The 68,397-nt window shown below is 32.5% G+C and overlaps 4 protein-coding genes and 1 non-coding gene across 5 annotated transcripts; 4 read left to right on the forward strand and 1 right to left on the reverse strand.

Annotated features, from left to right (window-relative positions):
* Positions 1–34,292: 34,292 nt before the first annotated feature.
* LOC120085151 (TSET complex member tstD) lies at positions 34,293–37,513 on the forward strand. The gene is made up of 5 exons (XM_039041027.1): positions 34,293–34,500; positions 34,843–34,956; positions 36,323–36,402; positions 36,536–36,660; positions 37,043–37,513. The coding sequence occupies exons 1-5, from the start codon at positions 34,448–34,450 to the stop codon at positions 37,112–37,114; spliced, it is 444 nt and encodes a 147-aa protein (XP_038896955.1). The 5' UTR covers positions 34,293–34,447; the 3' UTR covers positions 37,115–37,513.
* Positions 37,514–38,350: 837 nt separating this feature from the next.
* Positions 38,351–42,124, forward strand: LOC120086831 (SPX domain-containing protein 2-like). The gene is made up of 3 exons (XM_039043636.1): positions 38,351–39,140; positions 39,887–40,013; positions 41,538–42,124. Exons 1-3 carry the CDS (start codon positions 38,877–38,879, stop codon positions 41,924–41,926), a joined length of 780 nt encoding a protein of 259 aa, XP_038899564.1. The 5' UTR covers positions 38,351–38,876; the 3' UTR covers positions 41,927–42,124.
* A 4,581-nt stretch (positions 42,125–46,705) lies between these two features.
* TRNAR-CCU lies at positions 46,706–46,778 on the forward strand. The gene has a single exon. It is a non-coding gene; the product is annotated as a tRNA-Arg (tRNA).
* A 920-nt stretch (positions 46,779–47,698) lies between these two features.
* On the forward strand, positions 47,699–49,132 carry LOC120084842 (probable carboxylesterase 17). Its single transcript, XM_039040658.1, has 2 exons — positions 47,699–48,164; positions 48,657–49,132. The coding sequence occupies exons 1-2, from the start codon at positions 47,699–47,701 to the stop codon at positions 49,130–49,132; spliced, it is 942 nt and encodes a 313-aa protein (XP_038896586.1).
* Positions 49,133–50,553: 1,421 nt separating this feature from the next.
* On the reverse strand, positions 50,554–52,282 carry LOC120086445 (protein BUNDLE SHEATH DEFECTIVE 2, chloroplastic-like). The gene is made up of 5 exons (XM_039043100.1): positions 52,140–52,282; positions 51,952–52,046; positions 51,748–51,811; positions 51,565–51,661; positions 50,554–50,748 (listed from the first exon to the last, which is right to left on the reverse strand). Exons 1-5 carry the CDS (start codon positions 52,198–52,200, stop codon positions 50,670–50,672), a joined length of 396 nt encoding a protein of 131 aa, XP_038899028.1. The 5' UTR covers positions 52,201–52,282; the 3' UTR covers positions 50,554–50,669.
* Positions 52,283–68,397: the final 16,115 nt, after the last annotated feature.

The following is a 68,397-nucleotide window of genomic DNA, read 5'->3' on the forward strand; positions in this document are numbered from 1 at the left end:
TTCGAACAGTAACAAAACTTGAACACACAACCTTGAAGACTTTTTTCAAGAATCTCACGAACCAAAACGAGACACAACCATTTTGATTCCTCGATATACTCGGGGTGAGAACCCAAGAGTTGTGGGCTCTGACTTCATTTTGGTTAAGAGGGATTTTAAGAGTTTGGAGAAGGAAGAAGATTGAGGAAGAACTATCGTATAGCAAAGGAGCCTCGGTCGTTTAGTGTCTTTGTAGGTCGTGTAGTGATTGTTTCATATGGAAGAAAAGAAAAAAAAAAACTATTTTTTCATTTATTCCATTTTGCCATAAAAATCAACTAACCACCCACTAAAGTGGTTGGAGAGAAAATAGGATTATTATTCAAAATATTAAATAATATAAATAAATATGATAACCAACTTATCATATTATATTTATAACCTATAGTTTTAATATTGCATCATATACAATATAAATTATTGTTTTTTTTCTCTATTTTATGACATTTAATATAGATCATATTTATATTAAATTTAACCACTATGACTCTCATTCATAGAAAATATATTTGAATCACATTCAAATATTTATTCCTTCAATTAAACTATAATTTATCAAATACATTATGTCAATTATATGATATGTAATTGAATCAATTTAATTATATCATATATAATTATTCAAATTAACCCAAAAACTGATTCTCAACTAAATTCTTTTGAGCTACCAAGGGGACCTTATGGACCTGTAACTTGAAGCTCCAATAGTACATGAATAATTAATTAAACTCTTTAATTACATTATCCACCATCTGTTAACTCTCGGACACCCCACTAAAGGCCGACAGTTGCACTCTTCGCACTACATATATATTTCTGTGTCCAATGAATATAACCAATCAACAGTACGATGACCCTTCACAAATTGTTCGTAAGTACAGCTGGGCCAAATTACCGTTTTACCCCTGTAGTTACATCTAACTCCTTAAGTACCACTGATCCCTTTAATGAACAATAAATCATAGTCCAACTGTGACCAAACCCCTCTCAGTCTAGGAAAGGGTGGGCACCACATTGTTCAAGTTCCAAAATCAGCCCTTAAGGGAGCAATTTATCTACTTACCCCTACTTTGGGGAAGGAGTGAATTACATCTTGTGTAGTTGAGTTCCCAGCTCCCCAATTAGACGAATCCTCAAAATGGTAGGCTTGTTGAGTCGACGATTTAGCCATTCTCACTCATACAAATCAAAAGACTGCCCTCATAGGCAGGAGTTCACAACTCACTCGGGATTAAGGTCATGTTACCTATGATCATCCTAGTGAAATGAAAGTCTCTATTATGAACGGCGTTATATAATGAGACTAAGCATTTCGTGATCCGGTCTAATACAAACTCCTTTGTATAGAATATCCCCCTCGCATGTCTAATACACGAATAATCATGATCAGATCATTTGTAGCACTTTACAACATTTGTAACACCTATAAAGTGGGCCATAATTGTAGTATCACCAGGATAAGATATCCAACCTTATCTATATACTACAGACCATTTAGGTTATCACTTAAACATGATCCACCTATATGTCTCCATATACATGTTTAAGCTACAATGATAACCTTGGATGTTAGTTTATTGGTTTGTGGTTAATGCAACTAAAATATCACATATTTCATAGACAAAGTTAATAAAATATTTAATATTATTAATCACATACAAGTTTGTTTATACAAGGTCTACAAATTATAGGACCCTACGAGATTTAGGGCATCAACCCTAACAGATCTAACATATAGCTTAATATATATTATATAATAAAGTGGTTATCATATATATATATTAAAGTTTATTATTAAATTTTTTTGTTAATTTTAATATATTTTTTTTAAATCTAATTTTGTGAGGAGTTGTAACTCCCTCCCTACCTTTTCCTCTCCCAGACATGAAAGTGGGAAAGGCCCTCCTCATTCTCTGTAGTTGACGTGAAAAGTGTTTTCACAGATTCTCTAAATATAGAAAAACTCTTTGAAAAATTCATCATTCCTTCCCCTCATCTCTCAATTTTCCATTCCCTCACAAAATCCAAAAAAGTCAACGGACACACCTCCTAGGTTCTCTGTCTGAGAATACTAAGGATTCTCAGTGGTGGTGCCCATTTGGCCTTTCGAATCTATTCGTGTTTTTCACAGAGAAGAGGAAATGTGAAGATTTGGATTCTTCAAGGGTAAGTCTTTTCTTTCCCTTTTTTCTCTTCTAATTTCTCAAACATGCTGTATTTTTTTTTATATTTTAAATGCATGATCTGTTTCTGTATATTGTAAAATTAGTATTTTGTAATTTTTTGTGAAATGGGACGATTTGCTTCCACTGCGAACCCTTCAAAGGGATCCTTCAGACTCAATTACATGATATTAAATGCCCAAACATCAAGCAGTTACAACTTTAAATACCTTTAAAGTAGTAAAATCTAAGACAATTTTAAAACCACCAATATGCAAAAACCCATATATTCATAATGCATCTTGCACCCACCAAAACTCTGAATTAAAGTTGCAAAAACGAAATTTAGAGATTCAACCTGGCTCTGATACTAATTGAAGGGATTGGAATTCCTTACAGCGGAAGTAATTGAATGGATTGGTCTCTAAACTTCATTTTACAAAACAGAAAAATACAGAGAGACGGAAACGATAAACAATATTAACTTAAGCATGCTATCTACTGTGTTAATAAAACATAGAAGAAAGATATAAAGGGAACCACATACCCTTGAAGACCAATTCTTCTGTTCTTCTCTAATTCACATCGTCTTCTCCCGATCTCCCGAACACTACAACTAGACACCACTACAGGGTATTTCTCGTTATTCTTAAAGACATCATGCAGAGGTGCGAGCTTGCACTTAAACCGGCATGAGGGAAGAAGAAGAGAATTGAGAGAAATTTTATTCTATGTAAAAATTCATATGCATTGTTGAGTTTTATGTCCTAAAACTCGTGGTTTGTAAACAATAGAACTTATTCTGAAAATTCAATAAGTTGTTATTGAATATTTTGTTTTTTAGAAATCCAATAAACTTAAGTCCCTTGACTATTATATGAGTACTTGAACTTTATGTGGAGACATACAAGTTGATCAGGTTCGAGTAAATAGTCAAAATGATTTATAGTATATGAATAAGGTTGGGTGTCTTATTCTGGTAATATTATTGGATGTGGCCTACTCTGTAGTTGTTACAAAGAGTCGTAAAGTGCTACATACAAAGTGATCCTAATTCGTGCATGTCATGACATGGAGTGAGGGCATCTTGTGGAAATGAGTTTTGTGCAAAATCTGACCATGAAACTAATCACTCTTATTTTATAATGTTGTTTACTGTTTAAGAATGACTATTTCAAAGTGATGACCTAGGTAACTTGTCCTTAATCCTGAGCTAACTATGAACTCATGTTTGTTCGAGATTATCCTTTGATCTGAAAACGGTGAGAGTAGACCAACTGTCTCTGCTCAATAATCTTCCTATTTTGTGGATAAGATCGAATGAATAGCTGGGGATATAGGGTGCAAGACAGAATTCACTCCTAACCGATTAGGGTTAGTAGAGAGGTTGTTCCCTTCATGTGCCGATTTTGGGTCTTGAACAAGAGACCTCACCCTCTCATTGGCCTGTGAGGGATTCGATTTGTTGATTGGATCATCAATTGTTCATTAAGGGATCATTAGGACTAGGAACAAGAGGTAATTTTGGGGGTAAAACAGAGATTCGACCCAACTGTTATTACGAACAACCTATGAAGGGTTAACTTACTAATCATGATTATATCGAGTAGACATAATATATCTATAGTAAGAGAAGTTCAACTATGGCTTTAGTGGAATCACCCAAAAGTTAACCATAAGGGTTAAATCAGTCTAATGAGTCGATTAATCTCGGATCGTTGGAGCCCTTGATCTGTAGGTCCGCGAGGTCCCCCTACTAGCTCGTAAATGGATTGACTCTAGGGTAGCGTGATAAGTTAATTTGAAGTGTTCAAATTAGAATTAAAAAAATTTGAAAGATTAATATTTAAATATGATTTAAATATTAGAAGATGAAATTGTGTAAAAATTAATTTAATATTTGATATTAAATTAATTATAATTATTTAAATTGTTTAAATAATTATTTATTAATTTTATTAAGAAAATTAATTTATGAAATTAATTTTATAAAATTAATAATATATTCAATTTTATTAAAAGAATTGATTTATGAAATCAATATTTGATAAATTGAAAAAGAAAGAAAAAACACAAAAATGGAAATTAAGTATTTTCCATTGTCTTCATCAAGTAGCTCACTAACAACTCACTTCTTAAGCTTCATTAACTCCAAGCATGAGCTGCATCTCATGCAGCTAATCTCTTTGCCTGAATGTCTGCAACATATTGAAGAGAATTAGAGTGTTTTGAAGTAATGCAACCGATCAATTTTTTTTGAAAAATTCGTAAAAAGAAGGGTGTTCTTCATTTGGGTTGCTACAATGAGTTTATCTCCAAATTTCTTCAATTCAGGCTTATTTTAAGTCCCACTACTCAATCTAGAGCACCAAGAGGATAGTAGGGAAGATCTTGGGGTGGTCTACAACAAAATTAGAGAAGATTTGCAGCTGGATTCAAGTTTAGAGGAAGTTCTTCAAAGGTATGTCTTGAAACCCATTTATTTCTGCTGTAGCATGCTTTCATTTCTGCCAAAATTAATGAATTAGAGTGCTTCTGATCTTGGTCACTTCTGCTGTGCATTGGTACATTCCAACATGCATAACACAAAGAGCCAGAGAAACCAGAGAGAGAACGAAAGAGAACAATTCTCTCCCTTTCACCCAGTTTGTTACGTGAGATCTTGAGAAAGAAAAAAGGGTGAGGGTGTTACAACTCCTTCCCCTTTAATTTTATTAAATTCAAATTAAAAAATTTGAAATTATTATATATACGTATTAACCATTTAATATATAGACAAACTATATGTTATGTCACATATAACATATATAACCTATAGATAATGTTATATCACTTATAACATAAACCATAGTTTATTATTCTCTCAAATAACTTAAGGTATTAATATGAATTACATTCATATTAATTTTAATCAATAGTTTTTATATGATCACATTCATATAAATAATAATGGAATCATATTCAAATTATAATACTTCTCAGTAAAATATATAAATTTAATATTAATCATATTCATATTAATTTTTATATATAGTTCCTATATGAATCATATTCATATAAATAATATTTGAATTATATTCAAACATTTATTTCTCTCATAAAACTATATAAATTTAATATGAATCAACATATATTATATTATATATAAACTATGAACTATATAAACTATATAAATTTATTTCTCTCATAAATATGTATCAATATATATTATATTATATAATATATCAATATATATTATTTAACTCAGTTTTATACAATTAGTTCCCTTTAATTAATTTAAACAATTCAAATCACATCAAAGTTAATTTGATTCCCATCAGTCCTCATTAAGCTAACGAGGGGATCTTATAACCTATAGATTAATTTAGATTAATTTATTAAACTCTTTTAATCAAATTAATCAACATTCATTAACTGTCGGTCACTCCATTAAAGACCGACAATGGAACTTTTCGCACTATAGATATATTTGTGTCCATTGGATATAACCAATCAACAGTGCATTACCCCTTCACAAATTGCTCGTAAGTGCAGCTAGGTCAAATTATCGTTTTACTCTTGTAGTTACATCTAACTTCTTAAGTACTACTGATCCCTCTAATGAACAATTAATCATAGTTCAACTATGACCGAACCCCTCCCGGGCCAGGAGAGAGTGAGACGCCTCATTGTTCAAGCCCCAGATTCAACCTTTAAGGGAGCCATTTATCTTCTTACCCTAATTATAGGGAAGGAGTGAATTTCTTCTTCTGTAGTTGTGTTCTCAACTCCCCAATCAAACGAATCTCTAAAATGATAGGCTCATTTGATTCGGCGAATCTGGCCACTCTCACTCATACAAATGAAAGGATCGCTCTCATAGGCAGGAGTTCACAACTCACTCAGGATTAAGATTAAGTCACTTATGGTCATCCTGGTGAATGTAAGTCTCTTCTAGAAACGATATTATAAAGAGAGACTTAACATTTCATGGTCTGGACTTTATACAAACTTTTTTGTATAAGATACCCTCGCTCACATGTCTCCATAAGAATGATTAGGATATGATCATTTGTAATACTTTACAACAATTGTAGCAACTACAGAGTGGGTCGTATCAGTAGTGTTCCCAAGATAAGACAGTCGACCTTATCCATATACTATAGACCATTTAGGTTATCACTTAAACACGATCCACTTGTATGTTTCCACATACATATTTAAGTTACATTAGATAATCTTGGATCTTAGGTTAATGGATTATTGCACAAGTAATATAAATTTAATTAACTATTGATTTAACTAACATAAAACTACGAGGCTTTAGGGCATACACCCCAATAATATCCCACTTGCACTAAATTCGGGGAAATATGAGTCGGTGAGACATGTATTCTAGGACATATACTACCCTACATGCTCTTCCACTTGCCCTAGTACACTAGAGACATACACCTCAATAGTCTTTGCTAGTTATGGTCATTGTCGGAGTTTGGTTTCGGAGCACTATAACAACATAGACATTCAATGACACATGAACAGTAACAAATTTAGAGAAGATAGAGAAAAAACAGTCATAAAATTGAATTCATACATTTTTGCAAGAAAAATAGAGTTTTTTTTTTTTTTAAAATTTTCGTGTCATGAATTTATGACTGTAAATAACATTCAATAAATGTAAGATAATGAAAAAGGTGCGATTTTGGTAGGAAAAGACACAAGATTTCAATTTTTTCCCCATTATGACAATTTTTTCGTGTCACCAATTTGTGATTAGAATTAACTCTCACTAAAGAGTGACAATTTTTTAGAGTCATTAAATGGGAAAAAAAAAAGCTTTTGACGGGAAAAATGTGAGATTTTGGATTTTTAGACTTCTATGACTGTGTTTTAGTGTCATCTATATATGATTTGAATTGATTATCATTAAAGAGCAATGGACAGAAAAACCTAGTTATGGTGATAGGTTAGGATAATTTGAATAATATTAAAAAAGCTTAATAAATTTTAGTTTTAATACTAAATTTGTGTAATTTAATTATATGAACCAAATAGACTTAGGCTTACACCTTACTTGGGATCAAACTTGTAAAAATAAAAAGAGATTTATTAGAAATTTTAGTCATGAGTATCTGTTCTTAAATTTTAATTATTCATTTTTTTTTGTAAGAATTATTTTTCTTATAGTTTTATCAAATACTTTAGATTAAACAAAATTAGTTTAAATTCTAATTAGTAATGTAAAATTTTAAATAAATATACTTTAATAAATTATAAATTGATTATCAATATGAAAATAATTAAAATAAAAGGTTTTAGTTTAGATTTGTTCTAGCTTTTAAAATAATGGTCAGCAACTATGATTTTAGATAAAACAGTTGTGAAAGAAAGTAACGTAGTAATCGGTAAATTTTAACTTTAAATTAGAAAAAAAATAATTATTGTGATTGATAAATCAATACTAAGTTGATGTAATTTAATTTTATGAACCACTCACGACAAAAAATGAGTGACGATTAAGATTTTATTTAAATCACTCTTAATCGTACCAAAATCAGCCTTGCCAATTTATGACTATAATTAACATCCATTAGATATAAATAATTAATTCATGTATTTTTTTTATTTAATAAACAAAATAAAACAAAATTAGAAAGCGTTAAATCTCCTTTTTATACTTTATTCAAAATTCGAGTGTAGTAATTTCCGTAAATTGGAGTTTACATTGACAACGTTCATTAGGTAATGGCTTACTTTTGGACTCGAATAAAATGCTTATGACTAGTTTCTAATCTTTTGATTTTACTTGTAACGGTTTTAGACTAATTCGGAGTGTTCAAATTGGTGTTTTAAGGAACTTTTTGGATTAATTTAGCAAAACTTTAGGTAAATGGATTCTACATGATGTGTATACGTATTTAACATCTACGTTCTATTTAAGCCATAATTAATAATATTAATTATGACTTAAGCAATTGATATTCTGACACTTAGCATGTGTGGTCTACCCTTTAGAAACTGTTGATGATTGACTAAATGACATTAGCTTAGTCTTGACTTAGATGTTGTTTGATCGATTTTGGAGATTTAATTTTGGGATTATTATAGATTCAATCCCTTTTCAAAACGTATTTTCATAAATGTTCAAACTTTTTTATATTTTTGTATATAAGCTTTAATGGATTTTTTGACTAAAATATCCTTGAGTGTGATAGATGGTTAGAGAGAGAATGTGGCATTGGAATTTTTTTTCATATTTGCGAAGCACCCTAGGAGAGAGAAAGTAGGTTTATTTGTTGAGATTTTATTCATTTTGTTTAATTGGAGAGAGAAAATATATTTAATAAAATTTTATTTTCTATTTACGTTGGTTTCATGTATCAATTTAATGGTTTATCTAGCGGATTCATAGTTACTTTAAATATACCTTAGAATATTTTGTTAAGTATTTGAAAATATCTCAACCAAGATATGAAATATACCACTGTATATAAATTAGAGTTTGACTCAATGCTTGACATAAATCACAATATAAACTAATATATAAAATTTATCACGATATATAAACCATGTATTGGTTTAATATTAAAAAAAATCACAATATATATCATATATTTCATTTACATCACAGTATATATATCATATATACCATTTAGGTAGTAAAAAATCTCAACAAATCAAAATGTGTATATATTACAATACATGAAGTCTAAATAATAATAATAAAAAAAAACTCTCATTTATATCTGTTCGCACGAGGCTTCCGGAGAAACGTGTTTTGTAGAATTGAACTTGAGTTGGTGTTGATGTTGAGGTTATTTTGATGCGATGTGGTTTGATCACTGGTACTTGATCCTCTGATTCTCTCTCAGTTGGGTGAATGTGCTTGACTTGAAGAAGAAAAACATTGAACGTTCTTGAAGTAGAAGTCTTGGAAGGTCTTGGGAGTCTATGAATTCTCTGGGTTCTTTGAATATAGAATTGCTGACCCTTGCAAATGAGAGGAGGTTCTCTATTTATAGAGAACCCTGATGGGCTTCATGGGCTTAGGCTTGACCTTGATTGACCCATGGGCCTGAACTTTGGGCCTAATTTAATTGGACTTGGGCCTAGCTCTTGGGCTTAATTAATTGGAATTGAGTCTGGTCTTTAGGTCCCATTAACTGAACTTAGGCCTATTTTGGCGTTTTAGGCCCACATTAAGCCCATATTTGGGCGTAACTGGGCTAACGCCCAAATTATAACGTCAAATTGGTCGAAATTAATTTTACTCAATCGACGTCTGTGAATGACATAGCGGTCCGTGGTTGGTCCAAAATTTCTCCTCCAAAAAATGCCCTTTTTCGAGATTTATGCACGTCTATACGGTGGGTGGATCTCGAAAAAGATAACTCGAAATCAAAGTGTGATATTGACTCCTTTAATTTGATAAATCATTTGGATCAAAATATGAGATTTTAGCTCAAAATTTTGATTTGAAATTTGTTTCTTGACGCACTTAGGCCAAGTAAACAAAAGATGAACTTTAATTCTTGGCTTTCTTGTTTGAGAGTAAGCTTTTATTTGAGCTAAAATAGAATTTTTGCTCCACTTTAATTGCATATTGAATTATTGATTAGTATCTCAAATTTTACCAATCTTTTTTTTTTAGAATATATTCAATTTGAAGTAAAATTCGACTTTGTCTTTCTCTTTACTTCTATTTTGATTTGATGAACTTTGGAGTGTGCCCACATTTTGATTTGAGGCAACACTTAAATTATGTCGAAGTTTTGAAATTGGGGTATAATTGAATCTCAAATGAACTTTGGATTGAGATAAAAATTTGGAATATGCCAAAATTTTATGATTTGAGGTGAAATTAAGGTCCAAAATTTGGTTTGGATAAGAATAGACCAATGACTCCAAATTTTAGTGTAATTCCAATATTAATCTAATTTCATATAAAGTTTGGATAACTTTGGATTTTGCCTGAAATTTAGACTTAAGATTCCATACTTTTTTTAGTTGAATATAGTGGGATTTTGTTTCAAGATAAAGTTCTTATACTACAGAGATCTTGAATTTGGATTCAATTGATTTTTGAACTGAACAACAATCCCCCTTTGACATGAATTTGGGCTGACAATCCATTGGATTTTCTTTTCATCTCAACTAATTTTAGCTAAAAATCAGAATTCCAAACCAAAAATCAGATTCTCTCATAATCTGTTGAAATTTTATAAGATTGTGTTATCTAAACTGAATTCAACAAACTATGAGAGAATCTCGTCAAAATCTAGTTATATATATTGGGCAACACACATCATTTTCATCATCTCAGTATTCAACTCTCTTTCATCTCACCTTTTTGCGCCCCCCTCTCCCCCTCCTTTTTTTTTGCCATCTTCTTTGATTTTCATAACTCCCCAGCCTTCTAATGGCATCATTTGATAAGGAATAATAGAGTTGAATCTTGCATTTGAGCTTTTGGATCGATAGTCTAAAAGTAATCTTCTTTGTATTATCACTCTTGCTGTTTCTGCATGCAAAGAAGCAGTTTCCATAGTCGCTGGCATGTATATAGTCATCATGGACTGTGTATTGCGATATCTTCGCTACTTCAATGAGCGGCATCCAGCGGGGATGGCCAATCCTTGTTTATAATTCCTTAATCCTTTTCATTTTTAGATCGCTGAAACGAGTGGGGATAACCAATTAATGTCGCCACCTACATCATCGCTATCGTATTGTAGAGGTCGTCGGAAGGGGTGATGTTGTTGTCCTCCTCTTTTTTGGTCGTCGATGTTGCTGCGATCTTTGAACGCTTCCTTCATTGCCACATTTGGAAGTAGGTCGTCTGCCGCCACTCACCTCTATGTTTGATGGGTGGTTGTCGACAAAGAGAATGGGTAGAGATTGAGGGCTGAAAGAAACTTTGGGGGGGTGCAAGCGAGAAAGAGAGAGAGAGGAAAATTAGGGTTTTTTTTCCCTTTTTTTCCTCTGTTTTTTTTTTCATTTTTTTCCTTCAAGATCTCCCTTTCTTTTCTTTCTTTCTTCTTTTTTTAACTATCTTATTTATTTATTGTTTTCTTTCTTTCCATTTTTCTTTCCAGCCTTTTTTTTCCATTTTTTTTTAACTATCTTATTTCCCCCTTTTTTTCTTGTTTTCTTTCTTTCCATTTTTCTTCCAGCTTTTTTTTAATCTTTTACTATTTATTTATTTTACTAACTTGTCCCTCTGCTTTTTTTGTAGGAGTTGAAGCGCAACTCAATGGAGCACAACCATTATTTTAATCTCGCTGGCTCATCAGTAATCTTGAAGGGTGGGTTTCTCCTCCCATAAAAATTTTTTTGTTGTAGAAATGCCCGATCGCATGACCGACTCTTTGGTGCACATAAGGATGACCCTGACATGGTCTGTCTATTGTATATCTGTTCTGTTTGTGCATCCTAATCGTCATGGGGCCGAAAGGCTGGTCTCCTTGTAGTGTTGTTCGTGCATCCTGATCCTCATGGGAGGGGTCCTGCAAAGGCTTACAACTCTTCCATTCGATCACCCTAGGGAGGATCCTCGAAAATTCTGCCTTGTAGCACCATTCGTGCATCCTGGTTATCATGGGAGGGGCCCCACAAAGGCTTACAACTCTCCCATTCGATCACCCTAAGGAAAGCCCTGGAAAGGCCTACCTTGTCTCGCCTGCTCGTGCCTCCTGATCTTCATGGGAGGGGCACCGCAAAGGTTTACAACTCTCCTATTCAATCTTAGAAGGGTCTACTATGGTTCCCCCAGTCCCCCTTTTTTAGCAAATTGTCACGGAGGATAGGTTTTTTTTTCTTTATATCTCTGAACCCTATGGTTGAAGCTCATCCCCCTGTAATAATTTTTTTTTTTTTTGCAGAACAATGGTTCACTCCACCAAGCACGTTTTATCTGATGATAGGCACTTCGTGATTCTTAAAGATTGGAGTCAGCCCATGAAGGAAGGACTCAGCCTTCCTGTGGCCAAATCATTAGCCAGTCCTTTCGTTCATCATTGGCCAAGCCTAGATGACAACACGATCCTTTCCAAATTATTGATGGAAGTGCCCTTGACCCGAGGAGAGCGTGCATGGATCCTGCGATCTTCTATTCATGAGGAGACCCCTAATCCAAATCGAGTGCTAACTCTCGAACGTCACATAATTGAGGGTTCAGGTTTTGAATAACCAACCAATTATGGGCCTAATTACTGGATTAATTGTGATTTTGGATTTTAGATACAAAGTTTTGAGGCATTTTAAAGTCTTTTGGGTGCTACCGACAATATTATGAGTTCCATCAATTTTGGTAAGTTTTGGGTGAGTAGTTGGTTTGGTTCCCTTTTTGATTAAGGGTAATCGTTGAAAATTTAGTTATTATACTTTGGTTTTGATTTAGGTTCAGTTTAGACAAATAAATAGAACTTTGGAACTGGCCTCGAACCAAGCCGCGACTTCGGTAAGGTAAATTTATGGTCATTTGATTTAATTTGGTTAATTGGATTTAGACCCCAAAGATGAGTTTAAAACTTTGGATTTATTATTTTTGGACTAGGGGTGCTAAATTAATATTTGTAATGTATGTTATAGGGTGGATTCAAAGTCTTCCAAGAGTTGTAAGAAGGTTAATTACTTGGGTTAATTTGGGACCAAATTTGAGGTAAGTAATCTTACTACTGGAACTGCCCACGGGCCAGACTTTAGTTGTATGCTAGCATGTTAAGCGTATGTTATGGTAAATGTTAGCATATTGATTGACAGTATGACTTGAATCAAAGTATGTTCTGGCACGAATTCTGATTTGTTTACATACACACCTAAGTACTTGATCGTTAGTATGTGATAGTATGTGTTTTCATATGTCGATGTCTGATCTATTGGTGTTGAGACATACTTGCATGTTATGGATTTATGATGTAAGTTATACATGGATGATGTATAATATGTTATTAAGAAATATTTGTATGTGATGAAGCCATGGTATCAAGAATTTTTATGTATGTTTTAGAACTGTACAATGTTGAATCTTAGTACGTTAAGACTGTGTGAATATCCTCATTGATTAGTTAGATGCTCACTAGTTTGTGTTTCCTTCGGGATTCACCACTGTTTCCTTCGGGATTCACCAGTTTTGTGTTTTCTTCGGGATTCACTAGTTTGTAGTTTTGTGTTTCCTTCGGGATTCACCAGTTTTGTGTTTCCTTCGGGATTCACCAGTTTGTGTTTCCTTCAGGATTCACCAGTTTGTGTTTCCTTTGGGATTCACCAGTTTTGTGTTTCCTTCGAGATTCACCAGTTTTGTGGGCATACTTAACTACAATAGGATAGGACTCGGTCTCTTGGTTGTTCCATATGTTTATGTGCCATATGTGGGAATCTAGAGGACATAGATGCCTAGCCTGACCCCAGTGGTGGGGTTACTTACTGAGTATTTCATACTCATTCTTTCTTATGTTGATGTTTCAGGTAAGGGTAGAGATGCACCAGTGATGGCGCAGCGGAATTCATGATTGAGCCACTGGGACTAGTTTTTACGCTTCCACATCATGAGATTTAGAGTTATTTTCATGTTTCCCTTAATGTTTAGTTTTGATGTTTGAAACTTATTATTAAGAATTGTTTTTCATAAGTGTTTATTAACCTTTATGATTTATGGGTACCCTATTATTGTTTTTAACAATTGCATTTAATAAATATCTTTTGAACTTCTCTTGTTTTAATTAGCATTTATTTCAAATAACTGAGCATCGTTTTAAATTATTTGCATGCATTTATTTTAGTAACGGCCTTACCTAGATCCTAGGGGTCGGGTCGTTACAAACCCACACCCTTAAGTAAGTGAGATTAGGTGCATAGTCTTTCCAGAGTTTGTAACGTTTCTTATTTAGTTTTTTGTGAGGTACTCTGTTAAGAATAAAATAGGCAGAAAGCACAACTTCTCCCCTCCCCTTCCCCACATATTATCAAACAATATAGAACTTAAGAACACAACATTCATAATCTCCTTAAGAGTTCTATATTTACCTTATTCTATACCATTTTGCTGTGGTGAATAAGGTGTAGTAAATTCATGAATAATGCCATTTGATTCACAAAATTATGTAAGAGTATTATCACTGTATTTACCACCTCCATCCGATCTTAACCTTTTAATCTTCTTATCTAATTGATTCTCTACTTTTGCTTTATATTTCAAAAACATACTACCAATTTCATCTTTTGTTTTTAAAAGATAGATTTTAGTATGTCTAGAAAAATCATCAACAAAAGAAATGTAGTAATTTTTGCCACCTCTACTTGTGGTGTTTTTGAAATCAAATAAATCAGAGTGTAACAATTCTAGTAATTCTGTACTTCTAGATGTGACAGGTTTAAAAGGTTTGTTGATGAACTTTGTTTCAACACAAATAGGACATTTACTAGTTTCATGTATTTCAGATGCATTAATGAATTTTAAATCCTTAAGTTTCTTAACCAATGCAATATTAACATGACTTAGTCTACCATGCCACATATCAAGAGACTTAACTATGTAAGCAGAATTATAGGCACTTGCATTTATCATATTTACAATAGGGACAATATTCAATACAAAAAGACCATCAGCAAGATATCCCTTACCAAAAAAGTCTCCATTTTTTGGTGAGGACAACTTTGTCAGCTTCTAGGATAATCTTAAGCCTAGCCCCATCAAACTGCCAGATATTAGGTTCCTACGTAAGGAAGGTACAAACAATACATTACTTAAGGATAAAGTTTTTAGAGAGGTTAATTTTAAAAGAACCTTTCCTTTCCCGAGTACTTCTACTGTGGCAGAGTTACCCATAAACACACACTTTCCATCAGTAGTGTCCTCGTAGTCATGGAAGAGCTCTTGGTTTAAGCAAAAATTTTCTCGAAGCTCAGGCGTTAAGTATCTAGTTAATTTTGTTTTCCACCAGGTTTGCTTCCACAATAGCAGTGATTACATCATCTTGTTCAACAAGATTAACTTGTGGTGTGGGATGCTAATTTGGCCCTCCTTTTCATTGATTGCATTGGTAGGATTTATGCCTAAGTTTTCCGCAGACATAACAAATCAATTTTTCTTTTCAATTTTCCCACCAACAGTTTTGTAATGTTCAGTCCTTTGAGATGAATTATTCTTTCCAGACTGCTTCTTATAATTTTTGAACCTGTCTGTGTTAATAGGAGAATATTCAATCAATTAGCATTAATTGAATTCAGATTTCCAGAAATTAGCTTATTTTTTAACCTGTTGGCTTCTTCCGTGTGCATGTGCCTGATTAGCTCCTAGAGTGTCAGATTCTTCTTTTTGTGTTTCGGATGATTTCAATAGTCGCTCAAGGATGGGGGAAATTTTTGAACAAGCACATTTGCATGGAGAATCTCACACATTTTCATGCCATCGGTCAGAATGTTGGCCACCAAATTTTCATATTCATGAATCTGCTCAACTACCGGTTTCTCATCTATCATCTAAAATTGTATCCATTTATCAACGACGTACTTCTTGCGGCCAACATCATCTTCTCCATATCGGGACTCCATCGTACTCCAAATTACCTTTGCTAACTTTTGGACCACAAACAAATCGCACACCGAATCTATCATATGATTCAGTAGATGACCACAAACTGTTTTGTTGTCTTTCTCGTACTTATCAGGAACAATCATGGAGGATTGCTTTGGTTGATCAGAAACATCAAAGGGTTCTTTGGAGGATTATGGGTTAGAGACAGTGTTCACCTTCTTGGTATCAGCAAACATTTATGTGGTGAGGATATAATTAATCTCTAACTGCTCGAAGAAGATCAATAGTTTCTTAGACCAACAGCGATAGTTCTCTCCGTCTAATGGTTTGAGCTTGGACAAATCGAGGAGAACCTAACCATTCTTGATTAACATCTAGTTAATTGCTTTCAGATTGTTAGAACAATGAATAAATGTCGTGAAGGGTAACTACGCTATGGAGAAACCACTGCCCTGAAAGCAATTACAACGCGACCTTAGTGCTAATTGTTGTGTCGGTTGCTCCCCAAGATTAACGCAGCCTCCAAATTCAAGCATGCACTCATTAGAAAATTGACTAGAATTGAAAGAGAAGGTTGCTCAGAACAAAAGAACAATTAAAGAAAAATAGAATAGGGAAGTAAGAACTTTCATGGATGTCCCTTCTCTCAGTTCTGATATTTTCTAAAGAGCAGAGGAGAAGAGGAATCAACGGGGCAAATGAATGGTCATAAACAGGCAGATGAATGTTGATACAACATTCATAAATGGGCAAATGAACTGTCAACGAAACGTTCATAAACGGTATGTAAAATATTTGATATTTTTAATAAATTGGGTCTTTTAAAAAAATAATTAAACGAATAAGTAAAAAAAATTTAGTTCTTTTTCGGGAAAATGCGATTACCCAAACCCGTCCATCTGTCCGTCGACGGCGTGCGCGTATGGTGAAAGGGTTATACTTCCACCATCAACACATTTTGGACTCACATCTAGAATGTCTTGGTATTTATACCCTCTAGGCAATGCTAAATTTTCTCATGTGAGACAAAGCTCTTCCTTTCCTCTAAGTCAATTTCTATTTTTATCTTTAAACCTAGTTTCTTGATCTTTAGCCTATTCGACAAGTTCGATTTTACCTATAACACACACTTGAGTTCAAATGTGTAGCTTACTATTTAATACCCAATAGATATGAGTTTAAAATTTCTATATGCTCCTAATAATCACTTGATACATATTTAAAGGGTATGTTTTTTTTCTTATATATCCTACAAAAATATCCCTCGTATTATGACCACTTGTTGAATGACTTTTTTTTAATATAACAATTGTAGGGTGGGTGATCAAATCTCCGACCTCTAGGAAGGAAGGTCATATCAATGTTAATTGTTAAATAACTTTTTGAATGAAGAGTCTTGGAGGAGAATGTTGGGATTGATGTCCTAAATCTCTTATATTCTCGTAGTTTGTAAACATTGTATAAACAAATTGTTATTAATAAAATAATTATTATTCTATTAGCATACACTCAATCTAATAAACTAACATCCTAGGTTATTTTATGTAACTTAAACAAGTATGTAGAGACATACAGGTGGATCTTGTTTAAATAATAATCTAAACGGTCTGTAGTAGATGGATAAGGTTGGGTACCTTATTCTGGTGACACTACGGATACGACCTGCTTTGTAGATATTACAAGTGTTGTTAAGTGCTAGAAATGATTTGATCCTGATCATTCATATGGAGACATTTGAGTGAGGGTATCTTATACAAAGAGTTTGTATAAGACCGGACCACGAAATGGTTAGTCTCATTATATAACACCGTTAATATAGAGACTTACGTTTCACTAGGATGACCATAGGTGACATAACCTGAATCCTGAATGAGCTGTGAACTCCTGCTCATGAAGACGGTCCTTTGATTTGTAAAAGTGAGAGTGGTCAGATTACTAACTCAATAAGCCTACCATCTTGGGGTTTTTCTGATCGGAGAGCTGGAAACACAACTACACAAGACGAAATTCATTCCTTCCCTGATATTGGGGTAAGTAGATAAGTTGCTCCCTTAAGGGTTGATTCTGGGGCTTGAACAATGTGGCCACACTTCTCCTGGCCTGAGAGGGACTCAGTCATAGTTGGACTATGGCTTATTGTTCATTAAAGAAATCAGTCGTACTTAAAGAGTTAGATGTAACTATAGGGGAAAAACGATAATTTTGGCTCAACTGTACTTCAAGCAATTTGTGAGGGTTATCGCACTGTTGATTGGTCATATCCAATGGACACAGAAATATATTTATAGTGCGAAGAGTGCAGCTGTCGGTCTTTAGTGGAGTGACCGATAGTTAATAGAAGTGGGGTAATTTAATTAAAAAGTTTGGTTAATTATCTAAGCACCATTGGAGCTTCAATCTATGGGTCCGTAAAATCCCTTTTATAGCTCAACAGGGATTTAATTGAGAATTAATTTTGGATTAATTTAAAATGTTCAAATTAGTTGAGGAAATTAATTATATATATTATAATTAATTTAATTAATTTAATTATATATGTGATATAATTAATATAATATATTTGATACATAATAGTATAAAATATTTTGAGAGAAATTTGAATATGATTCAAATACTAATTATATGAATGAGATTCATATAATTAAATTTAATATAAATATGATTTATATTAAATACCATAATTAGTTTAGAGGAATTAAATTTTGAAATATGATTCCAATATTACTTATATGGATGAGATTCAATTAATTGATTTTAGTATAAATATTTGAGAGAAAATTAAAATATAGGTTATATTCTATTTGATACAATATAAAAAAGTATAGGTTATGTATATGTATATTATTATTATTAATAATAATTTAATTTGATTAATAATAAGGTTATATTATTATTACCTCTCCTTACTTTTCAGTAAAGATTGGTATGTCTACAACTCATTGAGGAGAGTTGTAAGGTTATATTTCACTTTGTTAAGAATCACATTGCTAACAAAGTGCAGGAAGCTCTTCGGCAAAGAATGCAAGATTATGCTAACCTAGTTGCCTTCATCGATGGTAGACCCATTCAACTTCGCCACATTGAAGTGGACCATCATGTTTAGCACATGTTCACGAACAAAGGTGCCTTATTGCATTTTGGAGTTGAATATGTATTTAAGAGCCTCATGCATGAGCTGTTCAGATGATTGTCCAAACATCCCTTGCAGGGACTCCATGATCTCACGGGCTGAGACCATAGGCTCATGCTTCTTGGCCAAGACGTCAGAAAGACTTGCCAAGATATAGGCTCGGGCCTTCTCATTCGCCCTTGTCCATCGGTCGTATGCCTCCCGAATATTTCGCGCAACATTTGGAGCTGGAATAGGAGGACAAGCCTCCGTGAGAGCGAACATGAGATCCTCGATGATTAGGATCGTCGTGATCATGTGATTCCATGTTGAAAAATTGTCGCCAGTTAATTTTTCGGCACTTAACAATGATAAGGTGGCATTTGAAAAAGTTGCTGAAAATACGCTTGATTACATTTTGCTAAACCTCTTTTTAACCAATTAGTTTAGCAAAACAGTTTCAAGTACCCTAAGTTATAGACTTCTATTTTGCAATAATGCCCCAGTGAGTCAAGACAAATGCCACCGGTGGGGTGATCAGTTTTTCCTTCACTGGGATGAGACATTCTCAACCATTAGGCAGAACCAACTCTTGGAACTGAACCTAACAGCTACCATTTTTTGGTACAGAATCGTTAACCTTTAACTATTCCGTGTAAGTGTAACCCCTCGTTTTCGGTGCCAGAGTCCCAACCTAATGCGCTTACCATAGGGAAAAGACAGATTAGGACAAGAGACTAAGTTACCTTATCCTCTTACAGGAGATCAAATAATGAAGCGCGCAAAACTGCCATCCTTTAGGGGGACACTCCCAGGATGCCTCGAGGCAATACGCAAAAACTTTATTCAACCTAACAAGGGAGATCGAGGGATATGTTGTCGCACTTCCCGCTCCCACTTACTATGAACATTCTCTCCATCCACCTTGATTTTGACCTACCCAAACACCATCCGTTGGGGGACACACCAAAGGTACCGCGAGGTCGAGGATAGAACTCACAGTGTGGACTTTAGGAGAAAAGTGAAATGTTTAAGTGAAACATCTTATGTCCCAAGTACCTCCCACTAAATGTTCTACCTAGGGATTCATTAACCTAGACAATCTGACTACTAATTTTAGTCTAAGTGGTCTTTTTAAAGTCTACTCATAAATAACATTTGTTTATGAAATATAAACAAGTTCAAGTAGTCACATTTAAACACTTTAATGGACTGTCCTTAACTTGCATGCATGCATCAAATCTATCTAATTCACCTTTCCAGGTAAGTTCCCAGGTAGAGGTGTTACGTTTCTGTCAACTTAAATATCCCAGCCTAGACAGAACCCACCTTAGACAACAGGTCTCTTTTAGATAGATTTGTAACACTTTAACCTTTTATTAGCCAATTTAATCCTATTAAACTGATTAAAAGATTAAAGCCTTAGGGTTGCTAATCATAATAGAACCGTGATCTTAGGTCTATGTGATCAAGTTTTAAACATTTTAAAACGTGAATTAAACCTAAGTGAGCATGCATGTCTTTCTTATTTCTTTTAGTTCTAAATTCTCTTTGACTCTTAAAAAGAAACAACTAAAAAACATTGCGCATAATGAGGCATTTATAACAATTATAAAGTAACCTATGTGTCATGCACCATGCAATGTCCGGTCATTACTATATAACTTTAATATAACATGTAATAACCAAGCAAACATGTTATTATTCACCCTTATACTATAACAATTATAATATAAAGATGATGCATGTCAATGCTTTTTATGCATGCATAAATATAACTCTTATATTATATGATGCATGAGCATGCTCTTACATAATTAAAATCATGCTTCTCTAAATTATAACAATTATAATAAAGAGATGATGCATGATCAATACATAACCTAAGGTGGGATTTACTATATGTGCATACCATATGACATATAAAACATACATAGCATGTATTAAACAAATAGATTAATGGACCGAGATAAGCCTTTAAATCAAAAAAACTGGAATGAAAACCCTATCTATTACATTTTTCATCGAGCAAACTGGTTCACAGGCGAACGGGACTTGAACCGCCAGGAGGTCTTCATCATGTAGCAATCTTCCGCAGGTAGACGATCGTTCAGCGCGCACTAGACGATAGAAACTTTAGCAAAAGATCGTGTAGACAATGAGGAGGCTGCGAAGCCTGATCGTCCAAACAATCATGTAGCGCGACGATAAGTAAACGATTTACCTTGAGTTACAAAATGATCATTTAGTCTGTTACTAAGCGATGAAGCTTGCTGACCTAAACGATCGTCTAGTGTGCTTTAAACGATACGCGAGCGTCTGATCGTCTAACCAATGTGTGCAACTTGTTAAACGATTTACCTTGCGATGCTAAGCGATCGTTTAGTCAGTTACTAAGCGATGAAGCTTGCTGACCTAAATGATCATCTAGTTCGCGCATTAAACGATACTCAACGATCGCGTGCCCGATCGTCAACCCGATATGACCAACTCTTGATCACATACCCCATCGTTCAACCAATGCGTTCAACTGCGATCGCATAGTCCTTTATCTTCATGATGCGATGGATAGCGATCATATAGAACGTCTTCTGCACGATACGATCAACCCTAGATCATCTCCTTCCTCGAAGAGCTGCAACCTTTGCCCAGAACTTTGATGAACGACTCAAGACTTCAAACACTTTGAATACAGACTTGATTACGATTATTTATGCCAAAACACAAGGGCTTTTACAAATAACCACAAATGTAAAAGGAATTAAACAAATCGAGGCATCTCACCCCGAAAACATCCATTAATCCGGCACATCCACAATAGAATTAACACTTAAAACAGCATAGAAATGCATCCACCATGAATGTAAACGTTATTTCGTTGCAATAAATGAAATCGGAGTATCAGAAATCTGTCTCTGATACCAATTGAAGGATCTCATACCAAGAGTTCCATGAGCAGGTTTAGATCGCTTTGATTTCACAGTGACCGAAACACAAACGATATACATTCCATACATACAGTTATGCATATTAAACTCATTATCGGCATGCTCAGAATACAAAAAATTAATAAGGAAAAAGGTTCATACCAAATAAAGACTGTCTTCGTATGTCTGAACCCTCAGCAACGGAAAACCTCCTACCGATCTACTAGCACCTAGCGAGTATGTTGACTGCAACAGCACGATCTGAACGTACACGAACAATGTCATGGAGATGACACCACCACAAGAGAAACCCGAGTATCCTCGACGTCAAAAACCTAAGTGGGCTCTGGTGAGTTTGGTAGAGGACGGAGGAAAAGACGTCGTGTAGACGATAAGCAAGTGGGAGATGAACTCTGTTATCGTATAACAGAAATGCTTATCGTATAGTAGAGCTACATGATCGTTTAGGAAAAACTGAACGATCGTTTAGAGAACGTGTGAAGTAGATGATCGTTTAGACGAACGAGCTTCTATCATATAGGATCTCGCAATCGTTTTTTCACGGATTCTTTTGGGCGCGGGCTCCGAATGCACGAATAATTGATAAAATGAAAACTATTTTCATTGCTTTAACCTGCCAGTTACTATAACTTTCACAACCCCACTTCCCACGTCCGAACGTGGATCAATCGATTAATTATCAAATAATTAATCAATTAATTTAATTAATAAATATAATCATATTATATTTATATCCTATACTTTGATATCATATATCCACTATAGTATTTTCTCCTCTACTTGATATAAATCATATTTATATTTAATTTCTTCCAAAATAATGTATCTCATATATTTAGCCAATTATATCATATATAATTAACTAGTCCAATTATATCATATATAATTGAACTTCTTCTTGTCAATTTGAACATTTCAAATTAACTCAAACACTGGTTCTCAACTTTATCCAAGCTACCCAGGTGACCTAATGGACCTGTGGCTTGAAGCTCGAACGGTACGTGAATAGCTGATTAAACTCTTTAGCCACGAGATCCACCATCCGTTAATTGTCAGTGATTCCACTAAAGACCAACAGCTGAACTCTTCTTACCGCAGATATATTTCTGTGTCCATCGGATATAATCAATCATGAGTACGATGAGCCTTCACAGATGCTCGTAAGTACAGTTGGGCCAATTTACCATTTTGCCCCTGTAGTTACATCTCACTTCTTAAGTACCACTGATTCCTCTAATGAACAATACAACATAGTCCAACTATGTGTGAACACCATTGGGGCCAAGAGAAGGTTTGTGGCACCACATCGTTCAAGCCCCGGAATCAGCCCTTAAGGGAGCCATCTATCTACTTACCCCTGCCTCAGGGAAGAAGTGAATTCCATCTTGTGTAGCTGAATTCCCAGCTCCAAAATCAGACGAATCCCCAAAATGGTATGTCTATGATTCCACTCACGTTTCTCCATGTATGTTCACACCGTGAGACTCATACTTGGCCTCGAGATGCCCAGGATGCATCCCCCTTCGAATGGTGTTTGCATGAGTCAATATCAAGCTGGACGGAGAAAGTATTTATAGTAAGTGGGTGAAAGGTGTGTATCAACGAGTCCTATAGTCTTTGTCATTGGTTCACATCGTGAGATCATTCTGTACGCCCTCGTGTCGTCTTCGAAGTGTCCCCCTTCGGATGGGTTTTATGCAGTTGGTCAATATCAAGGTGAACTCCAGAAATGGATGGGTCGCTTTAGGTTTTGCCCCAATCAGATTTTTTCCCTTCGGATTGGCCTTTCCGGACGGACCTCTAGGGCTTAAAATGATGGGTCACACTTAAGAGAAATTGTTAAGTAAGTTAACGATCTCTTGGCCAAATCAATGATGGCTTGTTGTTATAGGAACAAGAGTTGTTATGGTATTAATGACTAGTTGAGAACTTCTCAATTCAGAGGAGGGATAACTGACATCCGTTCGGCAGCTTTTTTCCTAAACCTTTAAAGCGTCATTGCGAGACTAGATGTCACACGGGGTTCATGTTAGTTTTGCTAAAACCTTATTGGATGTTGTTTTGTTTTACAACGGGTATTTGCTTAAAACCTAACGTAGGTCAATGTGTTTTTCTTTTCAAGAACTCGCTAGTATTTCTGTTTAAAGCTTTTAAAAATGACCGATTATTTATAGTGGAAAGAATCGTGTGAAACGAATTTCGTGGCAAACGACCTCGATCCCACTACTCTCCAAAAAAGCAGACAAGACAGTAAATATGATTTATTTGTCTTGGAGACATGTCTGGTAGAGAATGATGATTCTGCCTGGATCCTTGATTCAGGTGCTACCAATCATGTCAGTTCCTCTAACCAAGGATTTAGTTCTTGACTAACAGTCCGCCTGGTGCTACATCATAAGAGATGACTCTTCGAGTCGGTACTGGTGAGGTTATTTCATCTGTTTTTATAGGTAGGTTAAAGTTATTTGTTGACAAGAAACGTTATCTGTTACTGGATAATGTTTTTTTGTAGTTCCTCATATTAAGAAGAACTTAATCTCAGTTTCTTGTCTCATTGAACAAGGCTATACCATCTCATTTTCTGAGAATAAAGTGTTTATTTTCAAGAATGGAATGGAGAATGGTTATGATTCAATGGAAAATAACTTATATGTACTAAGGTTGTTAGTCATATAAGCCTTGTTAACACTAAAAATGTTCAGTAGGGCAACAACAACTAAAATCCCAAAGGTTTAGGAAAACGCCCATCTTTGGCATCTAAGGTTAGGTCACATCAACCTCAATAGGATTGAGAAGTTGGTGAAAAATGGACTTCTAAAGAGTTTAGAAGAAAACTCCTTGTCGGTATGTGAATCATGCCTCAAAGGCAAAATGACCAAACGACCTTTCACTGGAAAAGGTTACAGAGCCAAGGAAGCCTTGAAACTTGTACATTCAAACCTCTGTGGTTCGAAAAGTGTTTCTGAAACACTTTTTGAGTTATGGAGAGGTCGTAAAGGCAGTTTACGTCACTTTAGGATTTGGAGATGTCCGGCACATGTGCTAGCGACTAACCCAAAGAAGTTGGAACCACATTCGAAGGTTTGCCTCTTTGTGGGCTACTCCAAAGAAACAAGAGGAGGATACTTCTATGATCCAAGTGAGAACAAAGTGTTTGTTTCCATTAATGCTATCTTCTTGGAAGAAGATCACATGAAGGATCATAAGCCATGAAGTAAGCTCGTTTTATGTGAGATCTCAAGTGAGACTGAGACTGTTGAGGGTTCAACAAGAGTTGTTGAACAGGCCGACAGATCAACAAGAGTTGTTGAGGTCGGGACGTCTAGTCAACCAGCTCAAGAGTTGAGACTGCTTCGACGTAGTGGGAGGGTCATGAACTCATCGAATCGCTACATGGGTTTGACTAAAGCCCAAAGCGTCATTACAAATGATGGGGTCAAGGATCCGTTGTCTTTTAAGAAAGCAATGGAGGATGTTAACAAAGATGAATGGGTTAAAGCCTGTCTCTTATACACATCTAGATGTGTATAAGAGACAGGATTAAGGTGGGATACCTGATCCTGGTGACACTACGGATACGGCCCGCTTTGTAGAGGTTTGCAAGTGTTGTAAACTACTACAAATAGTAGATCCTGACCATTCATGTGGAGACGTGAAGCGGGGGTGTCCTATACAAAGAGTTTGTATAAGACATGGACCACGAGATGATTAGACTCTGTATATAACACCGTTAATACTAGATACTTACATCTCACCGAAACGACCATAGGCTGTCTCTTATACACATCTAGATGTGTATAAGAGACAGCCCTACAAAGAGTTTGTATAAGACCTGGACCACGAGATGACTAGACTCTGTATATAACACCGTTAATACTAGATACTTACATCTCACCGAAACGACCATAGGTGACACGGCCTCAACCCTGAGTGTTTCGGGAATTCCTGCCTTTGAGGGCGGTCCTTTGATTAGTATGGGTGAGAGTGGTCAGATTGCCAACTCAACATGCCTACCTTTTTAGGGACTTGTCTGATCTGGGAGTGAGAACTCAATCCATAAGATGGAATTCACTCATTTCCCAAAGCAGGGATAAGTAGAGAAATTGCTCCCTTAAGGGCTGATTTCGGGGCTTGAACATAGTGGCCACAGCTTCTCTTTGGAAAAGAAGACTCAGTCATAGTAGGACTATGACTCATGTTCATTAGGGGGATCAGTGGTACTTAAGGAGACAAATGTAACTATAGGGGCATAACGGTTATTAGCCCAGCTGTAACTACAAGAGAATTTGCCCGTTCGTGTTGCAGAGGAGTTCGTGATCGAGGAGATCGTTGAGGACGAGCGCGAAGTGTTCGTGCAGTGTTGCGGTCCTGTAGATCGGGCGTTCGAGGTTACTGATTGTTCGAGCGTTCGTGCGCAATGGAGCGTGGAGACGCGTCTGCCATTGTTTGTACAATTTTTCCTTTGTGCTTTTGAGACTTTCATGCTGTAATTTATGTATGATTTACATAACCGTTTATGTTTGAAGTCAACTGTAAATGTTATGTTAATTCATGTTTGTAATTTGGAATAGTCTTGTTCTGCTGCTCATGGAAATCGTGCTTCTGATTTCCTTCAATTAAATAATCAATCATTATCTCAAATAACATATTAACTACGAGGTTTTATGGCATATTTCTCAACATGCATGACCCATGAAAAACTTAGAAGTCATATAGAAGACCTTAAAGGACCCATGGAAAACTTTTATAAGACCCCTAGAGGACTAGAAGTCACATGGAAGACCTTGGAATACTCATGGAAGACTTATGAGTCACTTAGAAGACCCTTGGAAGACCTCCATAGGACCCATGGAGGGCCTCAAAGGACCCATAAAGGCCCTAGAGTAATTGAGTTGAAATCGTCCAGATTCTCAATGGACGATCATAAAGGAACTGTTATGGAATTGAGTGGGTGATGCACTTAAGCATTGGTTACAACATCAAATGGTGGTAACATAACAGAACAATGAGTATTAACTCAACGATTCCAAATTGAAGAGGGATAGTTATGAATCTAAGCGTCAGTTATACATTACTATCCTATATAAATGACCAAAGTTTTTGGTCAAAGGTAGACCTAAAATCTTCTGTTATTTTCTATTGTCAAGTTATTCTCAAACTCGAGATTGACTTCAGCACTGGAGTGTGTGTGGTTTGACACCACACCGATGCTCAATTTCTGTTGTCTTGCAGGCATTTGAACTATTTTTTCTTGAAATACAAAGTCACAATTGATCTATTTTTTTGGCATCAACAAAAACTTTCTTTTTTCCTTTTTTTTTTTTTTTTTTTTTTTTTAAGAAATCTTAACTCAACTAGTTAAGACTCTTGATGAATAGGTCAAAATTCAAATTTTCACTCTTAGATTTGAACTAAACTACAAACTTATTGATGAGAAATTTTAATTCATAATGAAAAATGCCAGAAATAAAATTATTATCGAAATCTAAAAAGTTTAGTTATGAGTAGACACCGTTCTTGAATACTTGGTTGAGCGAGATCAATAACTTATACTACCACCTAGACTTGGCAAAATAATAATAATAATAATAAAACAATGAAAACTTTTTTTTTTTTGTGGGGTTCAAAATTGATTGTGGTTCATCACATTTCAATGATGTAGATACCATATGATCGTAATACACTCCATATGGGATTTCTAGACATGTAGTTATGTTCCTTTCATTATCATATCAATTAATGATGCCTATCCCAATTCACCTTAAAAGTCTTTGCTACAATTTTACTAATATTTTTAAAATAATAAAATTCTTTATTCCAACCTTTACTTTTTATGTTTTTTTAGGACATCCCAATAATTCAATTTGGTGGAGAACTTCAAAAACTTGATATGTACTCCTTTCATTATTGATATCCAACCCCATGTGACAAAACTGAATTATTCATTGGGATTTTATTTTTTGTTGTAGTTTTAAAAAGAAAAAAAAAAGAATAACATAATTCAATTTCCCAAATTTATTTAGGTCAAATTATAAATTAGGTCCCTAAAGTTTGGAGAAAATTAAAATTTAGTCCATATAGTTTAAAAAACTAGAATTTAATTCTTATGATTTGATGAAATCTCACGAATAATCTCTATAGTTTGATAGAATCCTTCAAAATAATTCCTACTGTGAGGACAATTTATGAAAATTCTATTAAATCATGAAGACTAACTCTAGTTATAAACTATAGGAATACTAAATTCTAACTTTCTCTAAGTTATAAGGACCAGATTTGTAGTTTATTTATTTTTCCATCTTTGAGAGTGAAACATTCTTCAATATTTTGTAGACATATAAAATAAAGGAAAAATGATATTATCAGTCTTGAATTTTAAATAATAGGTCCATCTGGTCTCCATATTTTCAAAATATATCTTTTTAGTTTCCAAATTTTTAAGAATTTGTATGTTTGGCTGTAAGTTTTCAACATGTACCTTAGTCCCCAAGTTTTTAAAAATAAAAGATCCTCCAAGTAATTTTTTATATTTTAAATAATTACATGATATTTAAATCAGATGAATAATTTTAAAAATATCTCATCTATTTAACTATTTTTAAAAAATATTTTTTCTAATTTTAAATATCATATAATTAAAAAAAAATCACTTCAAAGACCTTTTAAATTTCTTACTAAAAACTCTCGGATTAAAAACATATAATTTGAAAATATAAGAGTCTACTTCTTAAAAACTTGAAGACTAAAATGGCACATTATTAAAAATCAGGGACCCAACATAGTATTCTATAAATTTTGAGGACTAAAAAAAAGTAATTTTTTCCGTAATAAATGTTTGAATACAATTAGTAAAATACTTACGATTTAAGATGATTGTTTCACAATAGTCGTTGAAATGGTTTAATGATCAAGTAGTTGACAAAATTGGGATGCCCTTGATAAGTAGGGTTTGTGGATGAATGGACATTTTTTTTTTTTTTTTGGGAAAAAACATTTATCAATTTAAAGTGTCTCTCAACTAATAAATCTATTAATTGAGTAAATAAATGATGTGACAGAGTTGGAAAAAAAAATATATTTTTAGAATTTGTCACATCTCTTCTTTCTCTCCTCTTAATTTATTCTTTCTCTTCTCTCGTTCTCTCTTATCCCTCATCCATCGTCTATTCTCTCGTTCTCTCTCGTTTTTGGATTTTGTTGTTTTTAAATTTTTCCTCTTCAATTTTCAATCCTTCGTGGGTTTTCGTTGTTTTTGTGCTTTGGTTCCTAAAATGTTTAATTCGGGAAGCCCTAGATGAATTCTTGTGGTCTTAAGTTGGTGTTTAGTAATAATGGCCATAAGGTGTTTGATAATATTCGTCATATTTTCATTCATCCATCTTACTTTCAAATTAAGATTACAATCATTAAGGGAAAAAAAAGAAATTGAATAATGAGTATGAGTACATAGTTTAATTTTGAACTTTTGAGTGGGGGGTTTGGTGATTCATATGGGGTATTAACTTTTGAGGTACACAAAGTCACGAACCACTAAGATACACTAACTCTTTTGTTGATTTTACCAACTTAACATGAAAAAAGCAATCTTACTATTGGTAAGGATAACAAATTTATCTATTTCAATTCATTTGAGGTACTGGAAAATAGGTCGAGATTCAGGGGAGTTAGATAGACGAGGAGATACAAATGAATAAAAGAAATAGCAATTATGAGGTACAATCTAAGTCACCCTAAGTTCATATCTCTCTTTCTCTACATACAAAAAAAAATATATAATTTTTTAATAATTTTTTAAAAATTTAATTTTCATGTGGCAATTTTTCATTAGGTGCAGTAGGAACTACACAATGGATGGGTATAACGGGACTGTACCAAAAGAAATCTAAACTAGGGAGGGACAATAGAGAACGAAAGAAGAGAAGAAAGAGGGGAATGAGAGAGAATGCGAGAATAGAAAGGGAGTAAAGAAGAGAGAAAGAAGACGGAGGTTGCAAATAATAAAAAAAATATTTTTTTCAACTCATCTTGACACATCATCTATTTAATCAATTTGTTTTGTTTAATTTTAATATATTTATTAGTTGAGGGACGTTTTAAATATATTCTTGAAAACTCAGAGACTAAAATGACCAGGAGACTAAAATGACTAGGTACAAAATACAGCTATTCTTGAAAACTCAAAGACCAAAAGGTTTTTTTTTTTTAAAACAATATACCTATAATGTGAGATTTAAATTTTTGACTTGTAACAAAATGTTGTTAATAGCTTAACTATGGAGTTATATTCGGTTGATAGAGTTATAATTAAATCAGAGTTTGTAACTCAAATATTCAAATTTACAAGATGTAATGATATCTTAAACCTTGTTCAAGAACTACTTTGTTGATAGTTTTTTGTTTTTCAAATCAAGTTTATAAACATTATTTCTAATCAAGCTTATAAACATTACTTCTACTTGTAAATTTATTTATCTCATTTTATCATATATTGACTTTCTATCCGTAATTTAAAAAATTGAGTCACATTTTTTAAAATGGATAAAATTGGATGATTACCACTCATGTAAGGAGAGTGAAGAAAACTGAACTATGGTTCTTACAAATTATATTTGTTTTTTTACAACTTCTTTACCATGATTTTTATGGATTCTAACTAAACACTTGAATTATTAGTCAAATGTTTTTTTTTTTAAAATTACTATTTTTGTTTTTTGTTTTCTTTTACAAGGTAGATAACAAAATAAATAATTAATTGCTAATAGTAGAGTTTGTAAGCTTAATTTTCAAAAACCAAAATAAAAAAATCAAGGTTCCATTTGATGACCATTTGGGTAAGTTTGGTTCTTTGTTTTTGAAAATAAAGTTTATTTTCTCTCAATTTTTTTACAATAGTATGATTCTTTCTTAAATAAAAAAGTTGAATTTTTAGCCAAACAACTTTTAAAACGATTTTTTTTTTAATTTTCAAAACTTGGCTTGATTTTTGAAAACATTCGTAAAAAGTATAGAACAAAGGGAGAAATTTATAGATAGAAGATATGTTTATGACTTAATTATCAAAAACTTAAAATCAAAAACCAAAACACAAATGATTATTCAACGAGGCCTTGGTCTTTGGTTTTTGAAATTTGTGTTTGTTTTCTCCTAATATTTTACTCATAATTTTCATACTTCCTATCTAAACATTTGGATTCTTAGCCAATTTTTAAAAACAAAAATATTTTTTTAGTTTTCAAATTTTGGTTTTGATTTTGAAAACACTCTTAAAATGTAGACAACAAAACATAGAAACCAATTGACAGAAGTTGTGATTATAGTCTTAATTTTCAAATAAAAAAATATAAAAAGTCAAATAGTTAATAAACCGAGTTTAAATAGTCTTTATTATCATTTTTTTAATAAAAAAGAAATAAAGAATTCCTATTGTTGATACCAAATTTTGGGTCGGGAAAGATGCACCTGACTTTCAGGTGGCAACAACTGTAAATTTGTAATTTGGGGAAGAACGTGACTTGTAAGATGAAAAGATCTACATACCGTGATGCTTGTCACACAAACTCTAATGCTTGAGTATTGGAATGGATTTATTTTCCTTGGAGCTATCTTGATGTATATATAGATGTAGTTGACCTTGAAACCTTCCCCTTACGGTTTCCGAGTTACTTTAGGTTTCCCTTTTAACTTGTTGGGCTTGGGACTAGAAGAGGCGTGCCTTAGCAATTTGCTAGGGTTGGCTTCGGCGTGCCTTGGCAATTTATTGGATTGGCTTCGGCCAAGGCCGATGTTGAGGACCTCGCTTTCCTTTGGAAAAATAGCAAAAAAATTTCAAATTTGTGAAAATGGAAAATTTGAATTAAATAATTAAAAATAATAATGACAAATTGTCAAAACTGCCCTCACTTACAAATAAATACGTAGCACAACGCCTCTTCCTTCGATTTTCCTTTTCATTAGGCGACCACATACACACTGTCATAGAGAAGAAGAAACAATCGAAGAAAAGAAAATCATAGATGGGAGTTGTATGGCTATCTTAAGACTCATGAACGAACAAAAAAAGTGAGAAAAATACCCTAACCTGGTGGTATGGTATGCCATTGTGATAATGATAGAACAACAAAAGTGGGAAGGGAGAGAAGTTGTCGCCCGTAGGTTACATTTTTTTTCTTTTCTTTTATTCTTTTATTTATTGTTTACTTTTTATTGATTTGAATTATATTAAAATTGAATTCTAAAACAAAATCTAGACATTTCAAATTCTACAGAAATTTGATGGATTTACATACATATACATATACATATATATATATATATATATATAATTCCAATTAAGGTTAACTCTAATACTTTTCCCTCTTGAATTTAAAATTTACAAATTTCAAATCTCTTGTCAAATAAATTTAAATTGATTATCTTCCCAATTATATCAGTTTTTTGACACTAAAATACAAAATTAAAACAAAACAAAATCCAATAATTTGATATAACTAATTTAAATTCACAATATCTAAAAATAATACATTTTACATATCGATGATGTATTACTATATTATTATATTATATTTTAAAAAATATAAATATTAATAATATAAACGAAAAATGCTTGAAATAAAAAAAAACCATGATAAGAATATAAGTCTCTAAATATATATATAACAAAAATTAAAAATAATTAGATAAAATTGAATGAATTCAAAAATAGAAGGTTACAAAAGACTAAATTTGATAACAAAATTTATAAACAAATCGAAAAAGAATAAGATCAAACTGAATTTGATAAGAAAATGTACAAATAAATCGAAAAAGAATAAGATAAAATAGAATATAATAACAAAAGATAGATTTGGATAGATATAGATGGAGAAAAATCAGGAAGATACAAGATTCTGTTATAATAACAAATCACAAAAAAAATTATGGTTAAAATCTCATAAGTTTATATTACAATTACAAGATTAGTTAAATCTCGTAGCTTCATATTACTATTTAATCATATGTTAGTTAATTGGTGAAAACTGATATAAACATAACTATAATAATATGATAAGTGTTAAAACTGACAAATCATTCCATTGGAATTAAATATGTTAATAACAATCCAATAAGTTAATAAAAAAAATAATGTAAAATTTAAATATTTACAATAAATTGAAATTTAAACGGAGAGATAAAGATATGAGATTGATTTTTTTCAATGGATTCGAAAAGTGGTTATGGAAATTAAATCCGAGAAAAAACCACCAATTCAAATTTCAAATCGGGCAAAGAATGCACCACTTTTTTCTCTAACATCCGTAGGGTTCGAAACTAATAATCAACTCAATTACACTATATTTCCATTCCAGATTGATTCACGCTAGAGCAATGAGATTCAATAGTTTTTATGGAAGACCACACAAAAGACAAATCGGGTATTATAAAAAATGCCCTCACGTGAATGGTACACGTTTTTCAAAAATATTATTATTTTTTTATTTTGCCAAAAATCCAAATAAATCCAAAATTTTGCTATTTCGTCCAATTTCCTTTAGGCCCACATTGGTCACTTGGGTAGGGGCATGCATAAGGCATGCCCCATTAGGCATTTGTTGAGGCTTGGGCCAAGTCCCAAGTCAACTCCTTCTCCTAAACTTATTTTGGTCCTAAGTTGTTACCTTGACCCGAATCATGCTATTTTCTCAACTTTGTTATTCATAGGAGTGCAACAACAAACCGAAAAACTGAAAATCCAAATTAATCAAAGTTGATCCAATGGTTAGTTTGATTTTTTTAATATAAAATTGGACATCTTGATTTGTATTTGGAGAAAATAAAAAAGTATTGGTTTGGATCGGTTCCTTATTAGAAAAATCAATCAAAATTGAACCGAACCAATGGTGTATATATACATTTTTTTCATTAGGTACCTTTTAGTATTTTAATTATTATGGTGCATACATATATTTGTTGTTTAGAAAAAGAACAATTATTATGGAACGTGTATGTTTTTTATTTAGAAAAGTGCTAAAAAAACAAAAATGTCAGATTTCATTTTATAAAAAAAACAGGTCCAATTTTAATTAAAAAGATCAATTCAAATGCAAAGTAGAAATAAAAATAAAATTTGGATGAAAAAGAAAAAAATAAAATGTCAAAAAACCAAGAATCAAATTAATAATAAACCGATCCAAATAAATTCAATCCATTGGTTATGTTCTTTGTTGGACATTGGTTTGGATCCATTCTATGTAAAATCAATTTAGTTTTTTATTAGCTCCAAAATCGACAAAATCGAACTAACTATTGCTCCTAATTATTCATGTTCTCGCCAAATGTCGTTCGTACACTTTGGGCCAAAATCACCCATAGCACACCAATTTTTTTTTTTTTTTGACAATATGAATTCAAAAATTTATTTTTCTTAGTCATAGCCACGTCATAAACCGGATTATATTGATCTCGACGTGAATACGCTATCACAATTCTCAAATCAAGTTCCACTATCTCCGTTTCCAAACAAGCCCTAATTGGTGCCTTAGATGGAAAAAGAGAAAAAAAACAGGTGCGAGAGAAAATCTGGTAATGTAAGATTTATTTCGAAGCTTCGAATTTTCTCGGCGGCCAAATTCCCTTAGCGAGATTTTTTCCTTCCGAAATTCCGATCGAAGAGTTGAAAGCTGACGGCGAAAGATCAGGCATGTTGTTGGCTGTGCTGATCGCCAACTCCGTCGGCAACATTCTCGTCGAACGGTACCATTTTCTTTGCCCTTAAGCTGTCTGGCTCGATCGATCGACCACAATTTTTTTTTTTCACTGGATTTTCATGTTTCTGATCTGCCTTAACTAGGCAGTGTGAATTGAATGGTTTTGTTTTGTAATTGAGCGCTTTGTTGTAGTTTTCTGTGCTGATTGCTTTGAATGATTGTATGAACTGTGCGATTAGTTTCAGAGGTACTCTAATTAGAATCTAAATTAGATTGAGAATAGGTGTTTAGGAGTGAAATGATGATGGATAAGGTGGATAAAAGTGTCTTACATACTCTAATTTCTTGCGATTGAACGGTTGATCGTTATTTTTTGTTTAATTATTAGGTTTCATGGAGTTCCGGCAGAGGAGCGATTGCATTGGCGATCCTTTTTAGTGAAGCTGGGAGCTGATAATCTCAAAGGTGCGAAAAATGAAGAGCTATATGTTGCGTCACACAAGTGAGTGAAATCTTCCGATAAGTTCTTTTGAAGCAATTCTGAGTAATTCGCAGTGATGCATTATACTTGAAAACTAATTTTTGCTACACTTGAGAAGAGTTTTCATTTCAATGGTTCTTCCTTCATATTCTGTGCATGTCCAGTACTGTTGACTATCCCACATTGGAAAATCAAGGGAGTTCATACTTAAGATAGATGACCTACTCCTCTCATTATATGAAATAACATATAAAGTGTCATATGGACTTTAGTTTTTGCATGTTAATAATGCAACAAAAACAACCATGATCTTAAGATAAAAAAGAATAAAAGGAGGATATTTAATGTTTCGAAGTAAACTTAACCAAAAATCACATTGATTTTGAGTTGAAACGATTTCCTAGAACCAAAATTTCCTTCGATTTCAAACAGTTGAGAAGGGACAAGCTGATACGAATGATGAAGTCTTTGGTCTACAAGTGGCAACACCTATATAAATCAAATGTCCTAAGGATTTGCCCATTCTTTGAAGAACACGTTGTACATGATTTGGTGCCCTTGACCTTCATTATTATTTCTGCACGATATAAATCAATTGGGACATAAGCCAACATCCTTGCTCTGAATCCTAATGTATAACATCAATGGTATTGGTTGCCACCGTTTGTGGACCTTTCAACTGCGTAGGTACCTTCTATTTCCTAAGCCTTTTGGTTCACCTAGGAATTGCATCCTCTTCAACCTACAAAGTGAGGTCTCAGGTTCCACCCGTGCCAGGGGTATTTTGAACTTCAAAAAGAATGTCATTTTTCTTCTAGTTAATTATTGTTATGGTCTGAAGTACTCGTTTATCCAGTTGTCCTTCTAATTTTTCAAAGAGCACCCCCCACCACCCACCAAAAAAAAAAAGTGTTACAATATGACTACAAGCTTACAGGGGATTCTTGAACTACCGTTAGAATGCTTGGCACTTGGCAGTTGCCAAAGGCATCATTCCACGGATACTTGGAATGAAATTATGTCACAATGAAGTTTTTTAAAAGAATGATTTATATATATATATATGTATGTATGCATGTATGTATTTGATAACCCATGCTTTCATTGTGAAGAACGAAAGAATAACAATGGATTAGCTTCTTCTGCCTTCACTGGTACAAAAGTAACAAGGGCTGTGTTCTTAGCTCAAATGGTCACCAATGTTCGCGATAAACTATTTTCCTGCTAAATAAAATACTTCCCTATCCAAGTATGGATATTCACTTCGATACTTCCTTTCTATTTTGTGGCACTACTCATTGGATATTTTTGTTTTTGTTTTTGTTTTTTCTTTTTTACTGTAGCTGGGTTTACCTATTCAGATATCTAACTTAACTTTCTGTAACAGGTCTGTATATATTGTTTACACTGTGCTTGGCGATGTTGCAGTTTATGTTGTTGGGAAGGATGAATATGATGAATTAGCTTGTAAGTAAATGTCAATTCTTCCATTTTCTTAGGACTCAATTCCCAACCTCCCAAGTGGTTATTATTATTATTATTTTTAACTTGTTCTTTTTGTTATGTACCCTCTGCGTTAATTTCTTTTCACTTCTTCAAGTGGCAGAAGTGATCTTTGTAATAACATCAGCGATAAAGGATGCCTGTGGGAAATCTCCAACTGAGCGCTTGTTTCTTGACAAATATGGAAAGATTTGTTTGTGCCTGGATGAAATTGTCTGGACGGTATGCCCTTCCTTTTCTCCCTCACTCAGAATCTTTGTAGTAGGTTTTGTGGCTAAGCTGGCAAAAAGCCAAAAATCCCGGGGCTCAAGGCTCATAATCCAGCCAGATATACTGATAGACATATTAAAAACTTAGAACTTCAATTCAAGAAAATTCTTGGCCGATTGCCCTTGAGAGAAACAGTGTCTACGGGGGGCAAAAAATATAGCACTGTTCTTCTGTCGCAATTCGATCCTTGGCTTTTCGATTTAAGTTCCGATTTTTCAAGGAGGAAAGATTATTACATATGTTTTTTTCCTATTCCAAAAAAAAAAGAGGAAAAAAAAACGCTACATTTCGACTGCACGTGTGCTCTTACTGATCTGTTTTGATGTTTGTGAAGGGCATCTTGGAGAACACGGAGAAAGACAGGATCAAGAGGCTGATAAGGTTAAAACCTCCCAATGAGTTTTGATCAATGATACGGATGTTGCACTATCTTGCTGGTTACTGCTTTCAACTATTTTACTCAACTTATGCCAAAGAATGTTTCAGCTCTGTGGAATAATCATCATGATTGATATGTTTACTGTCTACCTATTCTATTTGGCTCTCATACTATTCTTTACCGGACCCGTTCAGTTTGTAAGTTAGAACCCGAAGCTGTGTAAAGAATTGGAGATATTGTTTGGATCAAGATTTTCATGCCGGGTAGGAAGCTTGAGAATACGGTAGATTGCATGTATGTTTGAGAGTGATTTTGACATTTATAAATAATTGTGGTTAGATGATTGTTTCGATAGATTACTGAGGGAATGAGTTCAAATTAGGTAGTCATCTATTTTATATGTAATATTTAAGGTTTATATCTTAATTTGGTCCTTGAACTTTGAATAATTTTCTATTTTGGTTCATAAATTTTTAAAAATATTCATTTTAGTTCTTAAATTTTGAATATTGTTTTATTTTGGTCTCTAAACTTTTAAAATGATTGTTTTAGTCTAACTTTTAAAAAGTGTTTATTCTGGTTCTTGATATATTAAGATTTTGTTAAAAATGTGGTGACTTGTATTTTTGGATGATTAAGCTATCAGAATTAATTACGCTAAAATATCTAGAATTTTAATTTTCATTAAGGTGGCAAAGTAGAAGAATTTAAAAGATATTTTTAGTTCAAAATTTTGACTGTTTAGTATTTTGGAGTATATTAGTTGGTATTTTACTCACGTTCAGCTTGTTCAAAGTAGAAGAATTTTAAAAATATTTTTAGTTTAAAATTCATGTTAGTTAATCAACAAATATGATATTTTTTGTTAGATGATATAATATTAAATTTAATCTCATTCATAAATTTAAGTTTTTGGGTCAATTAGTGATTTAACTGTGATTTTAAATTATGATCAATTTTAGTTGATATACTAGTTAAAGAAAATGCCCATTTTTCTTTTTCAAGAAAAAAAGAAACTCCTTTTCATGACTTGAAGGTCCAAGTTGTCATTCCCATATTTGCAAAGTTGGAAAAATTGTGAATGTCAATTATCGTTGAACTATGCTCATGTTGCCTATAATTAATATTAAAAAAATTGAAAAATCCATCAACATGAACTCAAATAAAGAGGCGACATGAACATAATTAAGCGATAATTAACATACACTTCTTTCTCCTATTTAAATCTACATATGTAAACTCGGTTGTACTAATAATGTTTACACTCAAATAGAGAGAAAAATCCAATACTAAAACCTCCTACTCACACTCCCCACCCACAGAAAGAACAGAAAACTCCAACTTTAAGCTTAAAAGAAAGGCATTGGAAGGACTTTGAATCATCAAAGACTATAATTTCTCTTCATTTTCACCTCTTTTTGTGTCTATCTCTTTGTTCTTTTCTTCTCTTTTGTAGGTTTCTTTTTTCCCGTCTTAACTCTTGAAATCAATATATTGTTTGTTATTTTTACCAAAGAAAAAGTCATCCTTCAAGATTCGGCAACCATAATATGCTCTTGTTAATTCCCCTTGTTTCCACCATTCTTTTTTCTTCCTTTTCTCACTGACCAAAACAAACATTTCATATCCCTTTCATTTTCAACACACAAAGGGCATATTCTTAGAATCCCCCATTTTTCTCTATGCAATCAACTTTTTCTTCTTTTATTTATTTATTCAATTCTGATTATAAATCTGTTTGATTTCACTCTATAATTATGTGAATTTGAAACTTTTTACTGAACCAATTATGAAGTTTTGGAAGATCCTTTGCAATTTGATTGAATCTACTTTGCCAGAGTGGAGAGATGAATACATTTCTTATAAGGAATTGAAGAAGGAATTGAAAATGATGTACCCTGATGATGAAGAAGATGGTGGAAGAAACCCTAAGCGCTTAAAGTTAGATGGAGAAGCTTCCATGGAAACCTTTCTCAAATTGCTTGAGGAAGAATTGGATAAGTTCAATCAATTCTTTGAAGGCAAAGAAGAGTATTATGTTATTAAGTGGAGGGTAATTCACTTTCTTTCTCTCCATGTGTGTGTATTTTTTTTTTTTTTTCTAAATTAAAAAAATGAACATGATAAATCATTATTATGGTGGACAACATCTATCTTTGTACATTCCACCAAATTGTTCGATCATAACTTGTCATGTGGTAAATTTTGCTTTTTCTCTTTTTAGAATATTTTAATATATTTTTTTAATATGAATGATGAGAAGGGATACACAAAAATGAGTGCATCTTGAGATGTACCCAAGTATTATCTGACTTTTGACATATGATGTGTTGGAAGCATGTTGCAATGATGTTTGAGTTTGAATATTTGGAGAGGACAAGTGTTGGGGAAGTTCAATATTAGGTGGATTCTGAAATTCAAATTTTGGTGTTAGTTGTCTTTAACAAATTTACACTTTTCTATAAACTTACACTTTATTGTACTGTGAAACTTGTTTTAAAAAATTGTTGTAAGCACCGACAAATTTAGTATAGGTCTGCCTCCTCAACTTTATGTTTATATATATATATATATATAACTGACATAGTATCAAGACTATTAGTTAGCTCAGTGGTAAATCTATCTTTCAATCACTTTCAGACTCTTTCAAACTCAAGTGAAATTTCTGTAAATCACTGCGAATGGAAGTTACTTGAATAGTTGGTCGGCTATGCATCTGTAATTAGTTTAGAAAGCTTACTCTTTTGCCTTAGTTTTTTACATTTGATTTACGTGTTTACGACATGGTCGAGCATGCAGTTGTTGCAGGAGAAGGTCGCAAAGGTCGGAGATTCGAATGAAATGCTGATGAAAGTAGGGAGAGACATTGTGGATTTCCATGGAGAGATGGTTTTGTTAGAGAATTATAGTGCTTTGAATTACACAGGTTGGTGTTTCTGTTGTTTTCCTTTTTCTTTTTAAAGCTTGCTTTGGCTTTGCTGTTTAGAAGTTGCCTTTCTTCAGCAAATATTTTGATGTTATGAACCTTCAAGATCTGTTTTCTCACCCTTTCTTTACCATAATTTTCATATTTTCTAAGGAAATATTTGAATTCATAGCAAAATTTCAAATTTCAAGAAACTACTTTTTTAAGATATCATTTACTAACTATTTGGTTTTGTAAAAATCAAGCTAATAAACACTACTTCCCACCTATTGATTTCTTTGTTTTATTATCTACTTTTTAGGAGCTCTTTCAAAAACCTAATCGAAATTTGAAGAGTAAGGTCTCGTTTGGTAACCATTTGGTTTTTGAAATTTAAAGTCTATAAATACCCTTTGTGCCTCTAAAATTCCTTGCTTTGTTATCTACTTTTTATCAATATTTTCAAAAACTAAACCAAAATTTGAAAACTACGAAAAATAAATTTTTAAAATTTGGTTTTGTTTTTGAAATTTTGTTAAAATCAGCTATTTTACTTAAGAAAGATGTAAAACATGGTAAGAAATAGAGAGAAACATGCTTAATTTTTAAAAATTAAAAAATAGCTATCAAACAGAGCCTAAGAAAGTATATTTGTTTTTTGAAATTTGGCTAAAAATTCAAATGTTTAATTAAGAACCATAGAAACCATGGTAAAGAAGTTGTTAGAAAACAAACCTAATTTTTAAAAACCGAATGGTTATCAAACGTGACATAATGATCATATTCTATCCAATATTACAATTTATAGTTGAATTGGGACGAGATGTAAGGAGGTGAAAGATATTGTGTAGCTGTAGTTTGGCATTCCATGACAAGTTTTTGATAAATGATAGTTCGAATCAAGGGTCATTTGGCCCCCAACTTCAAGTAGGTGGAATGTGCTATTATAGCTCACTCAGACTTTGGGCCTCCAATTATAATAATTGACGTTTTCAATTATCATAACTCACAATAAACTAAAATAATACTATTTGAAATCTCTCTCTCTTTTTTGTTACAATGTTTATTATTTTATACCAGACTAAATTAGTCAATACTCCAAACATAGACTATAATAACCCAACGAGTATAATAATAACTGACTATAATAATCAACTTAGCACTCCAAACCGCTCCGAACCCCTTTTAAGTTTTCTATTGAAGACGTGTCAAAGGTCATTCCAAGCTCCCCATCAAGTCCAATCCTTCTAATTCGTCGGGATTTTGCACGAAAGCGAAAGATGACGAGAATCTACGACGTGCTTCATGTTAAAACTGCCTTATAGTTGTCTGTATATCCATATCAACTCACAGGATCCACCTTTTATTTTGATTTGATTTCCTAGGACTTTAGGGTCATGTGGTGTAACAAACTATGGTAATTAACTTCATTCTTTACATTTTCAAATATAAAAACTCCATTTCTGCTATTTTCAAAAGTTAATCTTGTCTTCTGGTTCAATGTTAATTCATTGTAAAACTTCATTCAATACATATCAAGCACAGGACTGGCCAAGATTCTAAAGAAGTACGACAAGCGAAGCGGCGAGCTCATCCGCATGCCATTCATCAAGAAGGTGTTACGCCAACCATTCTACTCAACCGAAGTGCTCGACCAGCTATTGAAAGAATGTGAGATTATGCTTGATCTTCTCTTCTTCAAGAAAGACATGTCCTGTGCTGCTGCTCAAATGGTTAATGACGACGAAAGGGGTTGCTCCGAGGCGAAGACAACTGCGACGGACAGTAAAGAAAAGTTGCTGAACATTCCCGACGATCTCGCGGAGATCGAATACATGGAGAGTATGTACATGAAGTTAACGTTATCGGCCCTGAATGTTCTGAAGGAGATTAGGGGTGGAAGCTCAACAATTGATGTCTTCTCATGGCTTTGATCGACATCAAAGGGAGATGAAAATATGAGCCATTTATGCTTCACAAGTACTGCAAAATTGAATCCAAATTGTCGTTTGTGATATACAGAAGTGAAAACTATATGTTGTTATGCTTGTAATCTACTTTTAATTCATTGTTCTCTTTACTATAGTTTTGTTCCAAGTGAATGAACTCCATTTTCATTATGTGCATGTATATGTGTGTATTCATTTTGCCTTTTATCTTTCTTTTCTTTATGCTTTTGAAATTGTGATTGAGATGATATTTCGAGCATAATTTAATACTTCATTTGGTAACTATTTAAACCTCGTTTGGTAACTATTTGGTTTTTGATTTTTTGTTTTTGAAAATTATTCCTATAGACACTACTTCCACCACCAAATTTCTTCATTTGATATCTACTTTATATCAATTGTTACCATGTAACATCTATTTGTTATAGTGTTCATTATTTCTTACTCATCATCCTTTTCCCTCTCTAGTCTACACAGCTCTAAACACATACTTGAAGGATCAGATCTCGCAACGGAAACGATTTGTCACTTTTGTTTTGAAATTGGGAAGACGAAGACACAGAATTATACAACAAAATAGTTCTTCCCTATGAAAAACTCTCTTCACCAAATTTCCAATACACAGTTACAAGATGCCTCAAAATGGCCATCCTCGCTAGTAATTGAGAGAGAAACTTCTTCTCTATATGTTGAGAAAAAAAATGAGAAAGAGAAAGCAATGAGGGAGTTTTTTGTTTTCTATAAAGAAAAACGAAAGAAAAAGAAAAAAAAGATAAAAAAAAAAAAAAAAAAACTTATGGATCTCTACATAACAACATACACTCCTTATAATGAAAGGAAGGAAGTTATAAATCCGTTCCCACTCTCCATTCCCCACTCCCTTGCGAGTTATCCTTTTAATTAAATTAAAATTAATTTTATTTAATTAAAATAAAATAATATTAAATTAATAATTAATTTAAATAATAATTAAATATCTAATATTTAATTAAACATTTGAATCATATTCAAGTGCACATATCTCTCGTAGCCTATAGTTTAATATGAATCCTATTCACATTAATTTTAAATTTATAGTTTTTAATTTATATTAATTAACTGTTTGAATCCTATTAATTCTCTTAATTAATATATAGTTGTAATTATAAATCATATTTATAATTAACTATATATTATAATGTATCACTATAAGGGAAAAGCGTGTGGGAATGGGTTTACAAAGCCCATGTTTGGTTGGTGGGATTTGTTTATTTATCTTGGAAAAGACAATTCCTAGGTATCTTTTACCCACACAAATGAAGGAATTGCATACCCATTGAGAAGTATGGGTTTTCATTTCTTCTACCGCTTCTTACCACGATTTTTCTTCCTTCCAGCCGTAAAATCGTATGGCATTTTGTTACTCAACGATCGTGTAGCATTTTGTAAGCAATCGTGTAGTATTTGGTAAGCGATCATATAGCATTTGGTAGGCGATCGTATAGCATTGGGTAGACGATCGTATAGTATTTTGTTACTCAGTGATCATGTAACATTTTTTAAGCGATCGTGTAGCATTTGGTAAGTGATCGTATAGCATTTGGTAAGCGATCGTATAGCATTGGGTAGGCGATCGTATAGTATTTTGTTACTCAGCGATCGTGTAGCATTTTGTAAGCATCGTGTAGCATTTGGTAAGCGATCGTATAGCATTTGGTAGGCGATCAGATAGCATTAGGCAAGTGATCGTATAGATTTTGTTACTCAACGATCGTGTAGCATTTGGTAAGCGATTGTGTAGCATTTGGTAAGCGATCGTATAGCATTGGGTAGGCAATCGTATAGCATTTTGTTACTCAGCTATCGTGTAGCATTGGGTAAGCGATCGTGTAGCATTTGGTAAACGATCGTATAGCATTGGGTAGGTGATCGTATAGCATTTTGTTACTCAGCGATCGTGTAACATTGGGTAAGTGATCGTGTAGCATTTGGTAAACGATCGTATAGCATTGGGTAGGCGATCGTATAACAGTGTGTGAGCGATCGTACAACATTTTGTTACTCAACGATCGTGTAGCATTTGGTAAGCGATCGTATAGCATTTGGTAAGTGATCGTATAGCATTGGATAGGCGATCGTATAGCATTGTGTAGGCGATCGTATAGCATTTTGTTACTCAGCGATCGTGTAGCATTTGATAAGCGATCATATAACATTGGTAGGCGATCATGTAGCATTGGGTAGACGATCATATAGCATTTTGATAGTTAGCGATAATGTAGCAGAGCTAAGCGATCGTGTAGCCGACCTCAGCGATTGTGTAGCATTTGGTAAGTGATCGTATAGCATTTGGTAGGCGATTGTATAGCATTGGGTAGGCGATCGTATAGCAATTTGTTACTCAGCGATCGTGTAGATAATATAAGCAATCGTATAGTATTTTGGAAACGATCGTTTAGACTTGTTTTCACAATCTCAAATTTTTTTTAAATTCCCACATACTATTACTACACATACAGACATTGTTTTCACATGTACAACCAAACATAGTCATTCTTGATTCCCAATAATTTTATTTCCAGACATATAATTCCCAGACATCCTTAATTCTCGGGCATTGAGAAAACTTCAATCCAAACGGCCTCTTATATTAATAACAATTTCTGTATATATTTTCCTAAACAATTTGAACAGTTTTAAATTCATTCAAAACTTTTGGTCCTTGTTTCAACCGTGGTGAGCTAGTAGGGACCTAATGAACTATAGATTATAAGCTCCAATGATTCGAGATTAATTAATTGAATTCTTTAATTAAATTAATCAACATTCATTAACTATAGAACTTCACTAAAGATTCATAGTTACACTTTTATGCACAATAGACAAAGTTGCGTCCATAGATATAACCATTACAAATATGTTTATCCTTCACGAGTTGTTCGTAATTATAGTTGGGTCAAATTATCGTTCTACCCTTGTAATTATCTCTCTATCCTTAAGTACCACTAATTCTCTAATGAGCAATTTGTTTATAGTCTAACCATAAACTAAGTCCCTTTTGGGCTGGGCCCTATTGTTAAAGTCCGGGGAATCAGAACTTAAAGGAACTACTCACCTACTTACCCTCAAGGCGGGAAGGAGTGAATTTCATCTTGTGTAGCTACATCCCAGCTCCTTACTCGGTCTCATACCCAAAATGGTAGACATATTGAGTCGGCAACTTGGGTCATTCTCACCCATACAAATCAAAAGATAATCCCTCATGAGAAAGAGTCCATAACTCACTCAGGATTGAAATCGAGTTACATTTGGTAATCGTTTGAAATATTAATCTTTTCAGTCAACAGTATTACAAAGAGAGATTAAATATTTCATAGTCCAGTTTTATATAAACTCATTGTATAGGATACCCCACTCACATGTCTCTACATGAACGATAGATCAAATCGTTTGTAACGCTTACAAAGTGGATCGTATCCATAGTGTTACTAGACTAAGATACCCAACTTTATCCGTATACTATAGACCTTTCAGGTTATCACTTGAACATGATTCACTTGTATGTCAACCATATATTGTTCAAGTTACGATAAATAACCTTGGGTCTTAATTTATTAGATTGAATTGCGCAAGTCTAAATTTCAAATAAGTAACATTTTATTTATATAAAATAATTTGTTAACAATATACAAACCACAAGTTTAAGGCATAAACTCCAACAATACTATAATAATCACTGACTGTACTAATCAACTCAATGCCCCAAACATCTCTTAAATTTCTTGGTTTGTTATATACTTTTTACCAATGTTTTGAAAAATTAAGCCAAGTTTTGAAAACTTAAAAAAAAAATAGTTTTTTTTTTTAAAAATATGGCTTAGAATTCTTATTTTTTACTTAAAAAAGATGCAAACTATTGTTAGAACTTTAAAGAAAATAGATTTAGTTTTCAAGAAAAAAAAAACTAAATGATTACTTAATAGAGTCTCAGTGGTTAAGTTATCCCTTATCACTTTAAATGTAATGATTTGAGTCCCATCTTGCAATTATTGAACTTCCAAAAGAAAAATTATGATTGACACTAATTAAAATTGAACAAGATGCAATAATACATACTTATAAAATGGTAAAAATTGATTGTGCAAAATATATAAATTAAATAATAGTTTATAAATTATAAATACAGTGACATATTTATAATGTGATTTAGGACGGATTTACTACCAGAAAAAATATTTTTTTAAAAAAACCATTTTTATTTAAACACTTTAGATAAAATCTGATTAAAATACATTTAAAAAATTATTTTGAGTAGTTGCCAAACACTTCAATTTTTTTTTTTAAATAACTTATTTTTTAAATTAAATACTAGAAAATGTAATCCAAACACACCCTTAATTTAAGCATGACTTGATGAATGTATTTTTACCCCTCTTAAATAATTGTAGATTCAAATTCTCACTTTCATGTCTATTATGTAGTGTATTTTTTAAAAAAATAAAAATAAAAAAAAAGTAATATCATTAAAAAATAAAAATAAAAATAAAAAATTTAGCATTTTTCATCTAATTTGGCTCTCCTAAATTTTAAATTTTGAAAGATGTAAAAATTTGCATCCCAAGAGTTAATGATAACTTCATCCACAAAGTTGTTAAACTTAGAAGGAAAACAAAAAACAGAAAGGTGATGTAATAATACTTTTTTATTAAGGAAAAAAAAAACTCAGTGTACAATATCGTTTGTCTATATTCAATTTAATAAAATATATTTAATAAACAAACATCAGCGCCTGTAGCTCAGTGGATAGAGCGTCTGTTTCCTAAGCAGAAAGTCGTAGGTTCGACCCCTACCTGGCGCGATTTTCAGTCTTTTTTTTTTTCATTATTATTTTATTATGTATATTTTTCTTTTGGATAAATATAAATTTATATTCTTCAATTTTGGGATTGTATCCATTTAAATTTAATCTTTTTTTCATTATTATTTTATTTTATTATGTATATTTTTCTTTTGGGTAAATACAAATTTATATTCTTCAATTTTGGGATTGTATCAGTTTAAATTTTAAATTAATAATTGTATTAATTTAAATCTTGCAGATTAACAATTGTATCAATTTAATCCCTAAACTTTTATAAGGGTATCAATTTAAACCCATAATTTTCACAATTATATCAACTTAAACCCTTTATTGTATTTTATTTAGATACACTTATAAACGTTCAAATTTTAAATTAATATATTTATAAAAGTTTAGGATTTAAATTGATGATGAAAGTTCAAGTTTTAAATTGATATAATTATTAGTTTGGGGTTTATATTGATACAAATCCCAAAGTTCGGGGGGGTTTATTGATACAATTTCCAAATTTTAAGGTTTAAATGAATACAATTATTAGTTTAAAGTTTAAATTGATACAATCTCCAAAGTTTAGGAGTATAAATTGATATTTGTCATATTTTATTTTTTTTTCCTCTTTTCACTTAATTTCTGTTTTCTTCCAAACCTTCTCTAACGTCTAACCACTCTGAAAATAAAATTCCCCACCTAATCCTAAACAGCCAACTAAGCTAAGCCTTTATTTAGGCCAAAATTCTAATCAAATCTCATTTGCATGACCAACGCCAATCCACCAACATTGCCTTTTACATCTTCAATTACTAATAAACTCTCACCTATATAAAAAGCCTCACAAACTTTCTAAAAGCTCCAATCCAAAAGAGACTTTACACTTTTTTTGGGCTCAAAAATATCACCTCCCAACTATTTACTGACAAATGGCATTGATCGGAGAAGTACCCGGTTACTTCGAAGTATACTCCGATGGATCGGTTCGACGCTCAATCCCCGAAGTGGTTGTCTCAACCGGTACTCAATCATCTAAGAATTATAACTTCAAGGATGTCGTTATCGACTCGAAAAAGTTAGTTACTGGGAGGTTGTTTCGTCCCAATGTTACTAATTCTACGACAAAACTTCCTATTTTGGTTTACTTCCATGGTGGTGGTTTTTGCATTGGCTCAACTACTTGGATTGGTTACCATAATTTTCTTAAAGACTTGGCTATTGCATCTGAATCTATTATCTTGTCCGTCGACTATCGACTGGCACCGGAGAATCGACTTCCTGCAGCTTATGAAGATTGCTACAACTCACTTGAATGGCTCAGTTATCAAGAAAGTTCTGAGCCATGGTTGCAGAATGTTGATCTTTCTCGAGTCTTCCTATCTGGGGATAGTGCAGGCAAGGATAAAAATATCTTACATTGATGTTAAATATTCATGGATATCTTAAATATTAAAACATAAAAAAAAATGTCATCTCTTTAGTCTAATATGAGAAAGAATAGGTTTAAATACTTTTTTGGTTTTTGTACTTTTGGGTTTAGTTTATTTTGGTCCTCATACTTTCAAAATTTACATTTTAGTCCTTATACTTTCAAAACGTTTGGTCCTTGTACTTTCAAAAAAGAATCATTTTGGTCCCTTCATTCTCATTTTTACTTTATTTTTAAGGGATCAAAATGGTCACTTTTTAAAAATTAAAGGGCCAAAATGAGTCAAAATTGAAAGTATGAAGACCTAAATAAACATTTTAAAAGTATAAAAACTAAAATGAGCCAAGGCCAAAGTCCGGAATCAAAGTAATATTTAAACCAAAGGAATATTAATAACATATGTCGGATATAAATCATTTTATTGGTATATTCGTAAAATTTAAATCTCGATAGTGCAGGAGGGAACATTGTCCACAATGTTGCAATCAAATCCATCAAGAGCAACATTTCCAACTTGACCATCAAAGGATTATTGTTAATCCATCCTTATTTCGGGAGCGAGAAGCGAACCGAGAACGAGAAAGGCCGAGGAGTAGAAGGATTCGTCGAAATGAACGACATGTTCTGGAGATTGAGCATACCAACAGGTTGTGACCGTGATTATTTTGGATGTAACTATGAGACTAATGCACAACAAGTAAGTAAAGAAGAATGGAACCATTTTCCTAATGTGGTGGTTTTTGTGGCTGCCTTGGATTTCTTGAAAGAAAGAGGAGAGTTGTATGCAAAATTCTTGCAAAAAATGAAGGTAAAAGAGGTTAAGCTTATAGAAGCCGCTAACGAATCCCATGTATATCATGTATTCCATCCCCAATCCGAAGCCACTCGTTTACTTCAAGAACAGATGAGTCACTTCATGAAGAGCTATTGGTAATGTATCACAGAATAATAGTTGAAGAAAGTATGAAAAGCTAATGTTCTACATTGCAATTTATGAGGTATTTAAGGATTAATAAGGTTAAAGTAGAAGATGGAAATTTATGAGATCAAAGTATGATTTCCTTAGTTTCAAATTACGTCTCAAGTTCGGTTACGTAAACATGTGGCTCTCAGTTCTCTGTTTTTTAAATTTATGTGTGTTCTTATCGTGGTTTTTATTTTTCTTAAAGAAATATTTGAATTCTTAATAAAAAAAAATTTTAAAACAAAAACAAGTTTTCAAAAACTACTTGTGCACAATATAACATGAAGATTACAGGATGAAAGTAGAGTTTAAAAGCTTAAGTCCCATTTTGTAACTCGGTTTTTAAAAATTAAGCATATATTTTTTTTCAATTTCTTACCAATCAATTTTTCTGAAGTAAGAGAGTTGAATTCTTAACAAAATTTCAAAAATTAAATATATATATATACTATATATATATATTTTTTTTTTAAAACTATTTTTTTTTTAGTTTTCAAAATTTAGGTTGGTTTTTTAAGACATTGGTACAAAGTAGGTAACAAATTTAGAGGGGGTGGAGTTTTTATAAAATTAATTTTCAAAAACAGAAATACAAAAAACCAAATGATTATCAAATAAGATCTTAATTTTTTAATACCACTTTTATACAAGATAGTGAAAACAAAATTTGCAGAAAACTTTAATATGATAGCGGTATCATATATGAATAAATTTAGGATGTATTTAGAATGCATTTTCAAATGTTTAATTTAAAAAATAAGTCATTTTGAAAAAAAAAAATTAAAGTATTTGGCAACCACTCAAAATAGATTTTCAAGTGTATTTTGAATAAATTTTGTCAAAAGTATTTAGATAAAAATGAATTTTTTGAAGAACACTTTTTTCTCAAGTCAATCCAATCAGATCCTTAATAGATATAAATTCAACGTCACAATTATTTTCAATATAAGAAAGTATATATAAATTCAACGTCACAATTGTTTTCAATATAAAAATACATAGTACCAACAAAACTAGAAGAGAATTGAAGTACAAAATATCACCTATAAGTATCATTCATGAACAAAATATACATATGTTTCGTTTCTAAACTTTTACAATATTTGCATTTAACAGGTCCATTAACTTTTTAGTTTGTATCTAACAAGTTCTTGAACTTTGAATATGTTGAACACATCTCTCACCTTTCAAATTTGTATCTAATAATTTTTTGATGTATTCAACATTTTTCAAAATTAACAAATCTATTATACACAAATTTAAATTTTGTGTCTAATAGATCATTAAACTTTTAATTTTATATCTAAGAAATTCGTTCATTTTTTCAAAATGTCAAAGATAGAAAAATGAAGTTCAAAGACTTATTAGATATAAAATCGAAAGTTCAAAACTTATTAGACACAAAATTAAAAGTAGAGATCTATTGAAATTTTTTTAAAGTTTTAAGGACCTTTTCAGCACAAAACTAAAACTAAAATTATAAGGATTAAACTTAATATATATACTTCTATTGGTCATAAGTGCTGAGGAAACCTCCAATGAAGCCAGCCCCATTGCAATTCCCACACAACATTTCCTTTCTCCCACTGCAACACAAAGCCATTGATCAGCAAACACATAGTAAATTCCAAAATTGGACTCAAATAAGATTTGACCTATTTTCAAAATAAAGTTAATTCTTTTCAAACTTTTTTTTGAAAAATATTTCACGGAGGATTCAAATTCATGGTCGAAATATCATTTGACCTATAAATTTTTTCTTGTGCCACTCCCTCGCACTCTCGATCTTCTTTCCTCTTCGTGTTCATGCTCGTTCAACTAATCCAATATAATGAACAACTAATCCAATATAATTGTACTCTCACTGGTAAGAGTTCTTCCTCCACTCTCTTGCACTTGCACTTCCTCTCGCTCTTTCACTTTTAAAAAAAACATTGACAAATCACAAGTGATTTGTGGTATCAACAAAATATTATTTTTCGTTGCTTTAAAAACCTAAACTGAACGACAGTTTGAGCATGAAATGTGAGTTGTTATCCGGACAAATCTCTTCTTTCTCGTCCCCTCCTCTTGTTCCCTCACACTTTGCACATTCTCTCCCTTTCCTCTCCCCGTGTCTTCTTCCCTCGGCATCCTCTACCCCTATCTTCTTCCTTCAAGTGGCAACTTCACATGGTACGACAATTTATTGGTTGCTCCTTTTGCTGTCAATCATTGTTGTAGAATTGTCGTTGACGATTGGTGGGAAAGGGAACAATGAAATCAAATGCAAAGGGAGTAGGAGGAAATAATCATATAAAAAAGTTAAAAAGTTTGAAAAGACTTATTTGGAAAAAGTATGTCAAATTTTTAAGTCATCCGTATAAAAACTCCACTTAAATAATGGAAGCTAACGAACTTACCCGCACAGCCAACAAGATGCGCCGGCTTTGAACTGTCCATTGAAGAAATCAACAGCATTAACTCCATTTCCTTTGCATTGTGAGCAAAGAACAGCACCTATTTCACTCAATTTTACAAAACAATCAGCTGTTCGCAAAACCTAAAACCTAAATCGTTTACACCAAACTCATAAATCAACTCACCATTTCCATCGCAATCGCCACAAATCACGCTATTAGGTTTTGTGTTCCGATCATTCTTCGCAGCCTGATTGATCAGAAAACACACTAACATTTTCAATTTCCCTCAATTTTAACATTTCAAATCATTCATCACAGACGTACATACACATTTTCGATTCATTTCAAACAAAAATCAAACAGAAGAAGACGATTGAGAAACAGAACCTTGATGTTTAGATGAGGAAATCGAGCAGGGGAAGAATAATCATAGAAGCCATTGTTAACTAGGTTGAGTTTCTGATTACTAGAACCTCTAATTGCTGCGAAATTCGTAAGAACATCGATAAACTGTAAATGCTTTTTGTAGCTCACTAATGCAAATCTTTACCAGAATGAAAAGGATTTTGAGTTACCGGATATTGTAGTACTGGAACTGAAGCAATTTGCCGAGGCCGAGAAAGACGACGACGCCATTGAAATTCCGAACGGTTGGCTGTCTAATGGATTGTACTACGAAAAATATCTGTTAAGATATATATTTATACTTTTTTATGTTTGTTATTTTTAATATAGTGAATATTATGAAAATAAATGTATTTATTTATTATTTCAGTTCTATGGTTGTGCTCGCTTTCAAATAACAAAAATCTATCCTTTGCAATAATAATAATAATAATAAGAAATAAGAAATCAAAACATTGTAGTTGTCATATGCAGCTATAATACCCTCTTTTTTACACACAAATAAAAATTTAAAATAAAATTATTTAAAAAATAAAATAGTACTACGTGACACATTTCTATTAGATACTAACGAGATTGCATAGAAGTTTTTTTTTTTTTTTTTTTTTACATATGTCAATGATGTTCTTACTTTCCTATGTCATTTGAATAATAGTCCCTTTATTTTTTGCCACGTTCAAACAAAAATGTTATGATAGATAGTCCCTTCTTACGTCAGAAGTTCTTTACTCCATTTCTTTTGAATTGTCAACTTTTTTCAGCAGTTATATGATTGTAGTTGACTTCCACTGTGCTAATAGTGTGACATACAATAACTTATAATACTTTCTCTAGATGATTATTGAGGAAGTTTCCTAGGAGTAATTCTATCAAAATTATCGGTTGTCAAAGTTGAGGGAAGTCTTTATCTTCTTCCTGTACAAGCTTAGGCTTCCATGCCTTCTTTTTTCCTTCCTTTTTCTGAGTTTTGTTCCCTCTTCTATAACTTCAATAGGAATCTGAATCTTTTTGGGTGGAACTCAACTTTCTTCTCTTTCGACGAGTCACAATGATCCATCCTTTGTCGTTATCGCCATCAACATGTTCATCTTTGTTTTGAGAATCTAACATTGGGATCACTTGTTGAAATCAAACAACTGTGGATTCGAGGGTTCCAAACTGAATCAAGCTTTCTCTTTGATCATAAGACACAAATGGTGTTGGAACACTTGAAGTCGCCACAACTGCAGCATGGTTAGTCTAAGCCACTTCATCCAGCTCTAGCTCAATCTTCTTTTCACGAGCTAACTTTAGGATCAGCCCCTTCAACATAAAGCATATTTCAACTAGGTGATTGAGGACTTGGTGATACTTGCCATAGGTGGGGACATTGACTTTTCCTGATTGCTCTAGTTGCTTGCACTCTGGCAGTTGAATGAGTTGTTTCTCTAACAGTTGCTCTAATGTATCTATAACATCGGAATCAGAGAATAGATAAACTTTTTTGTACCTTTCTTTAAGTGTTGGCTGATGTTTCCCGCCCTCATTGTGTTTTCTTTCAAATTTTGTTTCTTTTCCTTTAGAGGAAAATTTCATTAAGGATACATGAACGATTATAGATTCTTTGGTGGCACTATTCACGATCTTTTCAGTGGCCTTGGTTTTTGTCTTGTCTTTTCTCACTTGAAGAACCAAAAAGTCCTTAGTTCCTCTATTGGCAATGCTCAACTCCATGTCATGGGTGCGAGTCGCCAGCTCTTTGACAAGGCTTTATCCCTTGCAAAATATAGAGAAGTTTCCAGTGCATACCTTGGGTGCACATCTCCACCGTAGATAATTCAGTGAGTCTACTTTACAATCCAGACTCAGAGCTTTTCATCGATTAATGTAATTAATGGCTGGCTCTCCTTTTTGCTGCTTGATGTTTGTCAGCTCTATCATACTAACAATGCGTTTGGTGTTATAAAAACAATTCAGGAACTCTCTTTCCAATTATTCCCAACTGTCAATCACTTCCGGCTCCAAATCGGTGTACCAATCAAAAGCATGTCTTTTCAGAATTCGAACAAACTACTTGACTAGCAGGTCTTCTCTAGTTCCTGCATTTTCGCAGGTTTCAATTAAGTGAGCAACATGTTGTTTCAGATTTCCCTTTCCATCGAACTGCTTGAACTTTAGAGGTTGGTACCCAGTTGACATTCAAATTGTCAATTCTCTTGGTGTATAACTGGGAGTATATAAAAGAAGATTGTGAGGTCCTCCATACTGAGCCCTTATGAAGTTTGTAATCATATCATGTAGATGTTGAACCGACATGGAGGCGACAGAGGTAGATTGTTGCAGTTGGTTTTCCTGTAAGACAAACTTTCCTTTGCCATTGGCTTTGGCAACTGGAGCTTAACTTGTCTCAGCAGTTTTTCGAGCATGCATTTGATCTCTTAAGGTGTCGATTTCATTATCACACTCCTCAATAAATTTCATTAAGAGATTTATCTTCCTATCCATCTCTGCCATGACCGACTCAGTCATTACGTCAACCATCATTATTGACACTAATCAAAGTGTGATTCTTTCTCTAATCGATCAGAAGCAGGAGCAGAGTTTTCGAACAAAGGATTTTCTCTGATGATAGAAATTCCATCAATTATTCCCAGATTCGATGATAGGGCCTTGTTCTTACTCATGCAGGATACCATTTTAGTGACTTTATGTGACAGGTCCCATATAGAAGCCGCTTCTGGAGAAGTCCCTTTGGCATGCCAATTTGTTTGCACGAGGTTTTCAAAGAAAATTGTTTCGTTAAATTTGAACTTTGTATTTGTATTAATTTCAGTATAGTGAATACAATCTGTAATACATAATCCTTTGACGCTTTCAAAATAAACTTTAATTTTTAAGTTGAATGATACTTTTGGATTATCGGCCTTTGGGCTTGTTGATTATCTTGGAGGATCGGCCTTTGGACTTGATGACCTTCTTAGATGATTGGTCTTTAGGCTTGATGGTCTTCTTGAAGGATCAGTGTTTGCATGAGGCTTCTAGAGAAACGTATTTTGTAGAGTTGAATTTGTGTTGATGTAGATTTGATGTTGATGTGGTTCGGTCTCTAATACTTAATCCTCTAATTCTCTCTTGGTCGAATGCATATGCTTGATGTATGAAAGCGGACCAATGTGGATGTTCTTGAAGTTGGAGTCTTGGAAGAATACTTGTATTTCCAAAGGACTTCAGTCTTCAAGTGTGGTCAGCTTCAGGAGTTGGGTAGTCTTCTGATTGTCGGGATAATTCTCTCTAGGCCTTCTGAAGTTTTTGTGGACATGAGTTTAGTTGATCCATGGACCTAGCCCTTGGCCCCAATTAATTGGATGTGGGTTTCTTTGACATTTGAGTCAAATTAAGCATGTTCTTGGGTCCAATTTAACTTTAGCGCAAACTTTAATATTTAATTAGATCAAAATAATTTGATCAAGCGGTCAAGACGAAAACATACGACATCATTGAAATTCACCAATTTATGACTTCAATTTTAACTTGGGATGCATGTCAACTTTTAATTAGTGTCAAATTCTATTATTTATTTCTTCGTCATAATTTGGTAAGTGACGTGACAATTTGTGATTTGTCCAAAATTTCTCATTAAACAAATATTATGATTTCTTTTATTTTCTTTTCTTTCACAAAGGAATATTACTATGATTTAAGGTGAGGAAATAAGAAAGGAAAAAGAAAAAAAAGTGAGGAAATCACTAAATATATTCATATAAAAATCAGGTCAAGATAATATTTATAAATTTATTTTGAAAACCAGATAGTTACCAAATTAAGTCGTAATAAGTTATCAATTTTTTTTCTTTTTAATGTAGCACATAATAATATGAAACTAAAATAACAATGAGTTTGTCGGGAATCAAACTTGGGTAAATTGCTTGGAAGGCAATTATCCTAATCGTTAGACTACAAACGCTTGATGCAAATTAGTATAAATTCTATTAATAAACTAACACAAAAAATTACTCAGAATAATACATTTTTTAAAGTCAAAATAAGCAAATCTCAAATAACATAAAAGATGTACTTTGTACCAACAAGTCAATAGTTCAAAACCCTCACCATGCACAGCTCAATTGTTTTGAAACGATAAGTGGTTCAAAACCTTTACCGTGTATACTATTGAACTAGAAAAAAAAACTTAAAAAAAAAAAAAAAACTTTAAAAAATATAGTCAGCAAAAAGAATTGAGTTTTTGTTGAGTACTAAAAGATTATGACCCTATCTTTCATCTCAGTATTCTAACTATAACATAAATATATTTCTTCTTTAAAGTTTTTAAAGATTCAAAACTTCATACATCAGTACTAGTTGTTTTACGAATAAAAATAAAATAAAATTGAACCTTGCGTATTGTACTTCTTTTATAAAATTTTTGGAGGTTCAAAACTTCATACACTCGTGCTAGTTGTTTTACGAATAAAAATAAAATAAAATTGAACCTTGAGTAATACTATGATTTCCTTATTTTTTTTTCCCTTTTTTTCTGCAAAAGAGTATTACTATGATTTAAGGTGAGGAAATAAAAACGAAAAAGAAAAAAAATGTGAGGATATCATTAAGGGTGTGTTTGATGCGTGATAAAAGTAGAGAGTTAAGTTGAGCTGAGTTAGTAATTATTATCTGGAGAGTTAAATTATGGGAGTTAGATTGTCTGTGTTTGTTTGCAAAGTTGAATTGAGTTGGTAATTATTGTCTCTATTTGTTGTGTAGGATTGAGTTGAATTGAGTTGGGGGATCTGATGCAGTTTTTTGTAAACGAGATTAGTTCTATTTTTTTCTGTTTGTTTTTTATTTCATTCTTTTATTTTTTTAGTTTTATGTTTTGCAACTATTGATTAATTTTCAAGTATACACGTATTTTCTCAAATCATTTATGACATAAACTGGACAATCTCAATTTTTTTTTCTCAATTTGTAGAATATAATAGATTAACATACCAACAAAATACATTTCTTATTGTTGCTCAATTAATTGGTATATTGTATATTGTATGTATATATATTGAAGGTAATTATCCCAATTACTAATTAGTATATTGTATGTATATATATTGAATCTTGCTAACTTAACATTATTATTTCACATATCATACAGTTTATTTTTATATAATATGGATAGTATATTTGGAATTGAAATTGTATATAGGATAATTACATTTCATTTGATTATAATGGTGAGAATGTGATGTACAGTAACATTTTTCATAAGATCACAAAAATAATATGAACCAACTGAACATATGGCCATTTCAAAAAAAAAATTCACAAAATATATTTTTTTTTATACTTATAATATCTGTGTCATAATACAAATACAAAAATTACATGTCATGACGTATGCAAAAGTTATCATTCTTTTGACGATAAAAAAAGAAAAAAGAATAGAATCCAAAGATGAGGGAAGAGAGAAAAATGAAAATATAACTGGTTTTTAAGGATAGTTTTGAGTGGGTAAAAAATGTGGTTTTAATAATCCACGATTTTTCTTTATGGACTTAACAAATATGGATAATAAATATCCATTCATATCCATTTATCAAACACTCCTAAGTTATTTATTTGTCAACCATAATGATTCTATATTATTTTCTACGCTTTCAGAAATTTTCCCTCCGGAAAAAAAATAAAAAAAAATCCATATAGTCCCTTTTTCCCCCCTCTTTTTTCTTATTCCTTTTGCCCGAAATAAAAAATAAAAATAAAATCCATATAGCACCCTTAGATTTTCCCCCCCCTCTTCTTTCTTATTCCTTTTGCCTGAAAGAAAAAAGAAATGCGTTTTTCAGGATTCGAACCCGGCTCTATTGGTTGGAAGGCAATATTTATTGTAAATAGCTGCTTTTTAATAGTGAATTTAATAAAAAAAAATTATATAAAAAAAATTATTTCAAATAGTAAAATTGCTGAAAAATATTTATAAAATATGGTAAAATTTTGAAATTATGAATAATAGATGTTGATAGATACTGACAGACTTCTATCATTGATAATTCTAGTAATGATACCGACACATTTGTGTTGCTCATTATATATATAGTAATTCAAAACTTCAATAATATTTGTTATAAAAAAGAATTACATAAATAATTAAATTGTTATATTACCAATAATTATGGTTTGGTATTTTGTAATTATTACTAATAGTCAATTTTTAAATGAATTATAAAAAAAATTCACATCAACAAAAGTGTTTTCATAGTGATATTATTCAATTTTCTATATTCTTTTTATCCGCTCGAACCTCCATCAACTTGAAAATATTTTTATATTTGTATAAAATAAAATCATTTTAATCATCAAATTTGACCATCGGTGTAGTAGTAGAATGCTCAAACACCTTAATATGTCTAGGTTTGAATTCTACTGCATGCAATTTCTTGAAATTATTATTTTAATTGTGCATTAAGATAAAAAGAAAAATAAAAATGAGATTTACAAAAATAAAAAAATAACGAAAACTATTTACCTAAAATAACAAAATTTTAATCTTTTTTAATATAGGCTAATAGACACTAATAAAATTTAAAAAAAAAATCCTATGAAAAAATCCATAAAGGTCACGTATTAGACATGAAATTGAAAGTTTGGAGGCATATTAGACATTTTTACAATTGGTATATAAAACACAAAATTAAAAATTCATTATCCGAATTTGTATTTTAATTTTTTTTTCATTTTAATATTTTTGTGTTTTAAACTAGGACTGTTTTCAAATATATAAAAATAAACCAAAATATTTATAAATGTTGCAAAATATCATCATCTATTTGTGATAAGCCACAATAGATTACTATCTATATCCATCTGTGTCATGACAGACACAAATCATAATCTATCGTGATATATCGCACATAGACGATAATATTTTATTATTATTTATAAATATTTTCAGCAATTTTATCATATAAAATCACTTCGCTTTAAATTAAGTTCCTTAGAACAAAACTAAAAAAAACAAAAAAAAAAAATCCTTTCACGATAAAACTTTAAAATTAGTTTAAAAAGTACCAATTTATTAGTTTTTTTCTTTTTTTAAAGAAGAAATATTATTTGTCCACTTCCAACATGGGGCAGTAAATTAAGGATGAACAGTCCCTTCACAGCAACAACATGTGTTGATGTTTCAAATTATATTTTCAGGTGTTTCAATATTTTTGCTTATTTTTTACTAAAAGGACATTATATTGCTTAACGCTTATAATTACACCCCACAGTCAACTTTAATGATAATATTTAGATTAGATTTTAAAATATTATAATTTACTCTTGAATTTTGGATTTAATTTTTATTTAATTCATATATTTTTTAATATTATATTGTTATCTAAATTTTAAATTTAATTTTTATTTGATACCTAAATTTGAATATTTCACATTTTTGTCCTCGTGTTTTTACTATTGTTGACTTTGATTTTTGGTGTCAACTTTCAATTAATTAATTTAAAAATAATTAATGATGTGAGAGTTTTTAATTTATTGTAGTTATGATGTAAAAGTAGTGACAGTTTAATTTTGGGTAATTATTTTAAATGGTAAAACTAATTAAAATATTTTCAAGTATAGCAAAATGTCACTATCTATCAGTGATAGACCATGATAGACATATATATCAGTGGGCGTTAGACCATGATACACATCTATGATAGATAGATAGTGAAATTTTTTTGTTCATTTTCTTTATTTGAAAACAACCCTTTAATTTTAATACATTTAATTATTTATAATAATTAATATACGTTAAACAAAAAAAATTAATGGAAAGTCAATATTACAAGTGTAAATCTAAAAGCAAAAGGACCAAATGGAAATAAAACTCAAAACTCAAAGTAAAAATGTTATTTAAACTAAATAGAAAGTAAAGTTAAAACTCATGAAAAAAATGTTGGATCAATATGGCAACCATAGAAGGGTAAATAGGGTTTAATTAAAATTTTCCTAAATATGCTCAATTTGAACTAATTAGAAAATTTTTATGTTAAATTCACAAAACCCTAATTGATACTAAATCATATTAATAAAAGTATGTGATAATCTATTCAATCAATATCAACCAACAAGAGCAAGCAATTAAGTGCAAAAATAACTAGGAAAGAGTATGAGAATAAGACACCATGATTTTTATAATGGTTCGGTCAAACACGTCCTACATCCACTTTTTTAAGCGCCCCTTGGGATTTTGATTGAAAAAAATCTTCTTTGACTCTTTCCATGGATAAAAGTTTAACCGTTACCTTGCTCCTTTTATGGGTTCAAGAGCAAATCTGATACTTTCCACAGATTAGGATCCAACCGTTACAATGTTTTTGTAAGCTTTAAATCACACAATAAAACTCTCTAAAAAAGAGTGGATTTACAAGTTTGAGCTTACGCAACTCTCACAATACAATAGAAATTTCTCTCAAGAATAAGATGAAAAGAAAGAAAATTGCAACCTTGTAGAGAGAGTAACCATAATAACTTTTTTTACTAATTTCGAGAATTGTAAAAATTGAAATAATTTTGGAGAAGATGAAGTATAAAAAGAGAAAAGTAAGGCAAAAAGTGGATTTTAATTTGGGTCATTGAATTGTTCAAAAAGTTAAATTGAATGGTGGAAATTTAAACTCAATTAGTCGCCAGAGACAAAATAATAATAATAATATATTTCTTTTAAAACCTAAAAAAAAAAAACAAGAGCCCACCATTTGTCAAAAACTAGACGTTAGACACAAACATAAAATAATATTAAATTTATTTTTTAAAAATTATTTTTTTAATAATTTTTTTTACAAAATCAATTTCTTTTAGTTTTTTTTTCTTTCAATAAAAACTAAAATCAACCGACCGCAAATTTTAAGTCCCATGTGTCACTCACCCTATAGCTCCAAATGACAATATCTAATTGATCCAATTTGATGATTAATTTGCCACGTCACCATTTTGGATACTTTTCCATTATGCTTCTTTTTGTTATAGTTTTTTCATCTGAACTCCGATTTGGGTGATTCAAGATGGGTCAGAATCATTGTTCCGAACTCTACGCTATAGACTATTCAAAATAATAAAATTATTAGTAAACAAAATCAGGTTTATTATCATCAAAATATTAATTAATTTGAGGGGTCAAAAAGCCAACAATCTTTCCTTTTTTTATGATGACAAACCATGGAAGAAAATAACTTGAAATGCACATAACCATAGCAACACATGTGATTAACAAGTAATTTCAATATCAAGTATATATATCATCACAAAGATCATGCCTGAAATTCATTCAAAATAATTAACTTCTTCCCTTTAACTAATTCTCCCCCTAAATAATACATTCAATAGAAACAATCATCCAACACAATCATAACACATACTTCTCCCCCTTTGGAATCATAAAAAAGAACAATAAACATATAAGTGCTCCCCTAAAAATATGACATATACAAAGATTCCAATTCTCCCCTATCAATATGCATTATATAATAATATCAAGATATAAAGATGCATCACACTGAATAATACCAAGCTCAAGCATATTTTTGCAAAAACTTTCTTCATTCAAAGGGTTGGTAAAAATATCCGTCAATTGATTAGTAGAGCTCACAAAATCAAGAGTAATATTACTATTTTGCACATGTTCTCTAATAAAATGATGCCTAATATCAATATGCTTAGTCCTAGAATGATGGATATGATTCTTAGTCAAATTAATAACACTAGAATTATCACAAAATATGGGCACACTATCAAATTTTAATCCAAAATCACAAAGAGTTTGTTTCATCCAAAGAATTTGTGCACAACAACTAGTACCACAAGCCTACATCAATAGTTCCAAGCAAATATTTAAATATTCTTTTAATAACATGCAAATATGATTCATTAGGACAAGATTGGAATTTATTATCACAAAATAATAGCATGCAAATAGACATACACTAAACATGATATTGAGTCTACTTGCGGTCAAATAAAGTAAAGATCTGATCATACCTCGATAAGTCTTTATGTCCACACATTTACCTTTTTCATCTTTGTCAAGTTTATTGGTAGTGCTCAAAGGAGTTTATTACAATTTTACCTTCATTCATTTGAACCTCTTGAGCAAATCCTTTGTGTATTTTTCTTGACTTGTGAAGATACCATCCTTGAGTTGTTTTGTTTGGAGTCCAAGAAAGAAACTAAATTCTCCCATTATACTCATCAAAAACTCACTATGCATACACTATAAAATTCTTCGCACAAAGATGGATTAGTAGAACCAAATATAATATCATCCACATATATTTGCGCTATATGCATATCATTATCCTTAACCGTAATAAAGAGAGTAGTATCAATTTTTTCCACTTTAAAGCCATTCTCAAGTAAAAAGTTGTTAAACCTATCATACCAAGCTCTTGGGCTTGTTTTAAGCCATAAAGAGCCTTTTTTTCAACTTATAAACATGATTAGGCAAATCAAAACTTTCAAAACTTAGAGGTTGTTCTACATAAACTTCCTCCACAATATAACCATTTAAAAAAGCACTCTTCACATCCATTTAATACAAAATGAAATTTTTATAAGAGGCAAAGCAAGCAACATTCTAATAGCTTCAAATCTAGCAACTCGTGCAAAAGTTTCTTCATAATCTATATCTTCTTCTTGACAATAACCTTGAGCTACAAGTGTAGCTTTATTTATAATGATATTTCCATTTTCATCCATTTTATTTTTAAATACTCATTTAGTTCCGATTATAGATGCATTAGAAGGCTTAGGGACTTCCCAAACTTTGTTCCTTTCAAATTGCTTTAATTCTTCTTGCATATCTAAAATTCAAAACTCATTACATTCATCATCTTTAAAACTTTTAGGTTCAATTTGAGAAACAAAAGCAATATTACTAAATAAATTAAGAGAATAACGAGTTTTCACACCTTGTTCGGGATCGATAAGAATTAAATTCTTGGGATGGGATGGATCATATCTCCATTCTTTAGGCATAGATGAAGAATCATCTTCCTTCTTTTTATTGATGCACACTTCTTGCATACTTGAGATAATTTCTTTGTCTGTTTCACTAACAAGTAAATCTCCAAAAATCTTTTTGCAATCAAAAACTTTGAAATACCCAATATTTGAAATTTTTCCATGCCAAAGCTCATAAAGAGTTTTATCTAAAGATGGTCTAATTAAAAATCTATTTAAAACATAGCAAGTGGTATTAACGGCTTCCGTCCAAGAATATTTAAGTAGACCATACTCATTCAACAATGACCTAACAAATTTTTGCAAAGTACGATTTTTTCTTTTTACCACACCATTCTGTTAAGGAATTTTTTGAGACGAAAAATTATGAGAAAAACCATTTTCTTCACAAAAAAATTTAAAAACATCATTATCAAATTCTCCTCTTGACCACTCCTAATTTTAGAAATAAAAAATCATTTTTCATTTTAAACTCTTTTAGCAAAACTAATAAAACTTTTCAAAGCACATTCCTTATGTTTTATCATAAAAATACCAGTAAATCTAGAAAAAATCATCAACTATCACAAATGCATAATAATTTCCTCCATAGTTAGTAATTCTAGAAGGACCAAATAAGTCCATGTATAATAGTTGTAGGGGTCTAGTAGTAGAGATCACATTTTTAAATTTGAAAGAAGACTTAGTTTGCTTACCCATTTGACAAGCATCACAAACTTTATCTTTTTCAAATTTAAATTTAGGAAGACCTCTAACCAAAGAATTTTTGAAAATATTAGAAACTAAGTGTATGCTAGCATGTCCTACCCTTCTATATCATAATCAAGAATCATCTTACAATACGGAAAGACATTTATCAATAATAGGACAATCATTCAAATCAAGGGTATACACATTTTCATCCTTGTTTCCAACAAACATGACTTGTTTTTACTAATTAATCAAGTTTAAGATCTCTTAATTATGAGTTAAGATGTGAATTAATATTAATGGAATAAGTAAGTTAAGTAAGTATAGTGAATGATCCGTCTGAAATGCAAGAGAAGAAAAATTTTCTAAGTATTATGACTATATGCATTCAGATTGTAGCCTGGTCGACGCATAGATGGTGGAGAATAACAATGATAAGCCGGAAAAGGGCAAAAAACAAGTTAACATTTAGAAAAGATAGAAGGTTCCATGCGTTGGAACTATGAGGCGCCATACGGCCAGTCCAGCTGAATGACGCGGCTAGAGGTCCAAGAATGGGGAATGTTATAGCTAAGCAACAAGTGGTATGAAGGATTTATGAGACCAACTTTGTATGCCATTAATGAGAGCTAACCTGGCAAGTGATGCGACAAAAGGTCATGCGTGGAAGGGAGAAGGCTTGGGTGGCTGCAAGGCCATGTGATGAAGTTTAAGCTGAGGAATTCAACTTAATTAACGAGTAAGTAAGCCAGGTGGCAGCCTTGTGAACGTCCATGAAGGGATAAGTAAGTCAGGTGGCAATTAATTAAGTAAACTCCCCATGCAAGCCCAAGTATATATAGGCTTAACCAAGAAGAAGATTGTTTTACCAAAATTTTTCTAACGTCTAAGTGAAGGAGTGTTGTTGCTGTTGGATTTTATATCCTAAAACTCATAGTTTGTAAATTAATAAACATATTCTGTTTGTTTTTCGATAAAGTTGTTATTGAAATTGTAATCTTGAATCCAAACTAAGGTCCTGAGGCTATTTAATGTGGTTTGAACTTTATATAGTGACATAAATGTGGATCAAGTTCAAATATATAGCCAAAATGGTCTATAGTGTATGAATAAGGTTGGACGCCTTATTTTGGGGACACTATGGATGCGGCCCACTTTGTAGTTAGTACAAACGATGTAATCCTGAATCGTTCATATAGAGATATGTGAGTGGGGGCATCCTATGCAATGAGTTTGCATAAGACTGAACCATGAAATAGTCACTTTTTACGTTCTAAATGTCGTTTTATGTATAAAATTGACTATTTCGTTAATTGATGACCTAGGTAACTTAATCTTAATCCTGCACTAATTATGAACTCCTGTTCACTTGGAATTATCCTTAGATCCGCATAGGTGAGGGCAGCTCAATATCGCTGGCCCAATAAGCCTCCTATTTCAGGGGTAAGATCGGGTGGATAGCTGGGAACATAGGGTGTAAGACGGAATTCACTCCTACCCATTATAGGGATAGTAGATAGGTTGTTCCCTTTAGTACTGAATCCAGGTCTTGAACAAGGGGCCCCACCCTCTCCTTGGCCCGAGAGGGGTTCAGTTTATAGGTTAGACCTTAAACCAATTGTTCATTAGAGGATCAGTGGAACTTAAGAAACAAGATGTAGTCTTGGGGGTAAAATGGTTTTTATGACCCAGCCGAGATTACGAACAACCTGTGAAGGATTAACTTATTAATCATGGTTATATCAAATGGACACAAATATATCTATAGTGAGGAGAGTGCAACTACGGGACTATAAGTAGAATGACCCGTTGTTAACGAATATTGATTAGCACCATCTAAAGAGTTTTAGTCTGACTATCTCAGATCGTTGAGCTCATGATCTATAGGTCCATTAGGTTCCCTACTAGCTTTATATGGAATAACTTAAACATATGATAGATAATTCGAATTGTTCGATATTAGGTGAAGAGAGAGAAACCGACAAGTATATGTGATATAGTGGTCGGGTTTTTCAGTTTAGAGATACAGCTTTAATATTTAAATATAATTTAAATATCAAGAATATGAATACATTCAAAGAGTTAACTTTTGACTTTGAAAAGTCAAACTTTGACCAACCTTATATTCAAATATGATTTGAATTTCGAGAAAATGAATGTGGATTCATACTCGGGAGGTCAAAATTAATCAACACAGAAAAAATCATAAAAAGTTTGACTTTGACCGAATGACTATTTTTCCCTTTGACTAAAGTTAGTGGAAAAATCCAAACTTTTGTTGGATAATTCCACTAACAAAATAATGGGCTAGGTGTAGGCTTATAGTGAAGACATTAAGCCCACTTTGATAGTGGATTCTAGGTGTTGGGTTTTTATGGATTTGGTTCATGCAATTGTTGCATGGCTTTTTTTCTATAAATTGGGCTTTGAATTTGGATTAAAGGATTTTGGCCATTTTTTTGCAAAAATTGTTTTCTAAATTTGGGCTGGAAAAATAATTTTCTTGATTGAAATCCAAAATCCAAACCTAACCCAAATTTCCATCTCGTTCTCTCTCTCGATTTTCTTCATCCACCGGGTCCCACAACTTAGTTCTGAGTCCAGAGGATAATAGGTTAACTCTAGTGGTGGTCCGAAATAGTTCGAGTCGAGATTCAACGAGGAAAAGCGGTTTTTGGGAGCTATAAAGGTTGTATCCTATCCTATTAATTTACTATTTTTTCCTTGTTTTGCATGCTAGTTTCCTTTTAATTAGCAATTAGATTGTAATTAGATCCTAATTCCGCTGGGTATATCTTGTGTTCCATCATGTGGTATCAGAGCATGCTTTAATTACGCTAAATTGCTTTTGGTGGGTGTTTTTTTCCTTTCTATTCAAGTGTTGAATGAAATATGGACTAAAGTAGATTTATTATGATTTGGCATTGTTTTTCTTTAAATTTCTTGTGGAAATTTGTAATTGCTCACTTGTTTATGAGTATTAATGTGTGAAAAAGGGTCTGTAAATTTGTTGGAGTCATTAGAGTTGAAATTAGGCTGTAATTTCTTGATTCCGGGAGAGAGGACAGCAGCCAAATTGGAGAAAAATTGCTCACAGACCCGGAATTAGCCTCCAGACTCGAGAGAAGCTCCCAGACCCGACCCGGTTCAGAGTAGCCCCGCGTGCGCCAGTTGTCGATAAAGCGTTAGACCCATTTCACGCTCCGACCCAGTTTCTCTGCCCGCTCCGGTCTGATCCGTCCGAAGCTGCCTCGCATGCATCGTTCGCTCGCGACCTGTGCGCCTCCTGCCTGCTCGTGACCCGCGCGTTTCATCGACCCAACCCGCCCTAGTGGGCATTGACCAGTCGGTCCAGACGGTCTGGTTAAGCCGGTTTGAACGATTCAACTTGGTTTTTGGAGTTTTTGGACCGGTCGAGTGGTTTCTTGGCGGTTCCAGATGGTTCAAAGTGTTTGAAACCGGTTTCGAGAAGCTGGTTGCTGATTTTTGTAATAAATTATTATTTGTCTGCTTTTAATGCCAAAATCGGTGGTTTCTTGGCGGTTCCAGATGGTTCAAAGTGTTTGAAATCGGTTTCGAGAAGCTGGTTGCTGATTTTTGTAATAAATTAGTTATTTGTCTGCTTTTAATGCCAAAATCGGTCCACTTTAGTATTGTTTACCTATTATGCATGTGATGTATAATATTGTTTGATTATGTGTGCATATAGTATGCCATATAGTTTTAAAACCCCACCATAGGAAAAGCATGTGACATGCATTTGTTATATGTTATAAGTGTTATAAAATATATACTATGCATGCTTAGTTTTAATATAAATGTTATTTAAGCATGTTTAATGAAGGAAGGCATGTTATAAATATGAATGCCTGGGTCATATTTTATAATTTATTTTATAATTGTTATATAACCTAGACTCTACAAATCAATATAACAAGATAAGATGCATGCTATTTAGGGTTAACCATTGAGCAATCCCAATTTTCATAGAAAATAGTCGATATCTTGTAAAACCAAGTTAACAAAGAAACTCATCCGGCAAGATCTTGGCAAAAAATCAGATAAGTGACTAAGGTGTAAAGGTTTTAAGTTGACGGTTAAAAAACACCTACTACCTAGAGATCGAGCGAGTCTGAGTTAGGTTAAACGGTTTTTTGAGCATGCTGAGTGGTGTGAGGTAATAAATTTGTTATCACCTAGACATCGTAGGTTAAAAATTCAGTATAAAAGTTATACTCGGATGAATCACCTACCTTATGATATGTTTAGTTAGCCGAATGTATCGCTAGTATTTTATTACCCCAACATCTAAACACTTCAGCTGGAAAAAGTATGTACTTTAGCTCTAGTCTCCTAAGGTTCACACCGTGAGATTCATGCTTGGCTTCGGGCCTGCCAGGGACGGACTCCATTCGGAGAGTTTTTGCATAAGTCAATCCAAGGGGAATGAGGGGAAGTTGTTCATCAGTAAGTGGAGAAGGAAGTGTAAGTCACCAATCCTAGCTCGGTCTCTTCCATTAGTCGCACCGGCTAGGATCTTTGCCATAATGCACTGTTGTCTACCTGTGAGCGACCTTACGGGAATCAAGGGCTCTAATTTAGATGCGGAACTCCGTGCAACTAGAAATTATGAACGGTTCTCAGTTAGTTAATTTTTTATTTCCAAACTTCGGGCATAATGATTTGATCTTTGAGGTCGAAAATGAGAGGGTCACACTTACAGAAGTCAAGTGTTTAGTAAATTCTAACCAAAGTAACGATAAC

Source organism: Benincasa hispida, chromosome 9 (assembly GCF_009727055.1).
Source record: "Benincasa hispida cultivar B227 chromosome 9, ASM972705v1, whole genome shotgun sequence".
In the NCBI taxonomy this organism is placed as follows: Eukaryota; Viridiplantae; Streptophyta; class Magnoliopsida; order Cucurbitales; family Cucurbitaceae; genus Benincasa; species Benincasa hispida.

What these genes read in the sequence shown, in the direction of transcription:
- LOC120085151 (XM_039041027.1), top strand. Translation starts at nt 34,448, where the DNA reads ATGTTGTTGGCTGTGCTGATCGCCAACTCCGTCGGCAACATTCTCGTC. An exon ending in GGCAACATTCTCGTCGAACG is followed by an intron (nt 34,501 to 34,842) that starts GTACCATTTTCT and finishes TTTAATTATTAG; the next exon opens with GTTTCATGGAGTTCCGGCAG. An exon ending in TGAATATGATGAATTAGCTT is followed by an intron (nt 36,403 to 36,535) that starts GTAAGTAAATGT and finishes CACTTCTTCAAG; the next exon opens with TGGCAGAAGTGATCTTTGTA.
- LOC120086831 (XM_039043636.1), top strand. Translation starts at nt 38,877, where the DNA reads ATGAAGTTTTGGAAGATCCTTTGCAATTTGATTGAATCTACTTTGCCA. An exon ending in ATTATGTTATTAAGTGGAGG is followed by an intron (nt 39,141 to 39,886) that starts GTAATTCACTTT and finishes TCGAGCATGCAG; the next exon opens with TTGTTGCAGGAGAAGGTCGC. An exon ending in TAGTGCTTTGAATTACACAG is followed by an intron (nt 40,014 to 41,537) that starts GTTGGTGTTTCT and finishes TATCAAGCACAG; the next exon opens with GACTGGCCAAGATTCTAAAG.
- LOC120084842 (XM_039040658.1), top strand. Translation starts at nt 47,699, where the DNA reads ATGGCATTGATCGGAGAAGTACCCGGTTACTTCGAAGTATACTCCGAT. An exon ending in CCTATCTGGGGATAGTGCAG is followed by an intron (nt 48,165 to 48,656) that starts GCAAGGATAAAA and finishes TCGATAGTGCAG; the next exon opens with GAGGGAACATTGTCCACAAT.
- LOC120086445 (XM_039043100.1), bottom strand. Translation starts at nt 52,200, where the DNA reads ATGGCGTCGTCGTCTTTCTCGGCCTCGGCAAATTGCTTCAGTTCCAGT. An exon ending in TTCCTCATCTAAACATCAAG is followed by an intron (nt 51,812 to 51,951) that starts GTTCTGTTTCTC and finishes CTGATCAATCAG; the next exon opens with GCTGCGAAGAATGATCGGAA. An exon ending in GCATCTTGTTGGCTGTGCGG is followed by an intron (nt 50,749 to 51,564) that starts GTAAGTTCGTTA and finishes TTTGTGTTGCAG; the next exon opens with TGGGAGAAAGGAAATGTTGT.